Source organism: Sciurus vulgaris, assembly GCF_902686455.1.
Source record: "Sciurus vulgaris genome assembly, chromosome: 2".
NCBI lineage: Eukaryota > Metazoa > Chordata > Mammalia > Rodentia > Sciuridae > Sciurus > Sciurus vulgaris.
The window spans coordinates 173,729,642-173,801,243 of NC_136462.1; the positions used below are offsets into that span (position 1 = coordinate 173,729,642).

At 44.6% G+C, this 71,602-nt stretch overlaps 1 protein-coding gene and 1 pseudogene across 7 annotated transcripts; one reads left to right on the plus strand and one right to left on the minus strand.

The window, feature by feature from the left end:
* The first annotated feature begins 3,109 nt into the window (after positions 1-3,109).
* Positions 3,110-45,574, plus strand: RASSF2 (Ras association domain family member 2). Of its 6 annotated transcripts, none has more exons than XM_079129115.1 (12): positions 3,110-3,247; positions 5,095-5,169; positions 25,990-26,080; positions 28,717-28,792; positions 31,738-31,889; positions 34,246-34,334; positions 38,497-38,657; positions 39,441-39,546; positions 41,520-41,567; positions 41,956-42,077; positions 43,263-43,360; positions 45,225-45,574. In XM_079129115.1, exons 3-12 carry the CDS (start codon positions 26,022-26,024, stop codon positions 45,292-45,294), a joined length of 981 nt encoding a protein of 326 aa, XP_078985241.1. In that variant the 5' UTR covers positions 3,110-3,247; positions 5,095-5,169; positions 25,990-26,021; the 3' UTR covers positions 45,295-45,574. The 6 variants fall into 6 exon arrangements, with proteins under 6 accessions (XP_078985241.1, XP_078985242.1, XP_078985237.1 ...); XM_079129116.1 differs by lacking the exon at positions 3,110-3,247 and adding an exon at positions 3,643-3,660; XM_079129111.1 differs by lacking the exon at positions 3,110-3,247 and adding an exon at positions 3,843-3,948.
* Positions 20,624-23,022, minus strand: LOC306654130 (large ribosomal subunit protein eL8-like; annotated as a pseudogene). The gene has a single exon. The product of its transcript is annotated as a large ribosomal subunit protein eL8-like (transcript).
* Positions 45,575-71,602: the final 26,028 nt, after the last annotated feature.

A 71,602-nucleotide genomic window follows, 5' to 3' on the forward strand; every position in this document is an offset into this window, starting at 1 on the left:
TGGTCAGCTCTGGGTTAGCATCTTACTGCATTTTCTGTTTGCTATAATAATTACCCAGTAATTTAAGAGAGAGAAGGAAGAGAGGAGAGGAGAGGGGGAGAGAAAGAGAGAAGGTAGGGCAAGCAGTGCATTCAAGAGACGAAGAATACAGAAACACAAGGCTAAAACTTTTTTTTTTTTTTTTTTTTTTTTTTTTTTTAATAACAACCCACTCTCAAGGTAACTAATTAGGTCCTTTGAGAGCAAGAACTCATCCATTCATGAGGGCTCAGCTCCCATGACCTAACCACCCTCCCAGCAGTACTGACACGTGCAGGAATTAAAACTTCCAAAGAATGAACTTTGGAAGGACACATTCGAACCCAGGCAGCTGGACAGGGAATTACTGGTTTTGGTTGGACTCTCCCACATCTGGGGTTTTGGCTGGGACAAACTGTGTGGTCTCCTATCTTCTAGTGGGCTCCTGTATTTTAGTGGTCTAGCCCAAGCTATAGTAGAGAGTAGAAGAATACAGGGCTTCTTGCTTGAGGCCCAGGCCCTGAAAAGGCACAACACAGTATCTGCCACATTCCACTAGCAAGTCACGGTGTCAACTCAGATTCCAGGTGGAGAAGTAGACTCCACCTCTTTACTGGAGGAAACTGCAAACTCTCATTGCAAAGAGCATGCCGGCTGGGAGGGAGTAATAATGACCATTTTGGCGACCAGTTTACCTTTTTCTGAGTGATGTTGTTGATCTACCAAGCCCTTGAAACAGAGAAGCTGAATGGTGGCAGGATGATCCCTTAAGTTTACTCACAAGAGGGTCCCCAAGCATGATTGCTTGGGCCTCTCCATATCCCTGAGGAGCACAAAAACAGTCCTTTGTGTTGTAACTCAGAGCCCTTTCTGTCTTCCCGGGAGTCCCTTTCTATGGGTTCAGTTCGGGGGCAGAGTTGAGTGACCACCTCAATTGTCTTTTCCTCAACTAAAGCTCTCACTGGGCCAAACTTGTTTTTCCACTTTCCTTAGAGTGAGGTGACCTCCCAGGAGGGGCTTTTTTTCACCTCTCAAGCAAACAAATCTCCAGCCAGCCCACCCTGCTTTGTGCTTGGCATGTCCAGGTATGACTGGGGCCCAGGAGTAGATTTGCTTAGGACTTATTGATTTCTCTGTGACTCACTGGATCTTCTTTTGTAGATCTGTCAGTAAATTCTTGCTCTCTGGCCCTGTGCATTCCTGTGGAAGCAGCTTGTCACAGGTGGCTATTGAGTACTCGGAATGTGGCTGGTGCCCCTGAAGAGAACTGACTTCTAAACTTTATTTACTCACATCTAACATTAAAATGTATACACTGATACACAATTCAATTGCTGGGAAACATTTAAGTATGTTTGGAACAACTTGGTTAAGTGAATCTACCTTTTCAACTAGTTTTATATAACTACAAACTGAATATTTTTGATGAAAATTTAAATCTGAATTGAGATGTGTAGAAGTATAAACATACCCTTAATTTCAGATTTAGTATGAAAATAGAATGGAAAATATCGCATGAATAATTCCTTTACATAGATCACATGTTGAAATGATAATACTTTGGATATACTGGGTTAAATAAAAAATATTATTAAAATTAATTTCACCTGTTTCTTTTTACCACTTTTAATGTGATTACTAGAAAGTTTAAAATCAAGCTGGGAGCAGTGACACACCCCTATAATCCCAGCGGCCCAGGAGGCTGACACAGGAGGATCCTGAGTCCAAAGCCAGCCTCAGCAATTTAGTGAGGCCCTAAGCAACTCAGCAAGACCCTGTCTCTAAATAAAATACAAAAAAGGGCTGGGATGTGGCTCAGCGGTTAAGTGCTCTTGTCTCAATTCCTGGTACAAAAAAAAAAAAAAAAAAAAAGAAAAAAGAAAAAGAAAGTTAAAATCACATCTATGACTCCAGTGTGTCTTTCATTGTGTTTTTTGCAGTTTTGGGAATCCAACCCAGGACTTCATGCATGGGAGGTATGCTGTATCACTGAGCTATATCCCTAGAACTTGTCTTTATTTTTATTGGGGAACTCTTTCTAGAATGCTCATCCGCTGCTTCCCTATGGCATGAGCCTTCCTGTCCAGCTCTTGAGGGTGGACACCTATAAGAAAATACGGTTTAGGGGTGGAATTTTTTTCCCCTAGTACTGGGTTTGGAACCCAGCACATCATACATGCTAGGTGTTTTACTACTGAGCTACATCCCCAGCCCTCAACAGTGGACTTTAATTCATCATTTCAATATTTTCAAAATATTTCCACCCCAGATGTATTGTCTCCAGCTTTCCTTGAAGGATGAGGGGATTTTCCTTTCTCTCCTGTGGCTTCTATGGGGAAACTGATGAATAGTGACTTGAATCAATCAATCAATAAATGTATATACCATGATGGAGAATATAATTAGAGAGAAATGTGTTTGGTTTTAAACAGATTCTAAGGTCAGTGTTCCTGATGGGACATGGGACCAGGGATACCCTTGGTCCAGAGAATTGGTCATAGGACACTCACCTGATTCAAGGTAAGTCTGTGAGCTACTTTCCTAGGTGATCAGAGTAGAGACTAAGGGATTCTAGCAGCTTGTAGCTGTTCTTGAGTAACCCAGCACCAAGCAAGCCCCAGTGATAGAAGTCATGGCCACGTTTGGTCATGTGTCTGCAGAGCTGGGAAGGTCAGACTAGAAGAGAAGAAAGAACCCCTTGGAGAAGGTTTATCCTGAGTTACTGGAAGCCCTCCAGCTCTGGATTTCTTCTTACTGAGCTTTCCCTACAGTTTCTGACCTGAGAAACTCCCATGTCCTCAGAATACATTCCCTGAGGGTCCTCCTGTTACCTGCAAAGGAAAGAAGCTTAACAGAATCATGGCTTCAAAGATGGAAAAATTAATGGGAAAAGTTTGATTTTTGGCTCAAGGAGAAAGAAGTAGATTTATTTATTTTCAATAGAAAAAGCCGATCAGTGGCCTCCTTGTTCAGGGTAGCTGACAGTTCTCAGCACCGCCCTACAACTGCATTTTGGGTTCAACAGACTTTTGTGGCTGGCCTGGGAAGCAGATCACCATTTATAACATTGTTTCTAAGGGAGACACATTCCAAGATCCAAACAATGAATTCAATAAAGAATGTTTGGCTTCCAAGCAGGATGAGCTGATCGGGCTGTAAATTGGGGACTGGCCACCATTAATCGTTATGCTCCCTTCCCCTTCGGCGGGGACCACTCTGCAGGGTGGAGGTATGTATGTGGGGGGAGAAATCTGAAAGGGAGAGAGTGCGCAACTGGAGTGTTTGAGGACCTCCCAGGCACTGGAAGTCGCGGAGGTCCAGGGATGGAGATGAGGGGGAGGTGAAAGATGGACAAAGAAACTTGTCCTCCTTCACATTGCTGTCACGTCTGCCAGCCCGCCAAGTCGAAAGGGCCTGTTTAGTCTCTGCCCAGCTCCAACCCTTTTGGGAATAAGCCGGGATGCTGTTGATAAAAACCAAACGAACTAAAACTGCACATCTTCTGCATGGGGAATCCCGTCGCTCTAGGTGGGCTTGGTAGAGCAGCGTGACTGCTCCCTGGGAGTGGCTGTCACAGCGCCAGGCGTGCGGAGGAGCAGGAGCCAAGTCTCCATCCCACTTGGAGAGGGCAGCGATGATGGGGTGAGAGCAGCTAGCTCATCTTCCCCACCCCCGCACACTTACCACCCCCTTCTCACCTCCCCCAGCCCGGAAGAAACCCTGGCAGCCGAGCCCCGACTTGGCGGGCGGGGAAGGGGACGAGCAGTCACAGCATTGTCTAAGAGGGAGGGGAGAAGCTCCGCCCCCTGGAAGGGAGGGGAGGGAAAGGAGGGAGGGCGGGAGAGGAGGGAAGGAAGAAAGGCGAACGAAGAGGGGTGGGGGAGTGATGGAGAGCGAGAGAAAGAGGAGGAGAGAGAACGGTCAGATCCGGTAGGGCTGCTAAAGGCAGAGGGGCGGGAAGGAGGGCGAGGAGGCGGAGGGGAGCCAGGAGGGCGGGGCGGCCGACCCCCAATAGCGCTGCCACCTCCTGCGCCGCCTGGCCGGATTGAGCAGGGCCGCCGATCGCTGGCCGAGGCGCGGCTGGAGCATCCCCGCCCCCGGCAGCGGCGCCCCCACTTTCCAACTCCACGGTCCCAGCGGCGCGCGCGGGATGCAGCTGCCCCGGGACGCAGGCAAGGCACCAGGCACCGGGCGCTGGGAGCGAGAAACTGGCGCCCGATGCTGGGCTCAAGGTGTTGGGGCACCGGGCGGTCCCCTTCCTGTATCGCCCCACCTGGCCCAAAGTTTTTCCTCCGTGGCCCCTGTCCCGTCCGGGTCAGCCCCTCAGTCTTCTGCTCCTGATCTCCTTCCTTCTTCCCCAGCCACAGGGGGATCCCAGGCGTGCGAACTGTCCTGAGGGCCTGGTAGGCGCGGAGCCCCAGCCCACCTGCCTTACGGCAGAAGAAAGTTGTGGCTCTGAATTCCAGCCCCATTCTAAACCTTGGGGGTCCATTCTCTGTGTGCCAAGGGTGGTGGCAGGAAGGTGCCCTCATCCCAGACGCAGGGACTCTGGGACTCCCTGGTGAAGTTGAGCGGGGTAGCAGGTGCAGAGCTGGCAGGCCCAACAGCCCTGGGGAGTGTCCCACCCCAATCCTCCCCCTTCCTTCCTGTACGCTGGACAAGTTCCCCAAAGGCGAGCACCAATCCCCAGCGCAGGGACGTGGCGCGCACGGCTCTCTCTGCCTTCAGAACTGCGGCAGGGTGCTCAGAGGCCCGTGGTCGTCGTGCACTTCCTCTTTGCGGTCTCCGGCCCGCCTGGTGCCTGAGGTCGCTGGGGACCCAATTGTGAGTTCTTTTTCTCCCCACGCGAGGCAGGTGCTTTGGGCGGCCCAGGCAACCTTTTCATTTCATAGTGCGCTCAGCTCTAAGCCGGAGAGTCCTGGGGACAGTGAAGAGTGAAGGTGGCCTGAAAGGGAGACCAAGAGTTCTGTTTCTGGATGGTGTGTGGCCTCTGGACTATCCATTAGCACCTCTGCACCTCCGTAACTAAGAAGCTGAGCTCCAGGTTTCTCACGGCTGCATGCACTTTATTCCCAGGTGTCTGGAATCGAGGTGCCTAGAACGCATTCCTCTGGAGATCAGAGTCCTTGTCTACAGCGGGCCAGAGTTATAGTAAGTACCTTCTTTTCGATGAATGAATGTATGAAGGAATGGGCCCACAAATAGTGATTTGCCCTGGAGCAGACTTTGTTTCTGCCAGTTAGTCTTGACACAATTGGAGGAAAGAATTAGAAACCACAATTGTTTTTAAACAGCTGGGAGTCCAAAGTTCTTCTTTCAAGAACCTGTGAATGGGGAATCTGAGGCTGACCTATCTTACTTTTCAATCCACATTTACTTACTGGGAACTTTATCTGCAGGTTGTCTGAGGGTTAAAGAAACCTCTCATGGCAAAGATGTACTGAGTTTAAGAACAGTTGTGTTGTCTGTTTTAAACTTGTGTTTGGGGAACTGAGGTCTTTTTGAGTGGTGCCTGTTTGGGATCAGAGAACCCCTGGTCTTAGGGCTATGAGTGTGGGCTCTGTTTTCTCCTTTGGACAGGGCAGGCCTCTTCACAGGGAGGTTGAAGAGGGCGTGGAATGCTGTCTGAACTTGAAGAGGTGAGGTTGTGTTGGACAGAGGAGTAGTTTTTGCCCTGGGAGAAGATGGAGGCAGACATGTAGCCTGCCTGGGCTTCTAGGGGTGTGGACTGGTATGGTTTGGGATCCCCTGTGCTGGGGAGCCTGGAAGGCAAGATCTACTCCTTTTTTAACAAATGGAACAACAAAGGTAGTGTATTGGGGGCACACAGGATAAAACTTGGGGGATAGCCTAGACCTATCCCAATCACTTCACTACTCTCTCTTTAAGCTGTTGAACTCACATTAGAATGATGAGGGGCAACTTCAAGGAGCCCAGCTGGAGGAGGCCAGGGGATCTGAAGCTCCCAACAGAGGTTTCACCCCAAGGAAGGGAGGGGTGTGCCCTGTGCAGCTGGCCAGGTGAGCTAGAGCATGTGCTGTACCTTTGAGTCTGTCTCTCCAGCCAGCATCATCCCTACCTTCCTGAGGGTGGGCTTCCTCGGCTCCTGTGCTGTACTGTGCACCTCTCTGCATCTCTAAGTGGCTTCTCTTAGGAGGTTCAGGTCTTTTTCCCAGTTTGTATAACACTGCAGTCAGTGTAGTGGATGGTGGATGATTATTTTCAGTCTCTTACCTCTCTTCCTCACTCTCAGATGCCCTGGGCCATCTGGTACATGTCAGTGTCCTACTGGTTTAGCTTTTATTTCTTGATCTATTTCCTGGTGTCACAGAGCCAGGCTTCTTGTCTGCAATTCTGTGTGTGAGCTGCTTAGGAATGGCTGAGAAAGTTGGCTGGACAGGTGCCCAGAGCTGAGCGTCCTGGCACCTCTGCTGCCTCAAAGGGCTGGACCGCGAGGCTTGCCAGAAAGGGACCTGTCATCAAAGCACAAAAGAACCTGAGCCTGATTATTGCTCTCAGGCTTTGTTGGGATACTTGGCAGGAAATGTCTTCACTGCCTGGAGGTGGGGGTGCAGAGGCAGGGCCAGGTTGCCAGAGAGTCCCTAAAGGGAGGCTGAGAGATGGACTTGGGGATACAAAGGACAATTCCAGGGCTTGACCCAATCTCCTTCTCTCCCCCCAGTGAAAAACTGGGCAGATCTCAGCAGTGTGCTTGGAATGGAACAAGATGTCCAGTCTCTATCTTCAAGTCATAGCTGCAGAGAGCTGTCCCAGCTGAGTTTATACAGCTAGAGTAGCAGTGTCTCCCCCACCTCCCAACCCTCCTATCACTCTTTACAATATGGTCCAGTTATTTACGCCAATGAGACACTGTCCTGTATAAACACCTCCCTGCCTTCCAGAAGAATTTTTAAAAGTCCTTAAGATGGGTAAGCTCCCACAGACCTGTGATTGTTGGTTTCATTTCTTTGGCCTGCTTGTGGGTTCCCACGGAGGATGTGGCCTTGGATGGTGGAGGTTAGTGGATGGGGCTGGAGGCGCAATAAACAAGGACATCCTTAGGCTCAACTGGCTGAGCCGCCAGTGGGTCATTTTCCATATTCCCTGGGATGGCAGACTCCCAGAGCCTGTAATCACAGACTAATGCAGCCATTGGGGATGATAGTTTGCGACTCTGGAACTCCTGCCTAAGGCATCAGTGGCTGAATCAGAGGGAAATCTCTCATAGAAGGAGAAGGCCTGGAAGGGCATTGGGCTAATTCCAGTGAGAAAGGAAAAGGAAAGTAACTTAGAAGGGCCTTTTTTTTTTTTTTTCCCACCTCCTTCTGTTGATGAAAGTTGATTAAAAAAAAAAAAAAAAAAAAAAAAGATGTCTTGTGCTGTCTTTGGATATAGCTACCCAAAATAATTTGGTAAAGTAGATTCATTTTATCAGCATGGTGTTTTACATGTAGTTGGTTTTGTTGCGTAATTGTTCTCTGCTATAAGTGCAATGAAAAGAATATTGAATTTGGAGTCTGACTTGCATTCTAACATTTTCTAGATGCAAGATCTGGGGTTATGTAATACGTACTATCAACGTCCTGCTTCGGTTCCCGGCCTCAACAAATGACTGATGGGAGAAGGGATAAACATTCCAGCTCCCTCACCTCCTGGGTTACTTTAGGACATGCTCTGTCCAATCTCTAAAGTTGGACAGAAGGACTGAATTCCCGTTGCTCTTAGTAGTACCTTGCTCCCTTCATTGGCTCTCTTCCCTTTCCTGGCTCACTTCCCTACCCGCTTTGCACTTGTGTCTTTATATTAGTTTCTACTTCTGGGGAAACCAACCAAAGATGGTCATTAGTCTGTAGTTAAAAACTCATTTAAAGTCTCAATTCCCTCAATTGTAAGATGGAAATTACAGTAACTATCTCACAGTGATATTGTAAAAATCAAATGGACTATCACATGTGGTCAGGCAGGGACTGGGCACACAGCAAGCATTCAGGAATATATATGCTGGTTCATTGGTTAATAAGAAATGGGCTAGGATGAATTTGAGTGTGTATCATGGTGGAACATGGAAAGTTATAATGCTTTGAAGAGAGAGGTTGTCAATAGGTTAAGCAAGCAAACTGAGGTCACCAGCTCAGAGTTTTCATACCTAGATTATAATAGTAAATGTTTAACTCCTGGCTCTCAAAAGGGTGGGGTGGAGGAAGCCTGCTATGTTTTGCTTGCCAATTTCTGTGGTGTAAATATTTCTATCATGAACTGGACTTAGTAGTGCATGCCTGTAATCCCAGTGATCTGTGAGGCTGAGGCAGAAGAATTGCAAGTTGGAGGCCAGCCTCAGCAACTTAGAAAGACCTTAAGCAACATAGTGATCCTGTCCCAAAATAAAAAAGAAAGAGGTCCAGGGTTGTAACTCAGTGATAAAATGCCTCTAGATTCAATCACCAGTATAGAACCCACACACACACACACCCCAAAAAATACCATGGCTGATTTCATGCTACCAACATGGCGTGACCCATCCTGGTGATCTCAATTTCTAATTTTAAACACAGGGGACAGGAGAATAAGATTATAGGAAGGCATGGTGGTACCCACCTGTAATCCTAGCAACTTGTGAGTCTGAGGCAGGAGGATTGGGAGTTCAAAGCCAGCCTCAGTAACTTAGCAAGGCCCTAAGCAACTCATTGAGATCCAGTCTCTAAATAAAATGCAAACAAAGGGCTGGGGATGTGGCTCAGTGGTTAAGTACCATTGAGTTCAATCCCTAGTACAAAAAAAAAAAGAATTGTACTAGGTGACTGGGTGTGGTGGTACATGCCTGGAGAGCCACCCAGGAGCCTGAGGAAGGATGATCATAAGTTCAGGCTCAGCTTGGTCACCTTAGGGAGACCCACTCTCAGAATAAAATAAAAAGGGCTGGGGATGGAGCTCAGTGGTAAAACTCCTGCCTAGCATGCATGAGGTCCCTTGATTTCTTTTTCTTTTTTCTTTTTTTTTTTTTTTTTGCAGTGCTGGGGATTGAACCCAGGGCCTTGTGCTTGCAAGGCAATCACTCTACCGACTGAGCTATCTCCCCAGCCCAGGCCCCTTGATTTCATTGCTAGTACTGCAGGAAAAAAACAAAATAAAAGAATTATACTTAATGTTTGAAATTTGGACTACATTTAAGCTCTGCTCTGAACTAGTTGAGTCATTGTGTGAGCCAGTTCTAGGGTTCATTTAGTGATTATTGAGATACTGATGCTGCGTCTTTCTGGGTCTTAGTTTCTCCATCTTCAAGGTAAAGGATTAGATGATTCACACATCCTTTCTAGCCCTTTATCTCTTTAGAAAGCTCCTTACATTGTCCTTAAAAACAAAACTTTCAACAACAAAAATACTTTTATTTTTTTTTCTGTATAGGGGATTAAATCTAGAGGCATTCTATCACTGTGCTATGTCCTCAACCCTTTTTCTTTTTTCTTTTGAGACGGTCTAAGTTGCTGAGGCTGGCCTTCAACTTGCAATCCTCCTGCCTCAGCCTCCTTAGTTGCTGGGATCATAGGCATGGGCCACTGAACCCAACTCAAAAAATTTCATGTGTTCATGCTTGTGATGACTACAATTGATTGGGGATCCAGCACTGGGCAATCCTAGATTCTTTCCTGTCACACAAGTGATTCAGGGGTTATTAATCCAGTGTCATTCTGCCTTCCTTGTATACCAGTTTTATTTTATGGCATGTCTCCAGAGAAGGCCGAGGAAGGGAGCTAAGAAGGAACTGGTTTCCTATGGAAAGGACAGTCCCTAACTTTCTGAACCACTGTGCAATTTCATAGAAATCCAAATGGAATCTGAGAAAAGTTCACAGGGGGAGAGAGACTTTTATAAGACAGAAATCAATATCCCTGATGTGGTTTTTCCCTTAATGCTCTGGTGACAACCCTTCCAAGGGAATCCCTGACTCAGCAATTCCACGGCAGGACTTCTTATCCTAAGGATATAATTGGACAAGAGTGTGGGGATGTCCCTTGCAGCATTATTTATAATAATGATAACAACAACAGCTATAAAAAGTGGAGACTAAATGCACTACAATCATAAATTAATTATGGGGGCTGGGGAGATAGCTCAGTTGGTAAAGTGCTTGCCTTGCAAGCACAAGGCCGTGGGTTCGATTCCCAGCACCACCAAAAAAAAAAAAAAAAAAAAAAAAAAAAAAAATTAATTATGGTGTATCAACATATTGGGATACCATGTAGCTTCAAAAATAAAGCATATAGTTGTATGTGTATTGACATGGAAAAATAAGACATATTTCTAAGAAGCAAGTCACCAAACATTGCACTATTTTTGGTGTTTTGTATTGTTTTAAGATGAGCATCTCAGTATGTTGCCCAGGCTGGTCTTAAACCCCTGAACTCAAGGGTTCAGACTGGGCTGGGCATGGTGGCGCACGCCTATAATCCCAACTACTCAGAAGGCTGAGGCAAGAGGATCATAAATTCAAGGTCAGCCTTAGCAACTTAGTGAGACACTAAGAAACTTAGGAAAACCCTATCTCAAAATCAAAAATAAGGGGAGATAGCTTAGTCGGTAGAGTGCTTGCCTTGTAAGCACAAGGCCCTGGGTTCGATCCCCAGCACCAAAAAAAAAAAAAAAAAAAAAAAAAAAAAAATCAAAAATGAAAAGAACTGGGGATATGGCTCAGTGGTAAAGCAACCTGGGTTCAATCCCCAGTACCTGAAGAAAAGAAAATCAAATGATCAACCTGCCTTAGGCTCCTGAGTGCTAGGATTATAGACATGTGCCTCCATGCCTAGCCTTGTTTTATATTTGTAAAATAAATAATCTGTTTACATGTGTGTCTTGAAGGATCTATGGCAGAATGTTAGCAGTGATTATCTTTTGGTGTTGAAATTTGGGGAGATTTTTATTTCCATCTTTTGTTCACAAATTATCATTTCATCTTTTATTGTGGGAATATACATATGCATGCATAAATAGCTCATAAAATTTACCCTTTTAGTATCCTTTTAGTGTACAAAAAAATTCGGTGGCATTAAGTACATTCACAATCGTGTGTGGCCATTGCCACTATCCATTTCTAGAATTTTCTCATCATTTCAGGCAGAAGCTCTACATCCTTCACTCCCTTTTCTCCCCAATCCCTGGTAACCTCTGTTCTACTTATTATCTTTACGAATTTGCCTATCCTAGGCACTCCATATAAGGAGACTCATACAATATTTTTTCTTTTGTGAATATTAATCTTTCTGTTTGTCTTTATTTTTAATAAAGAATTCCCCCCCACACACTGTTGGTGTGTTAATGAGGTTAGAGGAGGTCAGCCTTAGCAACTTAGTGAGACACTAAGAAACTTAGGGAAACCCTATCTCAAAATCAAAAATAAAAAGAAATGGGGATATGGCTTAGTGGTAAAGCAACCTGGGTAAGATGTCCCTACAATGGCTGCTCCTTGGGAGGGCCCAGAGCATGTGTGATAGAAAGGAATAAAAACTATGAGAGAGAGAGAGGGTGGGGGGGAAGTGCAGTATTTGGCCTCAGATGGTTCCATTTCAGGTGGTCCTTCTTCCCTCTGACACCAGCACTTCTGCAGTGAATGAGATCCAACCAGTAGAAGTGGACTTGTTGAGACCAGCTTTCTTGAAGATTGAGGGAGTCTCAAGTTTTCTATTTCAAGCATCTTCTGTGTGTTTCAAACCCTGTGACTAACCTAGACGAGCTATATACCCATCATGGCAGCCAACAGAATGGCTGTTGATTGCTTTTTGTCCATGGTGTAGGCTGGGGTGCAGGGAGGACTTTAGCTGGTGGGGTCCAGGAGGCCTCAAGTACTCTGGAGATATGAGCAGTAGCTTCAGATAATTGGTGCCCTCATCCTAAAGCTCCATGTAGGGTCTTTTTGATCACGTGGACATCTGGGGTAGGCATTGTTCTGCTGTGTGTGGGGGTTTAATTGGGACTTTGGTGCAGTAGGGTGGAGGCTGGTGAGCTCTGTCTGCATTTTGGGTTACATCTGAGGTGAAAGGAGGACAGGAAGCTGTGGGACCCAGAACTGGGAAGCCAGGTCTCATGGCTCTATTCAGGGATCACAGCATGGGTCAAGTGGCTTTTCTCCAGTATGCCTCCTTCTGTGTGTGACAAAGGCTTTAAGTTCTTTAAGTAAGCTCCCTTTGGGCCCGCCAGGCCTCCAGCATGTTGGTAGGAGAGTATAGATTCAAGAAGGTTCTCAGGATCTTTCTTTACCTGGCTGTGCTTTTTCATCTGTCTGGTGGGTGACTGTCTTTGAAATTCCAGGCAGTTAGGGAAATAAAAAAAATTCTATAAAAACAGGCTTTGAGGGCCATCCTGGAGAAGTTTTGTTTTTTATGAGGCAGATTTTCCTGTAGGGTTAGTTAGCTTTTCACAGGGCAGGCAGAGGAGGGCCTGAATATGATGTTGTGAAATACTTCCCCTCAGCCTCCTGGAAATGCTCTGGAAACCCCCAGATGTCCCATCTCTCCTGGCACTAGGATGGCTTCCAGATCTGCTGTGTGAGGATGAATTCTGCCCCCCACACCGTTGGTGTGTTACTGAGGTTAGAGGTGGGTGGATAAGATGCCCCCACAATGGCAGGTCCTTGTGAGGGCCCAGAGCATGTCAGACCCTTCCTTCTCTTCCCTCTTTACTGCTTCTCACATCCAAGGAACCTGTCTGTTTCTGAGGGCAGGAAAGGCCAGCCACCTTGGATTTTGGTCTCCAACCCTGTCTCCAGGTAGCAAGTAGAGGAAACCCCAAGATCTCTCCATAGGAAACTCAGAGCCTCAGTCTGTGGCACCATAAAAGGAAGAAGTGCTGGGGTTCCCTTCAGGAAAGGGATGTGAGGTCAGAGGTGAGTCTCAGATTGGCCAGTGACTTGGCAACCACTCAGTAAACAGGACGTGTGGCCATCACAGAAACCTGTGCTCAGAGGAAGCGGGAACTGGAGTCTGCCCTTCCTTACCTGCCCAGATCAGCCAGCAGCCCGTGGACAGGCAGGTGTGTGGGAGGTCACGGGCACGTACTCATGCCCTGACTAACAAATGGCCTCCCTCTAGGATGGGACTCCACTTATATCCCTAATTATTGGGCTAGAAGGAAGCTTAATTTGCCCTTTTCCAGGTTAGACATTACAACTGTCCTATCAAATATCCCTTGGTTTTGAGAAATGCAGGTCAGAATATTTCTTCTTTATTTGCTTTCCTGGGGTCAGTGTTATCTCCACCAATGGCCCACTGTCCCCTGAGGCCAAACCAGTCATGTAGCATTTTTCTCATGGCTGCATTTTAGTCTGTGATTGGGCTGAAACATGTACTTTTTGGCAGGGTCCCTCTGGTGGGCAGTGATAGAGAGGTTGCTTCAGGGAGGCAGATGTGACCAGGCCCTTCGCTGGAGTCTGTAGATAATGGCGGTGGGGGTGGTGGGGTCTAAGTCTCTGGCTTTTCTGAGCCAGAGTCTAAGTTTTCTGACCTACCTTGTCCTATAGTGAGTCATAAGACCCTCCTTGTTTCTGAAGGGTCTTGCCTCATAACCTGGAGTGAGGAACGCTGCATAGAGAGGCCAAGAAGAGTGCAGGCCTCACTGGCTTTCCCCTCCCTGTCTATTGGCATTAGATAAGACCTTTTTTTGTCTAATCACATTTTGACACAGTTGTCCATGCATAAATACCCAAAAGGTCTGGGTTCAGAGAACTCCCAGATAAGTGAACACGTGGCAGTTCTTGCAGGGTGGCATGCCTGGCGAGGGCACCGAAGAGCCGCACCTCTTCACCCAGACCTCACTCTGTGTATCTCTTCATTCCTATCCTCTGCAACATCTTTTACAATAAATCTGTGAATGTCAGGGAGCATCGGCCTGAGTCCTGTGAGCCACGTTAGCTAATTAATCAAAACTGAGAAGGGGGTTGTTGGAACTGGTTTGTACCTGGTGGGTTCAGAGAGCAGGTAAAACTGCCTGGGAATTGCAACTGGCGTGTGAAGTGTAGGAGGTGGTCTAGGGTACTGAGGCCTCAACCCGTGGGATCTGACACTCTCTCCAGGAAGGTAGTCAACTGACGTGGATTAGAGGAGGCCCAGCTGGTGTCTGCTGTGGAATTGAGTGCTAGTGGGAGAAATCCCCATGCACCTGGGGTCAGAAGACTTCTGGGTTGACTGTGGTGTGAGGGCACTTTGCTTTTCCTGACACTCCCTGTACGCCACATACACATACCCATACACGTGAACTCCCATGACCTGGACACAGCCACACCTGCACACAGTCACACTTACCACACACACTCGAACACCCACACCCTATCCCCCCACACATGCATATGTACACATATACCACACCCCACACCCCCATACCTGCTATGCACACAGTCCCTTACACACCCTTACACAGTCCCTTACACACCCATACCTATGCGTTCACGTCCACTCACATGGACCACTCTTTCTGTCTAAAAGTTTTACTTCCTTTGGGCCTCTTTTGGTCCCTGGTTCTCTGCTGAGAGGTTAAGGGCCCTTGAGTTTTCTTCTAAACATCCATCTAAAAGGTCAAAAGCTCGTCGAAGCTGGTGGAACTTCCCTATAATAAACAAGAGGCTGCTCAACCAGCCTGGGAAGCGATTGTCTGGGTGTCCCTGGGGCTGCTTTCCTGGTCATTGACCTGACCAGTGCATGTCTGTTGGTGTGGGGAAGGAAGCAGGCATTTGGGGCAGATCTTCCACAGGCCCTATGCACTGGGGGGCTCAAGCCTGCGTGCAAGGAGGGTCTGAGCCAGAAGGCCCAGGTGGGGCTCCAGTTGGTATACAAGGAGAAGAGACTTTGCAGACTCACCTGCCTGGGGAGTCCCAGCCCTGCTTCTTGCTGCGTTTCAGTTCCTCCTCTCCCTGGTGGCCCAGGCTGAGCTGCGTGTCAGGAAGGGCCTGTGTCTGGCATTGGCCAGCAGCTGAGGCTTTTTCTGGGGATGGGGGAGGGTGGGAATGATTTGTGGGGCCTGTGGTGGGGAAGTAGTTCATTCTGTAGACAGGGTGCTATGTGGCAGGGGTCAGTGGCTCTGTGAATGCCAGTGCTCAGGCTCCTGGACAGGGACCTGCGTACTCTGGGCCTGCAGGGGCAGGGTCTGCCTTTCCTCCAGACGTCTGCAGGGTCAGTCACTCCCTCCTGCCATTCCCAGGACTCCTAGCCTGCTACTGCCTCTCCTGTGCCTGTGTGGGAGTCCCTCAGATCCAGCTCTCAGCGGATACCATAGAAGGAGCACAGGTTTCATGCTGGCTGTGTAACCTGGAACAAGTTGCCTGACCTCTGGGACCTTCTGTTTCCTCATCTGTAAAGCAGTGAAAATAAAGCCCTCCCTGTGGGGTTCCTGGACGGACGGGGAGATAGCACAAGGGCCTTTTCCTAGGAGCATTAGCACTGTCAGGAGCCCATTAGAAACAATATCTTGGACTGGGGATGTGACTCAGTGGTAGAGCACTTGCCTGGCATCCATGAGGCCCTGGATTTGATCCCCAGCACCACAAAAAATAAAAAGAAAGGAAGGAAGGAAGGAAGGAAGGAAGGAAGGAAGGAAGGAAGGAAGAAAGAAAGAAAGAAAGAAAGAAAGAAAGAAAGAAAGAAAGAAAGAAAGAAAGAAAGAAAGAAAGGCATCATTTCAGCCTCCACCCAGAGTCACTGAGCACTGAGTCACTGAGTCAGAAATTGCAGGTTGGGGGTGGCAGGTCTTTGGACTTTAGCAAGGCCTCCAGATTCTGATACACGCTCAGAGGCAGACCCTCCAGACTACAGCTGGGTCAGCTGATTTGGTGAAATCACCTTCCCTTCACCCGCAAGGGGAGCTGTAGTATGTAGGGGTTCTACTTTGCAGCTGTGCCTTCTTGGGTTTGAATCTCAGCTCTGCCCCTTGCTGGCTATATCTTTGGGTAAGTTATATAGCTTCTTTGTGCCTTGATTGCTTTACCTGCAAAATGGGATAATAAAGTTTCTTTTCTTTTTTCTTTTTTTGGTGGTGCTAGGGATTGAACCCAGAGACTCATGCATGTTAGATAAGTGCTCTACCAGTGAGCTACACCCTGAGCTCTAAATTTCTTCCTTAGTGGGGTTGTTGTGGGGATTAAATGAATTGAAGCAGGTAAATAGAGAGCCCATAGTAAGCTCTGTGCATGGTAATTGTCTACTTATTCACATTTGTTGTCTTATCATAGTATGAAAGGATCCCTGGTTGTTGTTTTCCCCATTTGTGGGGAAACAGATATTGAGGACTCCCTGCAACTGATCTTCTGCTAGAGCTTTTGGTCTGAGCCCTTTCCCTCTGGCTTCCTTTATGCTGTTCCTCCTAGGCAGGGCAAAGTAATTTCTTCTGTAATGCTTAAAATTTGGGGCATGGGAGGGAGTCAAAAGTAAAGCTTTGCAAGTGGAGTACATTCTTCCAGAACACGTGACTTTAGTGCCCCTCCATACAAGTGTTTGGTGCTAGATCCCTTCCTGAGCAGAGTGCCTGGGAGAGCCATGTGGTGGACTTTCAGTGGGTCCCTGGGAATCTGGAGAGGGGCCAGGGAAGGAGATGTTAGAGTTCATTTGGGGAAGGATCTTGGGATGAGCAGATTCCAGAGAGGATGCAACCTGGCCAGGAAGTGGGCCTTCTATTGACTGATGCATGCAGGTGGAAAAAGAGCACCTCTTTTCCTTCAGAGTCATCTAGAATTTTGCCCAAGCCCTTGGCAGGTTCAAGTTGGTGAACCTCTGTGTAGAATCTCGTGTCATCTCCAGATCTTGGCAGGAACCCAGCCCACAACTCAAGTCTCCTTCATCGTGTAGTGCAATGAGGCCGGGGTTTCCTGTTTGCCATTGGCACTTCTTCCTGCCCTGATATGAGGGCAGTGCAGAGGGCCCCACATTATCTCCTCTGTCACTGCTTGGTTACAAAGCAGATTCTCTCAGGAGAACAAAGCAAGTCAGTTTTTAACACCATAGTATGAAGCACTGTGTCAGATAACTCTATTGTCCAACCCAGGAGATGCAGATTGTCCTCAGAGGGAGGGGCAGGGCTCAGATAAGAGGTAGGGACAGGCCCCAAAAGGGGAAGCTGCAGACCTCCAGCAAGCATTTCCTTTGCATCAGGTCTAGAGCTCAGGCTGACTTCCTGGCTTCTATGACATGGTGCCCTGGTTTGTGAGAGGGAGCCCTTTGCATCAGCTCTGTGCCTGCATATACCGACCCTTTGGGATACTCTACAATGTCTCTTTGGAAATATTAATAACAGGAAGGAGGTGCTAAATACCCAATTCAGGTTGCTTTTAGGAATTTCCATTCCTTCCTTCCTTCAAAGGATATTCTCTCACTGATCTGGAGGGTCTGCCACCCTGGGAACTCCCCACAGGAAGCTCCCCTCCTGGAGTCTGTTTCTCTCTCCTTGCAGGTGTTTTTCTTGGAGACTGGGGCTGCCTGCATCCTATAGATTGACTTCTGCCCTACTGCCCTCCCCATGCCTCACTGGGAGCTGAGGTGTGGGTGGGGTGAAACCTGGCTCCTGCCATACAACCAGGAAGACAGTTTAGGAAACAACAGAAACAGCCACCAAAGGGTATTCTTCATCCATGCCACCCTGGACTTTCCAGGGGCTGTGCCTTTCTGTTCTGCATTTGCCCCCCCCCCCCCCCCCCCCCGGGACTTTTCAGGCAACAATTAAGAGGAAAGGCACTTACTTTCAAGGCTGGAAGAGAAACCACAAGGAGATAGTGTCTGGGCTCCCTGGCTGCAGGGAGGGAGGGCAGCAGTATTTGGAGACACCGAGGGCTAAGAACAGATTTTGTTGTCTTTGGAGAGAGCTCTGGATGCTGTTCCCACCTCTTAGGGCTTCTTGAGGACTTGGCATTTGCTCTCCTCAGAGGAAGCTGAGCCTGTGAATTTCCGGGCCTTGGACAGCCCCTCGTTTATTTTCTGGGAGGCTGGAAACACCTGTGAGTGGGGTCTGTGAAAAGGAGGCAGGGAGGCCCCTCAGAGTGGGGGTGACAGGGCCTTGACTGGCACAGAGCTGGGGTGAGTTTATCCCCATCCCTGCGGGCTGGCCTTGCACAGCACCAGGACAGTCCTGAGTGGGCAGGTGCTTCTTCCCAGCTTGGCAGAGCCAGGATGTGCTTCAGTACCCAACTCAGGGCTGCTGTGCTGGGCACTGTGGTACCCACCTGGGTTCCCTTTATCAATTGCGTGTTGGGAGCATTGGCTCCTGACAAGCCTTAGCTACCCCCTTGACCCTGAGATGGGCTCTTGCAGGGAAATGCCTGGGAGTCACTCCCTCTCCCTGAGTGGAACTCGACTGGCCGAGGGGTATAAGGCCTGTCCTGCCTGCTTCTAGCTCGACAGCTCCTGCTCATTGCACCCCAGAGCGCCCTTGGGAGCAGGCTGAGTCTGGCTGCCTCCAGCAGAACTGTGCATCCCTAGCTCATTGCCCGCCTGCCCAGGCTCCCTCACTCCTTTACAGGTTTCTCCTGAAGATGGGTCCTCCTCCTGCTGGGCTCCTAGGGTTCCCTTCCCTGGGCTGCTGCTGACCCCCTCCTTTTCCTTTAGTGTGGGCAGGAGAGAGGCATAGGCTGGGAGCTGTGGGCCCAGAGGGAGGAAGGTCCAGGTTCAGGAGCGGGAACACCAGACAGGATTTCTGAGTGGTGCTGTAAGGAGGGGCAGCCTGAGGGCTGAGCACCTTCCCCACACACACTGCCCTGGGGACAATAGGGACAGTTCAGAGGGGGAGGTAAGTGTGAATCAGGGTCTAGGGAACATGTGAGTTCGCTTAGGTCTCAAGAAGGAACATGAGTAGGCCTGCAGGGCCTGGGAAGCAGGCCCAGAAAGTGTGTCACATTAATGGCCAAGGAACCTTTCCTTTGTAAGGATATTCTCTTGGGTCTTTGGGAAGGTCATGCCCTTGAGTTGTCTTAGAAACAGGCAGGCAATCATGATGGGTCTCCACATGGAGTCAGCTAGATCCCATTGACAAGCTAGATGGCCTCACCTAGGCGATTAATGAAGCTGAGGAGAATCTAGAATAATCTGCCAAAGCAGGAAGCTAATGCTAGAAGGGAAAAATGGTCCCAACAGGAGCTCAATATGACTAGGATGTTCATTGTTAACTAGGCAAGTCCTTTAATAGTCACATCTAAAGTTTTTGCAGATGTGCTCTGTAGTTAGTAAATATTCAGTATGTACTTTATTTTCTAAAGTAATTTTTCTATAAAGCAGTACTGATTCTTCTTTTTGCCCCCACTGGTGGTACTGGGGATTGAACTTAGAGCCTTGTGCCTGCTAGGAAAGCCCTCTACCACTGAGCTACCTCTCAGCCCTTTTTATTTTTTAATAAAAAGGGTCTTCCCAAGTTGTCCAGGCTGGCCTCAAACTTGTAATCTTCCTGCCTTGACCTCCCAAACTGCTGGGATTACAGGCATGTGCTCAGCTGATATAGATTTCTTGAGGGGTAAGTATCTATGTACACAGAGGGAGTTCAGTAGATTTTAAGTGTTTTAGATTTCCTAAGAGCAGTTCCACTTAATAATTATTTATGTAAAATCTGCTCTTTCCCCTTCCCTTTTAAAAGACGTGGTGAGTGTCAGTCTGTATTCCCAAAGCATTGTGGGAAGTGATGCTTGTAAATGATTCTTACAAGGCATTTTGGAGCACAGGAGGACTCTGGAAGTTCTAGATAATAAAACAGGGAAGACAGAAGAGTTGCAATCAGCTGGCTGAGTGAATCCCTCTCTCCAAGGCCACTGATGTTGGCAGGCACCCTCGGAGGAAGTCTCCAATTGAATCCACATTCCAACCCCATAAACTGTCTTCCTCTGACCCTTCCTTATGTGAGGAACAATACTCTGAGACCTAACTATAAACTTCCGGCCCTTTGTTAACTGCTGCTGCTGTGTTGCCCCAAAGCATGCATGCATAACTTTAGCTTGGTTTTCGCAGCTGGCTGGAGTAGTCAGGAATTTGCGGTTAGGATTGGAAAGTTTGTGAAGAGAGACGTAGATGTTTCTGAGGCAGACAAAGGAGGGGTGGTGTCCTAGAATCACTTACCTGGAATTTCAGTTCAACAACATGGTAGACTGTGTAAATATTTTCCTAGTACTCCTTCCCTGAGAAATAGAAAAAGTTGGGAGAAGTCAGATCCAAGACAACATAAGGGACAACATGAGCCTATAGGTTGCATTTATTGCTATTGCTATGACCTTGATGAGATCACCCAAGAGGTAGGAAGTGACTGAGTCCTGATGATTTGCATATTTGGGGCCATCAGACTACATGATTTGTATCAATCTGGTAAGTAAAAAATGGTCATGAGGGTCATGGTCATGAGTTCTCTTCATAGGTTTATTATTAAGTTGAATTTATTTTTCTATGAATTATGTCCTTTGGGCCTCCCCTTTTTCAAAACGAGTGTAAGACATTTTTCTTATTGATTTATTAAAGCCCTTTATATATTAAAAACATTAACCCTTTGTTTTGTGTATTGTAAATAGTTTCCCCAATTTGACATATGCCATTTGACTTTGAATAGGGTAAATTTTTTTTTTTTCCCAAAAAAGTTAACATTTTTACAGGTTAGCATCTTTAAAAAAGAAAATGTCTTCTGTATTTTGAGTTTTGAATAGAAAGTTTTTTCCCATCTGAAGTTTCTTCAGTTATTTATTTATTTACTCATTTATTGGTACTAGGGATAGTACTCAGGGGAACTTTACCACTGTACTACATTCCCAAGCCTTTTTGTTTTTTATTTTGAGGCAGAGTCTCCCTAAAATGTTAAAGGTACACTAAGTTTCTGAGGCTGGCCTCAAACTCACAATCCTCCTGCCTTAGCCTCCTGAGTCACTGGGATTTATAGGTGTGTGCCACCAAGCCCAGCACTAGCATTTTATTTGATTTGATTTTTCTGGATGAAAGACAATGTTTATTATTATGTACAGAAAACCCAACAGTGTACATTTATCTCAGTTCAGTGACAAGTTCTTTAGCCTCGGCCTTTTCCAACTTGGCAATGCGGGCCACAGATTTTGGACCCAAGGACAGTGCCTTCCCAGTCAAGTCGGATCTCGTCATATCTGTCATGGTAGTTGGTTCTGATAGCTTTCATCAGCTTTGCCAGAGCGCCTTTGTCTTCCAAGTTAATCTGGGTGAAGCCCTCAGTGGTGCATGTCTTCCAGCGAGCCAGACATCCCAGTCTGGCCTTCCCCTTGACTGTGCGACTCCCATCTTGCCCCACAGGGCCGGCAGGAAGACAGCCAGCTCAATGGGATCCACGTCATGTGCAGTTGCCACCAGCTGAGCCCCCTCGTTCTCCACCAAGGTGGTGACAGCATTGACCCCTGCTCCAAGGAGCAGCCCTCTCTTAGTGGGGATCTCCCTTTTGCCAGCATCTTTCCTCTCTACCTGGGCCTATAGCCTCTGCTGCTTCTCCTGCTTAGTCTCTGGTCTGTACTTGGGGGCTGACTTAAGCAGCTGGTGAACTGGCTAATCACAGGAGGCACTTCCAGCTGCTTACAGAGTATAGCCCTTTGCTGCTGCAGCTGGATGTAGTGGGGGCATCTTACAAAGCGGGTAGGGTCCCTGTGGGGCTGGATGTCCTGTCCAGTGCTGAAGTCCTTAGGCCTTTTCTTGAACAGGGTGTTCACCTTCTTAGCTTCCTACCTCTTGATGACAGCAGGGACCTGGGCCAGCTTCTTCCCCTTGACCTTCTTTCCTTTCAGCATCTTGGGCAGCTGGAGGAGACAGCAGCATTTTATTGTTTAATGCTTAAATTTTTTATTCATCTGTGATTTCTTTTGGTGAATGGAGTAAGATAGGGATTTAGCTTCCTTATTGTTGCCTTTCCAGAGTCAGCTAATTCTCTAGTGACTTTTTTGTTGTTGTTAATCTATCTTTTCCCATTATTTAGAAATTCTGCTCACATTCTATGTTCTCAGATATATTTGGGTCTCGAGTCTATTTCTGTATGTTACACTGTTTCATTGATCTGCCTATTGTTTTCTGTAGTTCCAAATAGATTTAATAACTATAGAGAAGACTTAAATTCTCTAATTGGTATTCTCAGTAGATTTAAGAGGACATGGAATCAAAAGGGAATCGTCTTAAGAGCTAGACAGATTGCTTTCAGATGCAAAACAGAATTACCAAATTATAGGTTATATGGGAGGCAGTGAACAAAGAGAGGTCTGCAGAAAATTCAACCAATGAATTAGAAGATTCGCTGAAGAATTTTGAGGAAAATAAGGAATGGAGATTATGAGCACAAATGATATAAGACTTGAAAGATAGCTGCAGAAATGGATGGATAGATGAAGACAGACTCCAGTGTTCATGGGGAGAAGGGTACCAGGCATTACCCATCTGATTCCCACGCCAGACAGGTTGTGGAGTGGCTCTGAGGTTCCTCATGACCTCTGTTTTAGTCACCTATTTCGTTGCTGTGACTAAATGATCTGACCAGCACAATGATAAAGGATGAAAGGTTTATTTGAGGGCTCACTGTTTCAGGGGTCCTAGTTCATAGAAGGCCAGCTCTGTTCCTCAGGGCTCCAGGTAAGGCTGAACATCATGGCAGAAGAGCGTGGCAGAAGGAAGCAGCTCACATCATCAGGAAGCAGAGAGAGACTCCATTCTCCAGACACAAATCATATACCCCCAAACCACGCCCCAATCCCAATCTCCTCCAGCCACACCCTACTACTTCAATTAATCCCATTAGGGGGTTAATTCACTGATTGGGTTAAAACCCTCTCACGACCCAATCATTTCTCCTCTGAACCGTCCTGCATTGTCTCACCTGTGAACTTTTGGGGACACCTCACATCCACACCATAACAACCTCCATGTGCTTTAGATCTGGCTCCAGGTTTCCCTTCCCTGGGCTCCTACCACCAGCTTCTGGCTCTGCTCACCGTGGCCTTCACCCGAGGCACCCTGTTCTCTGGGCTTCCAGAATGCAGTACTCTTGTCCCCCGCCACACCAAGGGATTCTTCTTCCTCCACCCACCCTGACTGACTGGTTCCTCAGAGCACTGCCTTAGCCCTTTCTTCTCTCTCTGGTGACCTCACCTGCTTTTCCGACCTAAAGCTGCACACACCACCCCCTCCTGCACAGCTCGGGGGGCCTGATCCTCCTGCTTGGGCACATCCACCCTCACTTTGGCAGGTGCCATCTCATCCAAGACTTCTTAGTTTGGAGGTCACTTCCTCCACAAAGCCCCCAGCCTCCCACCCAAATCCATATAGGTGCCCTTCTGCCACCATAGGCCTGCCTTCCTTTGGTAGAAGGGGCTCCCTTTGTCCCCCTCCTACTAGACTGTACCCCAAGGGCAGGGCAGGGCCCATCTGCTTTTGAACACTGTGGAGCCCTCCAGAAGTACACTGTTTGGCATGGCTGGGCACACAATAAATGTTTGTTGAAAGTGAAAATTTACACATGCAGATAAAAAGTACTCACTAGTTATGGGTAATTGTCTCTTAAAAAGAAAAAGAAAAAGCTTGCTCACTTTCCTTTTTCCCTTTTTATGTGGTATATATTCACTCTGGGTTTTATAATCAGATTCTTTTCTCTGGAAATTTTTTTCCGGAAAAAAACTTGCCAGGGCCAGGTACTGGGGACTGAACCCAGGGGCACTTAACCACTGAGCTACACTCCCAGCCCCTTTTATTTTTATTTTTGAGACAGGGTCTTGCTGAGTTGCTTAGGGTCTTGCTAAATTGCTGAGGCTGGCCTCGAACTTGTGATCCTCCTGTCTCAGCCTTCCTAGTTGCTAGGATTACAGGATGCGCTGCCACACCCAGCCCTTTCTGGAAAAAAAAAAAACATTTTTAAATATATTTAAAATTTAGAGAAAGCAGTGTGTCTCTAGGGTATGACTTTTGGTTATGGGTGGACTTTGAGTTTTCTGAGTGGAACTCAGTCCTCTGCTCCCTCCCCGCCTTTCACTCTTTCCTTAGGAAGCCTTTACATTAGTTTCCCATAGTTGCCATAACAAATTACCAAAACTCAGTGGTTTAAAATAACACAGATTTATTATCTTAACAGTGGTGTGGGTCAGAGGTCTGTCATAGTTCTCATGGGACTAAAATCAAGGTGTCAGCAGGGCGGGTTCCATCTGTTTCCATAAACAAACGTTGAGCTTGGTTTAATGAAATGCTTGCTGAAGTATTTAAGGGAAAGTGATTGATGTCTGTAATCTACTTTGAAATGAATGACAAATAACGCTTATAACTGAATTAAGGGATGTACAGATGAATAGATACAGTAAGTTTAGTAGAAGATTAGGGATACAATAGCCTTGGCTTTCATGGCCATGTTTCTTCATCTTTATGTTTGCAAACTCTTTCTTTCATTTTTCTTTTTTTTCTTTCTGGCTAATGGGCATTGAACCCTGGTGTACTCCTGAGCTACAACCCCAGCCCTTTCACTTTTTTGAGACAGGATCTCACTAAGTTGCTGAGACTGGCCTCAAGTTTGCAATCCTCCTGCCTCAGCCTCCTGAGTTGTTGGGGTGACAGGTGTGTTCCACCACACCACCTTGAAATTTCACTTAATAAAATGTTTAAAAAAATAATTGCTAGTACCCAGAAAAAGCGAGCCTTTCTGTCATTTCTGTGCATCCATATAAATGCCAGTGGTTCTCAGTAGGTGGTGATTTTGCATCTAGGAGACACTTAGTAATGTCTAGAGACATTTTTGATTATTATGACTGGGGTGATCTAGTGATTACAGGCCAGGGTGCTGCTAAACAGCCTCCAAAACTCAGGACAGCCCCCAAGAACAAGAATGATCTAGCCCCAGGTGTTAATAGTGCCAAGAATACCTGATGAATACATACATATTGAAATGTATGTATTTATACATATAAACATGTATGTATCTATGCTTTTTCTTTTTGGTACTGGGAATTGAACCCAGGGGCACTTTACCACTGAGCTACACCTCCAACCCTTTTAATTTTTAATTTTGAGTCAGGGTCTTTCTAAGTTGCTTAGAGCCTCCCTAAGTTGCTGAGGCTGGCCTTGATCTTGTGATCCTCCTGTCTCAGCCTCCCAAGTTGCTGGGGTTACAGGGATGTGCCACCAAGTTGAGCTGTTTATGCATATTTTATATTTACATGTATTTAAAACAACTTAGACTCATAGCCTCATAACCTGTGTTTTCATAATGTATTGCTGTTTTCCCAGGTTTTTTGCGTCCAGTTCCATTTGGGCATTTTAGGTGGTTTCCCTGTCCTCAGTGTATTAGTCAGTTTTCCCTCACAAAATAACAGATAAGCAGCTTAAAAGGAGGAATCATTTATTGTGGTTGGTGGTTTCAGTCTGGGTTTGCTTGACCCCTTCACTTTGGGCCTGTGGTGAGGCAGCACATCACGGCAGGGAGCATATGGTGGAGCAAAGCTATTCACCTCATGGTGGACGGGAAGCAGGGAGCGAGAGGGAGAGGCTGTGCTCCCAATGTCCCCTTAATGGCACGCCCAGGGACCACACTTCTTTCCCTGAGGTCCTACCGCCTACATGTTACACTACCTCTCAATAATGCCATAGGCTGGTGGCCAAGCTTTCAACACATGGCATTTGGGGCACATTTAAAATCCAAAACACAACACTCCATATGCTTCAGGAGACGCTGGGCTGTCCCTGTCTGATGGGTCTCTACGCTGTGTTGTGAAGTTCCCTTCAGGAACAAGGCTTGTTGGTCGTCCTTGGGACCAACTTGGGTACAGCATTCTTTGTGGCTGGGGCATTTGTTCTTGGACTATCCAAAAGCTGTTATCTTTCCTGCGGGTGTTTCAGAGTGGCCTCTTATCAGTCCTGGGTCAGCATTGGTCACCCCAGGCTGTGGATCTGGAGGAAGGTCTGATTTAAGGTTCTCCTCCCCTTGCCAACTGCTGCCTGAGTTCTGCTTAATTCCTAAGGGCACAAGCCAGCTTCAACCTCTGTCTTCTCCTTTCCATTACAGGCCTGCCCTTCGGATGAAAAGAGAAAGGAAGAATGGACTATAGTCACCAAACTTCCCTTGTCCCATGTGGACAAGATAAATACATTTCCAAGTAAGGTTTTGTGCTATGTTGTGTGCCCAGTGGCCAATACCGTGTGGGGACATTGTGGGTGGACAAGAGGCCACTGGTAGAGGGGCTAAACCTCTGTGCATCAGAGAGCCAGGACTCTGGTGTGTGAAAAGGAGCCAAGCAGCTGAACTTGGACTTGTGAGGACAATGACAAATCTGCAGTTAAAGATAAAAAAATATATATACCCCCAAGCCTAGCCTGTGAGGGAAGTAAAGGGGGAGCAAGACACAGCATCTTTTGGGGACTCAAAGGAGGTGGTATCTTGGAAGTCTTCCAGGAGGATATGTTGGATGGTGGCTGCTTGTGTGGCCTGTTTGTGTTTGCCTCAGATTCATATGTTGAATCTTAACCCCAAATCGATGGTTTGGAGAGGCGAGGCCTTCAGAAGATGAATAGATCATGAGGGTGGAGACCTCATGAATGGAGTTAGTACCCTTAGAGAAAAGGCCTGAGGGAGCTTGTTTGCCCTTCTACCATGTGAGGACACGGGAAGAAGGTGCTATCTTGAAGGGCAGGCCCTCACCAGACTCTGAATCTCCTGGTGCCTTGATGTGGAACTTTCTGTCCTCTAGATCTATGAGACGTGAACTCCTGTTGTTTATAAGCCACCGAGTCTCTGGTATTTTGTTATAGCAGCCCCAACACACTAGACACTAGTCACTGTCTTGTCTGTGATGTTGCCTGGGGGAGTCCTGCCTAGGGTTGTATGTCACTTAGTTGCTGTGTTTCTGGCTAAAATTAGCACAGGTGCCCTATGAATAGAATGGACAGGTTCATTGTTTTCTATGTACTATAGTCTGTTGCACTCAGATTTTTTTCCCCCTTTCTTTTCTTTCTTTCTTTTTTTGCTAATATGACAAGGGTTAAGCCAAAAGTGGCTTTTTTTCCATTAAAAATTTGAGGATATATTTTTCTGCCCAGCTTGGGAATTTTACATATGGAATGTTCTTCATCTTAAATAAGCATTGAGTTTATCTGAGACTAAATTGTTTTAGACACACTTGGCCATACGCAGATGCCTGTTGCGTGAGATCCAGAACATTCTTATCTCTTTATTGAAGAATTTCTCCAGGGACTTTTCCTGACCTGGTTTCAGATCTGTGTGTTCAAAAGTACCAGATATTTTGTTTTAAGTAATTTGGAATTATATATTTTTTTTCACCCACTCATTCCAACTTGCTTAGAATTACTCCCTTATCTAGGTTTAATTTGTCAGAAATTTTTTTGGAATTTCCAGTGAATTTTAACTTGTGCTGTGATCCAAAAACCTCTCCATTGGATGACTGTGTTTTGAGAGAGACTGGATTCTGTCACCTCTTGCCTGAGAATAGGCAAAAACACATGGCAGGGCTTCCTCAACTTCCCGACCTTCATCCCTCATGGAGCACAGTAACAAGCACTTTTTAGATAATCAGAAATAGAACATTGCTGGGTGTGGTGGTGCCAGCCTGTAATCCCAGTGACTCGGGTGGCTGAGTCAGGAGGATTGCAAATTCAAGATCAGCCTCAGCAATTTAGTGAGACCTTGTCTCAAGAAAAAAAAAAAAAAAAAAAAAAAAGAACTGGGGGTGCAGATCAGTGGTAGAACACTTGCTTAGTGTGCATGAGGCTCTGGGTTGAATCCTCCGCAACACACACACACACACACCAAAAAAAAAAAAAAAAAAAAAAGATAATAACAAAATAAAAAAATGGAGAGAGAAGAAAGAAAGAAAGAAAATAGAATATTGCTGGGGGCCCAGAAGCCCCCTCCTGTCCACTTCCACTCACTGTTCCACAAGGTGACCCTCTATTCTGAATCCTAAAACCCATTTCAAGCCTTTATTTATTGATTTTTTTGGTACTGGGGATTGAATCCAGGGGTGCTCAATTACTGAGCTACATCCGCAGCCCCAGGCACACACGATGGTGCCTGGCCCATTTTGAATTTTATACCAACGGAATTGTGGGTAATGTTCTCTTTTGGGTTTGGCTTCTTTCATGATGAGATCTGTTCATGTGTGTGTGGCTCATTCATCTCTATTATTGTGTGATACTGCATTGTGTGACAGTGACTCCCTCTGCTCATCCACTCTCTTGTTCGTGGGAGTTTGTAAGTTTTTAAACCCACAGTGAGGTCATGTCAATCACACCGGTCTGTCCCGGACCTGTCCCTGTTAACCTTCTGAAAAGCCTGAGTTTTTGAGTCTTGCAAAAGCTTGTGGAGAACTCTCCTCGCCTCCTTCACAGCATGCACGAAGGAGGGGAGCTGTGGAGAGGCTGACGAAACCTGTCTGTGGTCTTTGAAGGGCCTGTGACCTTGTAGAAGGGAGTTTCTCTCCGTGAATCTGTGACATGCCCACTCATTTGGCTTGGGTTTCGGGGCAATGTTGTCAGGGACGTTGGTCGGGGCAGTTCAGGCCTGTCTTGGGCTCTGGAGTTGCTTCTCACATTCAGTCAGGTCTGGAGTGGTGCTTACTCTTGACCTTGATCCTGGGGGAAGGTGGCCATGGGGTCTTGTGAAACTGTGTGTGTCCATGTGAACCCACACTCAAAGGGTAACGGAGGTCAGGTTAGAGGTGAGAATGATTGCATTATAAGGGGCTTCAGCTGAAAATGTTGTAACTTCCCCACCAAGGAACGAACTTCTCCTGCATCTGAAGACCTACAACCTGTACTATGAAGGCCAGAATTTGCAGCTGCGGCACAGAGAGGTAAGGTGCCCCAGGGAAGGCCTGGCAAGCTCCTGCCTCGGTGGGCTGGCCCAGTCTTTATCTCCACTCCGTCTGTGTCTGAGGGGCCTGAGGTCTCCAGAGGTCCCTGCCCCTCCTGCCCCAGTGAGTGGCCTCTCACTTACGATGTTGGCAATAGTCCTTGGGGTTGTTTGGAAGGAGGTCCCAGGCCCAGTTTTGTTCCAGAACCGGTGAGTTTTTCTGCTCTGTAAACATCCTGATGGGAGTGTGACGGGGTAGCATACCCTCAGAGGGGGTGTCTCCAGAGGGAGGTTTTCATAAAGTGACCCTCTCAGACGGCTCCCAAGTAGGCGTCCCCTTGTTGGGTGATTCTAGAACCTTACCCATCCTCTGTGCTTACACTTCTGGGTCCAAGTCCTATCACTTCAGTGACTGCACAGATCACATAAGCTCTGGGTGGGGACTCTCACTCTCTCCCCCAACCTGTGGCCATCTTCTCAGTCCTTCTCTGGATGCCCTTTGCTGTCCCTCTGACTTTCCCCAGCCCCCTCCCTGAAGCTAAGCTTACCCATCCTGTATCTGTTTCTGTATAGCCTGTTATCAGATAGATGTTGAGTTATAAGGATGCTGGTGGAGTAATTTATACTCGAGCATTCTTGACTGATAAGAAGCCATGTATAATACCCTCTCAAACACAGTTCCAGGTTATCAAGCTGTGGCGATTTAATCCATAGAAATAGATAGCAGATGGTGGAATTTCAGCCGCTCAGGCAGGCTATTGGGGGTAGGATATGGGATGCAGTGGCCTTTTCCTGTGTCCCTCAAACCACTCCACTTAGGCAAAGGCTTATTGTGGGTTAAATTCTGTCCTACAGTAGTTCAAGATCAGGATGCCAGCCCTGCCCAGCTGGAAGTCCTTATAAATCATCTGTACTTACATAAAGTCTTTTTCTCTCTCTCTCTCACCAGGGATTAAACCCAGAAGCACTGAACCACTGAGCTACCTCCCCAACCCCCTCCCTGCACCTTTTTTTTTGAGTTGGTCTTACTAAGTTGCTTAGGGCCTTGATAGATTGTTAGGCTGACCTCAAACTTGAGATCCTCTTCCCTTAGCTTCCCAAGTTGCTGGGATTACAGGCATGTGTCACTGCACCAGGCCATAAAGCCCTTCTCCCTAAGATCCCTAAATGCTCTGAAGTTGTTCCATTCCTCTTCTGATTCCCCCCAACCTCCACCAAGATTCTTTGGCTTGGATTAGTTATTCAATGGGCACATGCCATTTTCACCCATTGGGCTTGTCTTGAAGATGTGACCATGACCCAAGTTGGACACCCATGGTACTTGCCCAAAAAACGTGGGTTCAGAAGCGTTTTTCTGAGACTGGAGAAAAAAAATCTGACCCTTTTGGGCATTGTCCTCAAAGCTTCTACTCATTAGTGGCTGGCCCTTGAGCAAGATTTTGGTCCTTAATCAACTTTCCTAGGGTATATCCTATAAAATAAATTGTCAAAGACAGCTGGGCGTCATGGTGCATGACTAATCTCAGAGTCTTGGGAGGCTGAGGTAGGAGGATTGCAAATTCAAGGCCAGTCTCAGTGACTTAGTGAGGACCTAAGCAACTTAGTGAGACCCAGTCTCAAATAAAAAATTAAAAGGAATGGGGCTATAGCTCAGTGGTAAAATGCCCCTGAATTTAATCCCCAGAATAAATTATCAAGGTATTGCATGATTAAAGGTTTTTGTGGTCATAAGTGAGATCTACTTTTTTAAGATGGAATCTATTGATGCCCTTAAAAAGATTTCACATTTGCCAGGTGCAGTGGCACACACCTGTAATCTCAGTGACTCAGGAGGCTGAGGCAGGAGGATCACAAGTTCAAAGTCAGTCTTGGCAATTCAATGAGGCCCTAAGCAACTTAGCAAGACACTGTCTCTAAATAAAATATTTAAAATGGCTGGGGATGTGGCTTAGTGATTAAGCACCCCTGGGTTTAATCCCTGGTACTAAAAACAAAACAAAACAAAAGAAAGAAAGATTTCACATTTACCTTCCTCTTAGTCAACAACCTTTTAGCATAACTTGGAATTCCTGTGGGATTTATTCACCTCTTGGACAGTCGTAATATTATGAGTGCTGAGAAGTTCTGTTAAGAAGTTTGATTAACACAGCCTCTCCCAGCTCATGATCACTTGACATCCTTTTAAGGCAACAGTTCATCTGCTAAAGGAGCTGGTGTTCTGTAGAATAAACTTGGGAAATACTACTTTAAATATCCTTCATCCAGAGGATTGGATTGCTAGACATATATCATAACTAAGGGCATGTCACTTTCTGTAGTAGGAGAGGGGAAAGTAGCTAATTCAAGAACCCAGTTCTTGCTTCTATTAATAAGGCTAGTCTCATTTTATTTGGTACCAGGGATTGAATCCAGGGGTGTCCAACCATTGAGCTAGACCCTTTGCCCTTTTTATTTTTTATTTTGAGACATTGTCTCTGCTAAATTGCCTAGGGCCTCACTAAGTTGCTGAGGCTGGCTTTGAACTTGTGATCCTCCTGCCTCAGCCTCCTGATTCACTGCGATTACAGATGTGTGCCACCAAGCCTAGCTAGTCTCACTTCTTGCACATATTTATTAGAATTTCACAGCAACTTTTTTTTTTTTTTCCAGAGCTGGGGTGGAACCCAAGGCCTCACACATGCTAGGCAAGTGCTCCACCACTGAGCTACACCCTCAGCTCCTTCACAGCAGCTTTTGGGCTGCCCTGTAAGGTTAGCTTCAGGGTGTCAGGGAACTTTATAGCAGAGCGTGTCTTGGAGTTGGGACATATGAACACCATTCACCTCCTGTGAATACAGTCTGATGCACCCAGATGGGACATGGGAGAATGATGTTTTTGTCCCCTGGTGTGGTGCTGGCTTCTGTGGGGCTTTTCTGGGCTCACCAGGCTGATTGCTTTGTGGGCAGGAAGAAGATGAGTTCATTGTGGAGGGGCTGCTGAATATCTCCTGGGGGCTGCGCCGGCCCATCCGCCTGCAGATGCAGGACGACAATGAGCGCATCCGCCCCCCTCCATCCTCCTCCTCCTGGCACTCCGGCTGCAACTTGGGGGCTCAAGGGTGAGTGAGGAGCGATAGGGCTGGGAGGTGACAGAGTGTCTGGGGTATTGTGTGTCCTCAGGCAGATAAACCTTCCCCTGGCCAGCCATGCTCCGGGTCCTGTTCCCACCACCTCCACTGCTACCTGCTTTGGGCTTGGGTTGAGGAGAATGGGGTTGGGTTGGTATAATAGGGCCTCCATTCTCTCTCCACAATCCCTGAGGGAGGTCAGGGTGAGGAGCGAAGGTGCTGAGTCGGAGAGGGGACATGCCAGAGTGTCCTCCCTGGTGGAGAATTCAGGAGCCTCGGGATTGCTGCTAGTGGCTGCCACATCCTGCAGGTTTCTAACAGGATGCCAATGTGTTGGCGTCCTCCCCACTGGGACCACTCCTCATAGAATGGCCTCCACTCTAGGGACATTTAGGATCTGAAGTTTCAGACTGAAGCTCTCTGAATCTTGGGGGAACCTGGAAAAAGAGAAGGAATGTCAACCCCCATCTGAACCAGCCTGGTGAAGTCAGCCAGGGGTCTGCTCCACACCTGGAACTGGCTCATGGTCTCCTTCTCCTGGTCCCCGTGGGAAGGACTGTGAAGATCATGCCTGTTCCTCCCCAAACCGTGCTTCCCATGTGGCCCAATGAGTAACCAAATGCATCTATGTAGCCGCACCCTTTTTACTGTCTTTCTGGGACTTTGGTTTTTAGGATCAAGTGACTAGCCTTCTTCCCTCCTGAAACTTGCTGATGTTGGCTGTCTGCAGGCGAGAGCCTGGGTGGAGTATGCCAAAACCACAGGGATGTTTTTTTCTAGTTTAAATAAGAACCGAGCCCTCTCTGTTGGCCACATGAAATGTTTTGTTTAACTCCGTGGCCAAATCTATCTTTACAATTCAAAGATACCTCCAAAGTGGCCGGACTCTGGAGGTGATCTGGTTTTCTTGCAAGAGATTCTAAGAAGGAAAGTTCTTGCCCATCCCATTGGGATGTCTGGTCAGGGTTCTTTGGTTTCATTTAACTTTGCTGGTTTCACACGGCTTTGCCGTCAGAGATTACATTGTATTTTATTTCCAAGGAGCCAAACCCTATCCACTGTCTGACATTGACCCTGTTACATTCCGTTCCCTACATGACGTGATTACAAAAATTCCATTTGACCGTGGGGCCTTTGTCTGAGGCTGTTGTTTGGGGGGGGGGGGTCCTTTAATCTGCACCCTTGTGGCATCAAGCTGGTCTTGGGTGATCCTTGAAACTTACAAATACTTTGAGAGTAACCAGGTAGTGTCCAGCTTCAGTGAATCCAATACCTGGATTACTGTGTTAAGAAGGATGCTGAGGCAAGTTTCTGCTTCAGCAAGAAAGAGGACTTTGGATCAGGAAGTAAAGAGTAGCTGGCTACTCTGGATGCCAAGTGTTCATTATTCCCTGAGAGGCTGTGGCTAGAAAGCTGTATTATTACAGAAATTCCTTCAGATTTTCAATATTAATTTTCTTCCCTTAGAACTATCATCCTTGAAACATAAGGCCTGTCTCTACTGGGTCACTCTTTTCACACTGGGATGGCACTAATTGGTTAAATATGATTCTCCTTTCTGGCCAAATCCTCTGTTGATTTTGGGTGTGTTTCTCTGAACTGCTTCTATTGTCCCTTTTGGCTTTGAGGAATTAATTGCCAGTTATGGCAAACCCAGGTCTTAGCTCAAACTGCCTCCTCGGACCCTCTCTCTAGCTTGACTGGGGACTCCATCCTCGCAACCCTGAGAATTCTGTCATCGGTGCCCCTTCCAAAGCTGCCCTGACCCTTGTAGCATCCAACCTATTACTTTCCACTCCTGTTAGAAGCCAGAAGTGGTTTCTGAGTTTTTCCTTCAATTGAAGGGAATCTGGGGCTGGGAATATGGCTCAGTGGTAGAGAGCTTGCCTGTCCCTGAGTGGGGCCCTGAGTTGGATCCCTAGCACCGGAAAATAAACCAGAAGCAAATCTGAACTGGAGTCCTGCCCCAGAAACAAACAGCCATTATTAGGGTTTCAAAAATAAGTCATAGAACCCACATGGGCTTAGAAACCCAGCACAGGCAACACACGGGTTTTGTTCTTTGGAGTTTTCCTTTCTGGGCTGGATGAATTAGGTGTTTGTGTTGCTGCAGATGTTGGAAGAGAGCATTTTCTTTTTCCTAAACTCCCCCCTCCTCACTCAGTGCTCAGCCTGCAAGCTGGGCCAGCCTCCTGGGATGCTCAGGGAAGCCCACCTGCATCCTTCATCAGCTGGTGTGTGCTGGTACCCAGCCCAGCACCAGCAAAGGGTTCTCCTCGCAGAACTGGGGTGGGTGGAAGGAGGGTATCGGGGCTAAACCAGTCTCCCTTTTGTTTTCTTCCCCCAGCACCATTCTGAAGCCCCTCACCATGCCTAACATTCAGATCTCCGAGGTGGATGCGCCTCCCGAGAGTGAGCAGACACCAAGCCCCACAGGTACACGTGCAGGGGAGGAACCTCCGGTTAGGGGCCAACTGGGTGATAGATGTTGTAAAGTGGGATTTATTTGTACAGATGCAGAATTGCATGGTTCAAGATTCTAAAAGCATTAAAAGGAAACCAATTTAAAATCTCCACCTCCATCATGGAGTGTCCTCCCTAAAACAACCTGAGTACATCCCTCCCCACACAGTCTATTCAAATACAAGAAATACACACTGGCAGACCTGTGGAACTGGACGTCATTTCTTTCTTTCTTTTTAAATATTTCTTAGTTATAGATGAGCACAATACCTTTATTTTATTTATTTATTTTTATGTGGTGCTGAGGATCAAATCCAGTACCTCACACATGCAAGGCAAGTGCTCTACCGCTGAGCCACAACCCCAGCTCCTGGATGTCATTTCTTATCTTCTCTTTTTTTATACAAGTGGTAGCATTTTGTACATTGCTGGTTTTATCTATATTTTTTTCATTTAACTTGGGATTATTCCACACAGATCCATAAAGAACTTCTCTGTTCTTTACAGTGCTACAGGATTCCATGGAAAAATGGTAATTATTTAGTTACTCCTATTGATGAGACATTTAAGTCATTGCAGTCTTTGCTATAACAAACCAGATTGCTGACAGTGACCTTATGCACGTGCCATTTCACTCATTTGTAAGCATGTCTATAGAATTCCTTGAAGTAGAATTAGTGGGTCTGAGATGATAGGTGTTTGCAATTTTGACAGATGTTGTCAGTTTGCAAATCATAAAACATGAATCAAATATATTTTAATAAAAAGAGATTAACCTACTTGTGCCTCGAAATTCTATCACTGTTGATGTTTTATATTTATAGACATACATAGGTAGAAATATGTCAGGGGACCTTCCACATATTTCTTTTTATGTGTCCTATTAACATTTTTTCCAATTTTTTATTGTGATAAAATACATATAATATTTTCATTGTTAGCCATTTTGAAGTATACTGTTCAGTGGTGTTAAATATATTTGTGATTGTGCAGTTTATCACTATTAAGCATCCGGACTCTTCTTCCCTTAAAACCATCATCCTTGTATGGGGGAAAATGTACACTCATACATTGCTGGTGGGACTACAGATTGGTAGTAGTACTCCACTCTGGAAAGCAGTGTGGAGATTCCTTAGAAAACTTGGAATGGAACCACTCCTCAGCATATACCCAGAAGACTAAAAATCAGCATACTATAGTGATGCAGCCACATCAACGTTTATAGCAGCTCAATTCACAGTAGCTAAGCTATGTAACCAACCTAAGTGTCCTTCAAAGGATGAATGGATAAAGAAAATGTGGTGCATCAAAGTTCATACTTTATTTCACAACATCTAAGCTTTCTAGATGTCCTGAGGTGACAGTGAATCATAAAAAGTAGAGCTAGTGAATTAGCCAATTTGTAAATAACTATTTTTTATAATTGATAGAAAAGATGCATCTGGGACATGGAATTGCTTTGTTTCTGGGCAATGTGTATCAGGACTTGCTCATTAGGCTGGCAGCAGAAGGGCACAGGGGCACACACAGGGAAAGACAGGAGCAAGTGCTCAAGGATTGTCATTTTCATGTGAGCCACTGGCGTGTGCATCTTCTGGCTGTACTACAGGAATACTTTAATTCACTGGGAACATGCATTCTTGCTAATACTTTAGTAGTAGAAATCTGGTAATGAAACAAGCTTGGTGTATCCTGTTGCTTTGTCTCATTTTAAATTGAGCATTAAGGGAATGCATTATTTTAATTGTAACTCTGCCGATATGTCTATCTAGACGCCTGTTGCCATTTCTGTCTTCAGTGAAATTTTTGTCCCCAAGAAAGGATAACAGATTGAGTTGGTATAGTATATTCTTGGTTATCAAAAATACTCATGTAGCTTTGGGATTTTGCATTGGTGAATATTCATGATGTGTGGAAAAGCATGATCCACACGACAATCTCAATCACACAAAATGGGATTTTTTTTTTTTTTTTTTTTTTTTTTTTTTGTGGTGCTGGGGATTGAACCCAGGGCCTTGTGCTTGTGAGCAGGCACTCTACCAACTGAGCTACATCCCCAGTCCACAAAATGGGATATTGTGTATGTATACACATGACCTGGAGGGACACGTCCAACTAAGCTGCTTGTGACTGGATGACTTTGTTCTTTGCTGTGTTTTTATTTTTCCTGTAATGTACACATTAACATTTAAAAAATAAATGCTATTTTAAAAACAAAACAAAACAAAACAAAAAAAACAAAAAAAAAGAAAGAAAGAAAGAAAGAAAATGTGGTGCATATACACAACGGACTATTACTCAACTAGAAAGAAGAATGAAATTATGGCATTTGCTAGTAAATGGATGGAACTGGAGATGATCATGCTAAGTGAAATAAGCCAATCCCCAAAAAACCAATGACTGACAATGTTTTCTCTGATATGTGGATGCTGACTCACAATAGGCCGGTGGATGGGTAGGTGGGTGGGTAGGTAGAGGGCAGGGGAGTGGAGGTTCACCGGATTGGCCAGGGGGGTTGGGGGGGATGGAGGAGGGGTGCGAATGGGAGAGACAGTAGAACTTTCCTATGTTCACATAGAACCAGTGCAACTCCACAGCATGTACAACCACAAAAATGCGAAGTTATAATCTAGTTATATATGATATGTCAAAATACATTCTACTGTCATGTATAACTTAAAAGAGCAAATAAAAAACTAAAACACACACACACACACACACACACACACACAGCATCATCCTTGAATCATTAAGGCCTGTCTCTAAAACCCAGAACTCTCTTCTTGTTTTTTTTTTTTTTTTTTTTTTTAAACTAGGTGATTTTTAAAATTATTATTATTTTTTTAAATTTATTTTTATTGTAAACAAATGGGATACATGTTGTTTCTGTTTGTACATGGAGTAACGGCATACCATTTGCGTAATCATACATTTACATAGGGTAATGATGTGAAACCTAGAACTCTCTTTTTAGAAAACTGAAACTCAGGAGCATAGCTCAGTGGAGGTCTCTTACCTAGCATGCACGAGGCCCTGGGTTTGAGCCCCTGCACCACAAAAAATAAAATTAAAAGCCCTGAAACTCTGTACTCATTAAATAACAGCTGCCCATTTCCCTACCCCTAGCCGTTGGCAACCGCATTCCCTCTCCTGCCCCTGTGGTTTTTGACTGTTCCCAGTACCTGCTATGAGTACAATCCTGCAGCACTTGTCTTCTTACCCCTGGCTATTCTCACTCAGCATCACGTCCTGAAGGCTCATCCATGTTGTGACACGTGTCGGAATTAGTTTGCACTATCCTGCAAACCCTCACATGCTTGTTCTATGCCTGGCATTGTTCTGAGTGCTGGCTATTCACTCATTTAGACCACCTCATAAGATGGGTGCTATTGTCAGCCCCGTTTTATAGATGAGAAAACGAGGAACAGAAAGACTCGTAGCAGGTGGCAGTGGAGGAGCTGGGATTTGAACCTGGGGAGTCTGGTTCTGAGGTCTGTTCTCTGAACCTTTTCACTATAGTACTTCTCAGTAAATCATGTTTTATGTTTCTCCTCCAGTGGGAAATAGTTTTTATAAAAATATATACAGGGGCCAGGGATATAGCTCACTTGGCAGAGTGCTTGTCTCGCAAGCACAAGGCCCTGGGTTCAAATCCCCAGCATCTCACACACACACACACACACACACACACACACATATATATATATATATATATACATTTTACAAAAATATATAAAAATAGATAAATTTCATAAAATATATTTTGGGAAGGGAATGAGTGCTGAAGTATTGACTACAAAGGGACCTTGTACAAGCTGCTGCATCCCAGGTCCAGGCAAACAGCTCCACCCTTCCCTTTCCTCCCTCCCTTCCTCCCTCTCTCCCTCCCTCCCTCCCTCCCTCCCTTCCTTCCTACTGGGGATTGAACTCAGAGATGCTCTACCACGATGCTCTATCATGGAACTACATCCCCAGCTCTTCTTTAAAATTTTGAGACAAGGTCTTATTAAGTTGCTCAGGGCCTTGACAAGTTGCCAAGACTTGTGATCCTCCTGCTTCAGCCTCCTGAGTCGCTGGGATTATAGGTGTGCGCCGTCACACTCAGCCAGAGCTCATTTCCCCCCTTTCCTTTCAGACTCCAGGGGCCTGAAACCTGTGCAGGAAGACACCCCACAGTTGATGCGCACACGCAGTGATGTTGGGGTTCGTCGCCGTGGCAACGTGAGAACACCCAGTGACCAGCGGCGAATCAGACGCCACCGCTTCTCCATCAATGGCCATTTCTACAACCACAAGGTAGAGTGAGTGGGGGAAGGTGAAGGGACAGTTTCAGAGGGGCAACATCCCTTCCTGGGCACCTGCCACCTCAGGGCTATAGCCACGTGATGCCTGGTGGAATACCTAGGAAATTGTGTTTACTTTTCGGTCTTTGAGCTGTAGGAACTGCTGGGTCTATGAGGGATAAGGGACCCTAGGTCAAGGAGATTCTTGCTTGGGTTACGGGTACATTCAGGGGGGCTTTACAAAGCAGCACCTGCTATAGCCTTGAAGACTTCCTAAACACCCTCATGAACAGCCCCACCCAGGTACATCTGTCTGTTACCCCTGTACCTCGCAGCAGGTGCATAGTCTGACTTTTTCCTGAGCCTAATGGCTTCCCTGAAGCTGTGAATACCAATCAGCACCTTCTCCACAGGCTAGCTGACCCCCTTCTTCCCCATTTGGTTCAAATCCTGCCCTTACTGAAAGGGCGCGACTGGAGACTGTCCAGGGACCACCTCATGGTGGTTCCAGCAAAAGTGTCCTTGTGAGTGTTTTATTTGGAGAGAAGGTTCAATTTCTCCTCCCCAACCATACCCTTTGGGGAGTCAGCCCTGAGCCTCCCACAGAGGAGTCCAAACTGAGTTAGTCAAACCTTGAGGGCTGCTTGTCCACATCAAAGCCCGATGCTCACCAGGTTGCCAGGGGCTTCTCAGTGGGCACCTTTGAGTACCATTGTCAATCAACCTGGTTCCTACCTGGGTTTTTGTGCTGTCTTTGTCTTTGCTCCCACCCTGATCTGGACCCCTCTATTGACAGACCTCCGTATTCACGCCTGCCTATGGTTCCGTCACCAATGTCCGCATCAACAGCACCATGACAACCCCACAGGTCTTGAAGCTGCTGCTCAACAAATTTAAGGCAAGTTCCTTTTGCTGGCTGTGTGCCTTGGGCCCCTAGAGGGACAGTGAGGGAAGCTTTAGAGAGTGTGGCTTGCGGAGTGCTGGACAGAGGGTTTGAGTTTTTTCGATCCTTGCTATCAAGGCAAAGCCCACAGCATTAGCATTATCCAGAAGCTTGTTAGAAAAGCAGATTCTTAGACCCCATCCCAGACCTGTCGTGTCAGAAACTCTGAGGGTGAGGCCAGGGAGTCTCTTTAACAGGCCTGCAGAGGTGTCCACAGCCCACTAGAGTTTGAGAAGCGTCAGCCCTGGTGTGCTTTTATGTGCTGCCGTGGACAACCCCAGGGCCTGACCTCTGGTTTCATGCTTAGTGCACAGATCAGCTTCTGAAATACAGGTGAAGACTCTGCTTTTTAAAGGAAGACTTAAATAGACATGAAAATTATAGTGCACGCACAGTGTTTTCAAGATACTATTACTGTTTTCTACATTCCCTTTATAATTCTTTTGGAGACCAGTTTCTTATTTTCATCTATTTTAAATGATTTATAAGCAGTATTTTAGTCAGCTTTTTCTCTCTGCATCCAAAAGACCTGACAAGAATAATTTTAGAGGAGGAAAAGTTTATTTGACACTCAGGATTTCAAAGATCTTAGTCCATAGATGGCCAACTCCATTCTTTGGGGCTCCAGATGAGGCAGAACATCATGGTGGAAGAGTGTAGTGGTGGAAAGCAGCTCAGGACATGGCACCAGGAAAGAGAGAGAGAGAGAGAGAGACAGAGAGAGAGAGAGACAGAGAGAGAGAGAGAGACAGAGAGAGAGAAAGAGAGAGAGAGACAGAGAGAGAGAGACAGACAGAGAGACAGACAGAGAGAGACAGACAGAGAGAGACAGAGAGAGAGAGAGAGATCTCTGTTCAACAAGGACAAAATATATCCTGAAGGGCACGCCCCCTCGGACCCACCTCCTCCTGCCACACCCTACCTGCCTATAGTTACCACCAAGTTAATCCCTATCAGGGATTAATGGACTGACTATATTAAACCTCTTATAACCCAATCATTTTACCTCTAAGCTTTCTTGCATTGCCTCACACATGAGCTTTCCGAGGACACCTAATAACTAAACCATGACGAACGGTGTCTTGCTGTGTTGCCCAGGCTGGTCTCAAACTTCGAGGTTCAAGATCTTCTACCTCAGCTTCTCAAGTAGCTGTGACTATAGGTGCATGCCAGTGTGCCTAGCTAGTGTACTTGTTTTTAATGGACGCCAGGGCAGCCTAGAATGCAGGACCCTAGGTTTGAATTTCTTTCTATCACCTGCTAGATGACTGAGTGGGGCAATTGATTTCATTTACCCAGGCTTCTGCTTTCTCATCCATAAAAAGAGGATGAGGATAATGTGTTTTGAGGTTGTCAGGAGCACAAGATGAGTTAAAAATAAGTAAAGCGTGTGGAACTTCATTTTACAATAAGTGTTGCCTGTTACTGGTTGAGCATCCCTAATCTGAAATCTGAAATTCTCCAAAGTTAGACACTTTTTGAAAACTGACATTATGCTCAAAAAGTTTCTGATTTTTGGAGCATTTTGGATTTCAGGGTTCTGAAGATAAAGTTTATGCAGATATTCCAAAATCTGAAAAACTCCAAAATATGAAATATCTTTGGCCTCAAACATTTCAGATAAAGGAGGCTCAACCTGTATTATCTCTCTCTCTTTTTTTTTTTTAAGTTGAAATTCTGGTGATAGAAACAAGAACTTCATGCATGGGAGGCAGGTGCTCTATAACGGAGCTACACCTCCAGCCCTGTATTATCTATTATTGATAAAGTTATCTGCCTACCCCCATCTCCTTTTCAGAGTTGTAAATAAAAAGTATCCCCTCAAAAGACCCTAAATCTGACTTTTCAGTGTTGAGGAAGATGGAATGTCTCAAAGCCAGAGTATTTAAATACATGCTTTCAACAAGTCTCTTTTGCTCCTGATTCAGATAGAGAATTCAGCGGAGGAGTTTGCTTTGTACGTGGTCCACACCAGTGGTGGTAAGTTTGAAGCACACAGTGTACTTCAAAACTTTTAATTAACTCAAAATAGCAAGTTAAAAAAAATGCCTCTGGCTCAGTTGTTGTTTGGGTTTTGGAAACTTCCAAATGTTGGCCTCCAGGGTTGGTGGACTTGCTGATGAGTCCACTGGGGAATGTCATATAATGGGCAGTAAACAAACCCTAAAACCTAACTGCCTATTAAAGAAGGAACTGGATTTTCTTGAGACACAGATAAAGCTAGTTCCTCAAAGTGACTTCTTCTAAAGGGCTTGAGGGGAGGATGTTGTTTTTGATGTTGTTTTGATGTTGAATAGTTCATTTACCTGTGGTGAGAAAGGTATTACAAGCTGAACTCAAGGATGTTCCTGGTTGTATGTGGTTCCAGAAAAGCAGAAGCTGAAGACCACTGATTACCCCCTGATTGCCCGAATCCTCCAGGGCCCATGTGAGCAGGTCTCTAAAGTGTTCCTGATGGAGAAGGACCAGGTGGAGGAAGTCACCTATGATGTGAGTTCCCTCCTGATTGGATGGTCTGTCCTCGGGAGGATGGGGATTTTCCATTTAGCATGGAGCTCCTTCTGGAATGCAGTTGGGGACCCTATCAATGCCAGGTTTTCTTGAAGCCAGCTGAAGGTATGTCCTTTGGGAATTGTTGGAGAAACCCTCTGGCAGAAAGTGATTTCCACCTAAGAAACAAATTTTGTGAGCCTCTCTAGGATATTGTAAGAGGTTTAAGAAGTAGTTTTATAAATACTCTCTTAAGAACATCAGAAAGTATTTTTGCCTTATGAATTAAGGTAAAAGAGGTTAAGAAATGTTTTTACCATATGTATGAGTCAGCTTTTGCTATCATAACAAACATCCCCAAATGTCAGTAGCTTACAGCAGCAAACATTCACTGCTTTTGCTCATGATTTTGCTGGCTGGTGGCTTGCTCTAGGCTGTGGGTTGAGTTCAGATCTTCATTGTGTATCTCATTCAGAGACCCAAGCTGAAGGATCTCTAGGGTATGTTCCTCATGAGTGATGGCTTGAACATGAGAAATCAGATCAAACCACCTAGGTGCATTTGAAGCTTCCACTCAGATTTAGCATATGTCCTGTTTGCACACATTCGATTGGCCAAAGGAAGTCACAAAGCCAAGCTCAACATTAATTGGATGGAGAAATATACTTCTCCCATGGAGGAAAGTTGACATAGTAGGTAGAGATTCTGATGGGGGAGGGGAAGACATTTCTTAACTTCCACTCACCTGTGAGCCACTCCCAGCCTCTCTGAAGCAAGTGCACATTTGGATACCCGTTGAGACTTGAGAAACAAATCATTATTCTGAGTCATGATGAGACTTCAAATTCTCTTAAGGGGTGAACAAAGAGGTTTATTAATTATTCTGAGTTCAGTTCCTTCAATATATCACTGTAATCACTGTATCAAAATTTGCCATCACCAAAATCATGGGCTAGATACCAGAGATGAAAAATGAGAAGTTAGGAGACTGTCATGTGACTGAAGCAATCTTCCTTGTGACTTTGAACCAGTCTCGGAAGAAGGCTTGCATCTTGGTTTTCAGGAAATCCTGGATTAGTGGGAAAATAGATTTCTCAAGGATCTGCCCTGCAGCAGAGTGTTGGCAAAAGAAACTGAAATCATGCTGGGAGGGCATACACCCCAGATTTGCTTCTTCCTCCCCAGGTGGCCCAGTACATAAAGTTTGAGATGCCTGTCCTTAAAAGCTTCATTCAGAAGCTCCAAGAGGAAGAAGATCGTGAAGTAAAGAAGCTGATGCGCAAGTAAGTGTGGCCTCTGGGGTGCTGGTTGGGTTTCTTTTTGGAGGAACCCTCAATGACAGGGGGTCTCTGTCCAGGTGCCATACAGAGACTGTGCCAGGTTGCTGCATGGAACTGGGGCTTATGGGCCTTCTTCAGGGGGCTGCCTGTTGACAAATCCAGATCTCAGATGGGGACATGAAACTTAAGTGTGCACCAATACACTTAGGGGCTTCAGTATACTTAAGGGCATCAAAATGTCCTTCCCTTCCTTTTGTGGAAGAACTCCAAAGAGAAGGTATGCTTTTAAATCTCTCTGGGGTCACTTTATCCTGCGTATTAATATTAGTCCATATCATGTTACTACAACAAAATGCCCAAGACTGGGTGATTTGTGAAGACAAGAGTTTTATTTAGCTCAAACAAACCTTTTGTTTGCACATGATGCTGCTTCTGCTTGACTCTGGTGGCCTCATGGTTGATCGCATGACAGTGGTGGGAACATGTGCAGAAGAGATCACATGACAAGACAGAAAGCCAGTCAGGGATTCAGGAGCCATGCTTGCTCTTTATAACAATTAGATCCTTCAAGAACTACTGGGATCCTGCAAGAACTACATCATTCCCTTCCGAGGGCAGTGTTCCTAGTGATGCATTTCATTAGTCCCTACCTCCTAAAGGTTTCACTCTCTCCCAAGGTCACCCACCACACTAAGGATCAAACTTCCAACACACGAACACTTGGGAGACACACTCAAACCATCCCCAAACCACGGCTTCCTGCCATCTCAGGTGTGCGATCAGGCTCCTGGCAGCAAGCGGATGTCCACTCAGACAAGGGTCTTTGAGAGGAGCATTTGGTGAAGGGACTATTTACAAAGACATGGCGGAGTCTGGGGTAACCTCAGGGGACAGTGCAGTCCCCGGGGCAAGTGTCTGCCGTCCTACCTGAAGGAGTGAAGATAAGCTGTGCAGACTGAGACCCGAGGTCTGGAAGCCCTGGACTGCTGTCTTAGCAGTGCATGTGATCTGAGCCCCCAACCTCTAAAATCCTTTCTTCCCACCCTTCCTCCTTTTCTAACGTTTCTCTTCTGGAAGCTTCATTTGGCTTGAAAAATCCAGTAAAGCCTCTTTCTGGGAAGGATTTTATGACTTCTTTGCCATGTTTAGTCACAAAATAGACTGCATTTCATAGATATGGAGGAACAATTGATTGATTTTTGCTACTGGAAAATACAGTCAAAGCTCTGTTTGCTGCTATTGCTAACTATGTCCTAGACTTTAAAAATAGCTGTGGTGTGCAAAACCACAAACAGTTCGCCCAGCACCATAATGCCCAGTCAGGTATCTGCACTGCCGTAGCTCAAGGACATCATGGGGAAACTGAACTCACCCGCGAGCCCTGGACATCCCTATGTGCTAGTTGCTATGGCCTCTTCTACAAAATACTGATGTCAGGTTGAACCTTATGAAGTTGCCATTTTGGTAGCCCCTCCCCGCCAAAAGGCTTAAATATTGGCAATTTCATGTTCCAGCCTAGATGAGGGCTCATGAGCTACCATGCATCTGAAGTGTTACGCATGGTGTCTTGGGCATCATAAGCACTCAGTTAATGTACCATTTATTATTATTGTTGTTGTTTTCACCATTCCCTCATTTAGTCAGACATTCTAATCATAGTAACATAATCTAACTTGGGTTTGACCTCTTTAGTTCTTTCATTTTGATGTGGAAATGAACATAGCAATGCAGTGGCTGAAGAGTAGGCCGATAATGGGGGCACAGGGACAGGTCCACAGTGTTGCTTGGTGTCACCTGGGTGGTGGGAAGATCACCCGAGGGTGGTGTTGCTGCCTGCCCTATACCACAGGCTGTTTCTTGCTCCTAGGTATACCGTGCTCCGGCTAATGATTCGGCAAAGGCTGGAGGAGATAGCCGAAACCCCAGCAACCATCTGAACCATGAGAACAAGGGGATCCAGACACCCCAGGGGCTGCGGATGACCTGAGATGACACACTGGAAGCTTGCTGCTTTCCTTCCATGGAAATGTTAAGATGCAGACCTCTGCAGCTCCTGATCAGCCATCATTTGCTCCCTGGAGCAGGATGAAGAAGCCAGCTGACAAGTCCCCATGCCTGGATCCCTGTTCTCTCTTCTCTCTCATGAAGACTTTTGTTCTAAGGAGGACCCAAAATGTGTGTGTGTGTGCATGCACACACACATACACACAAACACAATACATGTCCATGTGCCTCCCTGATATTTTCACATGCAATTAAATTCCAAGCAACCAGCACAAGTGCCATGAGACTATCAGATGATCTGTTGATGGGCAGGAAAGTCAGGGGAGTCACTATCCCAGGGGCTTTAGGCTAAAGAAGTGATTTCTCCCCTCTAGTGCCAGGGGGAAACCACACTTACCTGCCTATCTCTACAGTGGAAAAGTCCCTCAGACTCACCATTTGGGGAATTTATATCTTAGTAGAGATTCTCCCTGTTTGCCTGGAAGGATCTGTGGATGAGATCCTTGGAAATTAATAAAGCAACAGCTTCATACCCTTGGTGCAAGTCTGATGGCAGGAAAAAGATAAATCTTCACATGGGATAGATGCAATGAGTCCATGAGTTCTTACACTGGAAATTTTGATTGTTTTAAATTAGCAAAGACGAATGTGCCATGCTATGTGGATGCTTGAAAAGAATGGATTATTCCTCCATCTGCCCCCACCTCTGGGAGACCAGGGAACTGTGTGCCAAGCTGCTTTCCAAGCGGCCATCCCATCTCTCTGGTGCTTCCTTGGACTGAAGGAGTCTCTTGAATCAGTGATCTCTCTGGTGTGCACATGGCACTGACTCGTAGCTGTGCCTAGAGCCTTTGTGGCCATGGTGGCCAGGAAGCTTCCAAGCGCCATTCTTAAGGCTGAAGGGAAGGGTAGAGGTCACCTCAGAAATGACAGGTGCCTTCATGTGCTGCCCATCTTCACATCAACAAGTCTTCCTGCACTTGGAGCGGGTCTGTGTGTTTCTAGTCAAGACTGCACTCTTCCCAACCTCTGGATTCTTGCAAGTTCCTTCACCTTGGAAGTGGAGATGGAACCCAAGAGTGAGGACATGTCCTGCTGCCTACTGAATGTGGCCTCGGGGAAGCCACCCTGTGATGGTACAAGCTTCTTTTTCAGTTTCTCAGCAGCCACTGTGCTGATCTTTAGAGCCAACCTCACTTTGGGGAAAGGGCAAAGACAGTCTATCTCCTGTGACCCCGACCAGGAAGACTGCCAGGCAGCTGGGGACCTGTGTGGGATGCTGTTGGAGGAGGGACAGATAGATGCTTGGAGCCAGGTTTTGTGCTACGGAGATCAATCAAGCAAGATCTGGAACGTCTAACAGAGGCTCTTGGGAAGCTTACTGGGGCAGGGGCCCTCCCATCTCTTTTCTATCTCCTCTCCAAGGAAGTGCTGGGGTAGGAGAGCCATGGCTGGTACCTCCCAAGGAAGGTAGACCTTGTGGCAGAACTGTTGTTGCCCCCAGCACGCTCCCATCCCCCACCTGCACTCCAGGCCTTCTCCACGGACTATTTAGAAGGCTCACAGCTGTGGCCTCATTGTGGACTTTCAAAAAGATGGCAAGCTGCCAGCAGGCATTTTGCAGGTGGTAGTGGGATCTCTTAGCAAGCTTACTTCCTGTGCGGGGGCAGCACCGCCAGACCCATGGGGCATGCGGTGGAAACCCAGAGGGGCTTAGCCTCAATCATACACTTCTGCAAAGTGCACAGAATTGTGGGGAAGAAAGAGGGTGTGTGGCAGTGGGGAGAAGTTTCCTTTGTTACAGATGCAAACGAGCAGTTTTGTGAATGCAAACAGACCTCCTGAGGTTTGCATTTGAGAAAAGGATTTCGAGAATTTCTCTCCCAGTTATTTTTATCTTGAACTGTTCAAAGCCTTCATTGCCCCAATAATTCTCCTTTGGGGGCTGGGAGGAAGAATTTCCACAAAGCTAATTACTAACCACTAATTCTTATTGAACAGCTATTTCTGGCTCATAAAAGTTCTTTGTAATTCGTACTAGCACTATGATCATGTTAAATATGGAAATGTTGCAAAATGCTAGTTGGGTAGGACACTTGCCGAGAATGTGATACCAAGGTTGATTTGGCTTTTTAAAGATGGGGACTCGGGGTAGAAGTGGGGGGCAAGTACATCTTACACCATCCACTTTAACTCACATCCACTTTTTTCTATTTTGGCTCATCCTGTTGCGATCATTTCTCATGTCCTAGTAACCTGATCAAGAATTTTGGAAACTTGACTGGGAGTGTACTGAATGTAGGGTGCACGCTTAGCATGCCTGAGGCTCTGGGTTCAACCAGCACCCAAAATGAACAAACAAAAAAGAACCCAAACAAAAACAGAATTTTAGAAACCTTTGAAATAACAGCCTCGGCACAGTGTGGATCAGATTTTCTCACTGGTATCACATGGCCTTGCAGCTTTGAACTCCTTAACCAATTCGTGTGGGTTTATGTAACTGTGTGCAATGAACCTGAAATTGTGTGAAGAACAAAAGGCCAACGTATAGGGTTTTTTTTTTTTTTTTTTTTTTTTTTTTTTCCAACTTGTGAAAAGCAGTTTAGCTGCATCCGGCTTTTTCTTTCTGTCTTACTTTTCTTTTTTTTTTTTTTTTTTTGGTAGAGGCTTATGTTACCAGGCGATCAAGTGAAGGAAACACCTGAGTCGTCTGGCTGGGGCAGTGGAATTAAGCACAAGGTCACATGCTCGGTGATCACATTAGTGGGAAACTTAAATGGGTGGGTGTCTTTGGGAAGGACCTGAAAAGCACAAATGATAGACAAGCCAGTGCGAGCCAGTGGGGTATGCGCATCCTAGTCTTGGGGCTGGATGGATTTCAACTTTGAGTTGAGGTCAAGGTGACCTCTCACCTTTACCTCTTGATCTCTCTCAGGAGATTAGCCACCTATCCCTGAGACAAGTGTGGAGGCCAGAGGTCACTGTCTCCTTGAAGACAAGCTGGTGCTAAAGCATCAGATGCTTCAAAGGACGAATATTTGTACTCTCGTTAACCAAAAGGAAAGCAATGCTCTCCTCAAAACCTCCACATAAAGACATTTTATCATCATATCCACGGCATATGATGACCCCCCAAAATCTGTTCTCCATGCAAAAACATCTTGGCAAGAATTGCTTCCTATGGAGCTGGGAGATGATTACAGTGTCAGGAGGTAAGAGGAGAAATAGGCCAAAGAGGGCAAGAAGCTCTTAAGAGAAGCTCTTTTTTAAAAATATCAAAAACCAGCCTGAAGTCCACATTTATTTCAAAGCGGAGAACTTGGTGTCAGAGATTTGTCTCTCGGACAGCAGTTTGTATGTGGACGAGGGACTTGCAGTATGTCATGGGCCCAAACCGTGACATTGAGAATGCAATAGGAGGCAGAGGGATTGCCTGGAGTCTCTCTGCTATGACAGCATGCAGTTTTGAGTTTCTACTTAAATTGTTTTACACAAAGCTTTGCTGGAGTCAGATAGAATATGATCTCCTAGATGTAAACGTAGAAACTAAGGCAGCACCCCTTCTTCCAGACGTAAGTGGAAGCGCTGACCCTGCCGCGGGATGTTAGTACCCCTCTGACTGTCCTCACCTTTTAACTGAACTCAGAGAAGCACAAGTTGTGAAGAGAAGTCTGTTTCCCATTGGAGTCTTCCCGGCAGATCACAGACCTACCCGTTCCTGGGTGCATGGTTTCTGGTGTGTAGTTACTAGTGTTTCTTCAGGGTTTTCCCTCTTGTTTTAGTTTGGTGAAGTATTCTTTTCCTAACTTGCCTTCCAGTGATGGTACCTGGCCTGGTTCGATGTTTAGTTCTGAACTGATAAACTGATGCATCTAGGCATCTTAACATAATTTGACAAGGCCTCAGTCGGGAGCCGTACGTTTTTTGTAACCTTTTGATATGTTTTAATGCACCTGATTTAGATCTTATTGAAATAAAGCACTTTTCAAAGAGAAGTCTGTCTATACATAGATCTGTGTGTATCTGTTGGGAGGGGAGTTCTGTGCTGAGAGAGAGTGGTTGTAAGGTCAGGGACAGGGATGGGAAGCCCCTTTGGAGGTAAGTTGTCCCAGAGTTTATGGTTTGAACAGACCCAGACCTGGCTGTAATGTTCTTAGTCCATTTTCTGTTGCTATAACAAAATATCCCAGATGATGTAGTTTATAAAGACTAGAGTTTATTTAGCGCACAATTTTGGAGAATAGGAAGTCTAAAAACATGGAGCCAGCATCTGCTCAGCATCTGATGAGGATCTTCTTGTTGTGTCATAGCATGGCAGGGGTCATCCTATTATGGGACAAAGCAAGTGTGCCAGAGAGCTCAGTTTTAGAGGATTTTGTTTTTGGTGCTGAGATCAAACACAGACAGGGCCTTGTGCATGCTAAGCACGTGCTGTGCCTCTGTGCTATGTTCCCAGTCTGAGAACTCTTGTTAACAGAGCCACTTCTATAATAAGCCATTAACCCATGAGCAGATCAATCCATCAGGAGTACAGAGCTCTAATGACCCACTTGCCTTCCAGAGGTTCCACCTGTCAGTGCTGCTGCCTTGGGGACCAAGTTTCCAAAATGAATTTGGGGGACACATTCAAATCATAACATGTTCCAAATGAGAAGTGAAATGAATATTTCCTTACAAGACTCCACTTGAGGCCCCTGGAGAACCAGCAGTCATGGAGGAAGGAGCTAGGGACTGCTGGATTTTGCTCTGACTTACCCCTGGCTCCTTAGGATCCTGGGACCAACTCCATGAACCCTTTTCTAGCACTTTCCTCACCTAAAACAACCTTGCCACCCTGCAAAGAGGTGGGGACATGGGCGTGCCTCTGTTGGAGACAGCCCTCTAGTGGTCTCCAAGGGTAAGACTTCCAGATTGCAGCCCAGGTTAATTTTTTGTGTCAACTTGGTCAGGCCATGGTATCCAGATATCAAACATCAAACACCAGTCTAGATGTTACTGTGAGATTACTTTTTTTAGATGAGATTAACATTAAATCAGACTTTGAGGAGATTACCCTGCATGGTGTGGGTGGGCCTCATCCAATCAGTGGAAGGTCTCAAAATAAAAGGCTGAGGACCCCAGCAGTAGGAGTTCCACTTCTAGCCTGCTTTTGGACTTGAACTGCAACATGAGTCACATAAACCAAGTCCTTAAAACAACTTTCTTTCTCCATATATATATGTATGTGTGTGTGTGTGTGTAACTATGCATATATATATACAGTCAGACATCCATATCTGTTGGTTCTGCATCATTGGAGTCAACCAACTATGAATCAAAAAATAATTTTTAAAAATTCCAGAAAGTTCTTAGAAAGCAAAACTTGCATTTGCCCTGCAGCCAGCACTGCACTGGATCCACATGCGCACAGGGGTAGGCACACACCCTGTAGCTCCTGTCATTCACAGATCCTCAGTCTCTCCTCAGCACTGTGGCAGCATTGTCTGTCTAACGCATTGTTCAAATACCACGTAGTCAGATCTGTGAGGGCGACATCTGTACTGAACACGTACACACTTTTTTTTTCTTGTCATTATTCCCTAAATAGTATAGCATAATAATTATTTGAATATCGTTTACATTGTATTAGGTAGTCTAAGTAATCTAGGGATGATTTAAAGTCTACAGGAGGATGTGTGTATGTTACATGCAAATACTATGCTATTTTACTTACGGGGCTTGAGCACCTGTGAAACTGGATCCTGGATCCAATCCCTGGTGACTAACAGTTGTCTTCCTAGGAAACCTGGCCATGTAGCATAAATAGTGATCATCATAATTTGGCCTCTAAAAAAGAAAAAAACCAAGACAAGATTTTTTTTTTTTTTTTTTTTTTTTTTTTTTTTTTTTTTTTGGTACCTGGGATTGAACCCAGGGGCACTTAACCACCGAGTCACATCCTCAGCTCTTTTTTTTTTTTTAATTTAGAGATAGGGTCTCACTGAGTTCTGAAGCTGACTTTGAATTCTTGATCCTCCTGCCTCAGTCTCCTGAGCCTCTGGGATTACAGATGTGCTTCACCTCACCTGACTCAAGGCAAAATTTTTAATGATGTCCTTCCAAACAGTGCCTATAATAAATTGAGAGAGACAATGAGAGAATGAGAGAGAGAGAGAGAGAGAGAGAGAGAGAGAGAGAGAGAGAGAGACAGACAGAGAAACAGAGACAGGGAGGGAACATGAAATTTGGATACATAAATTCCCTTTGGGTGTTATTTCAATTTTGTATATCTGGAGATTTTTAGACAAGAGATGGCTTTTCAGTCGCAGCACTAACTAGGTTGGGTGAAATAAATGAGCAGGCAGTTAATCCTTTAAAGACAGTGAAGCTTTTGAAATGCACATCACTGGAATGTAGATCATACAGACAAAAGATAACTGGTTTGTTTGGGGTCTCACCAAGACCCCCATATCAAGCAATAAACCCACAGAAGTTAGAGTGCTTAAAATCATCTAGCAAATACTAATAGCCTTCTACCACAGTTGTTGACAGTCTTGGATTGCTTTATGGAGATGAATTTTATTAAATCATTTGATATTAATTAAGTTATTAATTAAATTAATTATATTATCACTGAATGGAGTCTGCTATAAGACTTTGCTGTGAAGTTTTGAACACATTTGAATTGATTACTGGAAAGCTTAAATACAAGCAAACTATTGAAAATTGAGCTTGGATAAAATTGACACTGATAATTTCATTTTAGAACCATGCAAAAATAAAAATTATAACTTGCAATTTCAGCTTAAGTATATAAGTATATAAGTTTAACATATAAGCATATTAGTTAACTTTATGTAAATAATAAATTACTAGTATTGATACTGCAGAAAAACCTAAATAGACTCTTTAACTTCACTTGCTCTTAATTGACTTTAAAATCACTTACTTTGGCAATATGTTGCTAGTCTCCCACTAGCTTTGCTGTAGGTAGCGCCTCTGAAGTGTGGGTTAAAATGATAACAATTGCCTAGGTTATCTCCAGGGTCCTGAAGGCCAGTTTTGCTGAAAACACTGACCTTTCACTTGGGTCTGCAGATAGATGTTCAATGGGTGACTGGGTCAGGAGGAAAAGGCGTGGCACCTCTGCCTTCATATTGTGTCTGTCCCCTTTGCTGCCTTAACCTTTGGGTCAGAAGCTACTCACTTCTGCATAGGGACATGAGGGACATTTGAGAAATATTTTGTCCAAAATTATAATATAGGGTTAACTTGATCTAGACTTGCCTGGTCTCCTCCTCCTTCAAAGCTAAAGACACCAACCTGCCACCATGACTGGAAACACCAGACTACCAAAGGAGTGAAAAGAGGTGGCACCCGAATTCCCAGAAAGAACATGAATATGCTTCCCCTTTAATAACCTATCTCCTTCGTTATCCCTATCCTCTACCTGTAACCTTGACTTCTTTTTTTGGGGGGGAAGGGTGGGTACTGGGGATTGAACCCAGGGGCACTTGACCACTGAGCCACATCCCCAGCCCTATTTTGTATTTTATTTAGAGACGGGGTCTCACTGAGCTGCTTAGCACCTCACTTTTGCTGAGGTTGACTTTGAACTCATGATCCTCCTGCCTCAGCCTCCGGAGCTCCTGAGATTACAGGTGTGCACCACTGCGCCCAGCTGTTCCTCAACTTCTTGGAGTTGAGAAATTGATCTGCAAGCAGAACTCCTACTTCTTCATTCTTTGGTCACTGAATAAACTTGTGCTGTCAATACTCATTTGGTTTTGGTTCCTGGCTTTGAGAACCTGAATGGAAAAAGAATCCGGCTGTCGGGCTGCCCCTCTCTTAAGGGGGAACTGAAAGGATTAGTAACAGTATATATCCTATAAATATGGCCCATAAAATAAATAAAACCATAGGCCCATTGGTAGGAACCACGGGTCCTGGTTAGCTTGGGACTGTTCCACTTTATGCTTTTTGTTCTAGTGTAATTATAAGCCTGTGTGGATGGTAAATCTGTTCATTCTACCCACTGACCAAAGAGCAATGTACAACTTTAATGAGAAGTTTTAAAGAAGTAGTCATAGGTTTCATTGAAATGCTGTTTAAACTTTAGGATAGAACTAAAATCCAAACACATGTTTTCATAGAATGCAACATATAATGTGGATATTTTATATTTTATGTTTTGTTTACCCTGATTTTTAAATGTTCTTGAATTAGAACAAGATTTTGTGTGTGTGTGTGTGTGTGTGTGTGTGTAGTTTTAAAATTGAACACAGTCATGAAAACTCATGGTTTTGGTTTTTATTTTTAATTTGAAAATACACTGGACCAGAGAGGTATTGCAGTGGTAGAGGCCTTGCCTAGCATGTGTATGAGGTAGTGGGTTCCATTCTCAGAATTGGAAAAAAAAAGTATTTATTTTCCAGATTTATTGAGGTAAAATTGACAAATAAAAAGAAAAGTGTATATATTCAAGGTGTGCAGCCTGATGACTTTGGTACGCATATACATTGTGAAATGATTACCACAATCATGTTAATTAACATATATCCATCACCACACATAGTCACCACTTTGTATATTTGGGTGAGGACACAAGATCTACTCTTAGCAAATTTCAAATAAATAATACAGTATTATTAAAGTCACCAAGCTGTACATTAGATCCTTAGAACTGATTCATTTCAAAACTGAAAGTTTGTACCTTAATTTTTTTTTTTTTTTTTGCACCAAAGATTGAACCCAGGGGTCCTTAACCACCGAGTCCCATCCCCAGTTCCCTTTCTTTTTTAAATTTTGTATTTAGAGACAGGGTCTTGCTAAGTTGCTTAGGGCCTCACTAAGTTGCTGAGGTCGGCTTTGAACCGCCTCCTGCCTCAGCCTCCCGAGTTGCTGACTTTACAGGTGCATGCCACCTCGTTTGGCCTGAGTTTTTGGTTATGACACCAAAAACACAAGCAGCAAAAGAAAATATAAAACAAGTAGGACTACATCAAATTAAACAGCTTCTACACAACAAAGGAAACAACTGGCCAAACAGCTTACAGAATGGGAGAAAATATTTGGAAATCATGTATCTGATAAGGGGTTAAGATCCAAAACACTACTCAGTAACATGATTCCAACATTGCCTGCTGGTCACTAAGGCCCTCTAAGCTGCCCCTGGTGCCACCTACCTACACCGCGGAACCCTCTGGTGTCGGCAGCACCCAGGTTTGGGTATACCAAAATCCTCCACTGGGAGAACCTGGGCTTCCGGAAGGGACATGATGGTGTGGGCAGGTCCTGCTGAAGGACAGTGACTGTCTCAGAGACGTCTGGGCATAATTTTGGGAATAAATTGCTAATGAGAACTCCACACAAACCGAATGTTGAATGTCTAGGGCTATTAAAAGCTTTAAATCCAAAATAATGCCAAGGAAAGCTCCTAAAGGAAAGGGCATACTTGAGAAATGTAATTTTGGTTAAAGAAACTTTAACCAAAAATTGGCAATAACACAAATTACTACAAAAATCAGTGCAAGTAATTTGGCCCAAAGCTCTTGAGTTAACTAAGCAAAAAGAGCTGACTACAATATTTATGGCCCATTAAAAGAAACCAGGACGCAAACATGGAATTGAAAATGCTCAGAATAATCCAGAGAAGAATTTTTAGAAATACTTAATGAATTTTTCCAGGTTGCCAAAACAATGAAAAAAACTAGAGAAATATATGTCTAGGTCTCTCCTCTGATAAAAAATTAGGAAATAAAATAAAAAATGGAAAGATACACCATATCCATGGATTGGAAATTTAACCACTCTCCCCCAATTTACCTATAGATTCAAGTAATTTCAGTAAAAAACTGAATAGTTTTTCTCATGCCTCCTTCCTTTCTTCTAAAATATGATACAAGTAAAAACTATACCCATAAATATTATTCAGTCATTAAATCATAATGTTTATGTAGAAACATAGAAGATATTATTATTATGTAAAATAAATAAAAGAACATGTTTAATGTGGATGTAGGCCTATTTGGAAGAAAAAACTATGGAAACACTTAACCTCATAGTGGTGGGATTATATTTTCATTATTCTTTTTTTACATTGGCTTTAAATTTAAATTTCCTGTTAATTCCAAAAATATAGAGGATCCAGAAACTTATGTACATACCACACACACAAAGTGATAAAACAATGGTCAGAAGGTTGAAGCCAGGTGGACTCTCAACTGGAGGTAGTTTCTAAACATTAGATTTCAGAATTTCTAATTGAAGTTATTGAACCAACCTTCCTTCCTTCCTTCCTTCCTTCCTTCCTTCCTTCCTTCCTTCCTTCCTTCCTTCCTTCCTTCCTTCCTTCCTTCCTTCCTTCCTTCCTTCCTTCCTTCTTGTGGCGCTGGGGATTGGACCCAGGGACTCATGTACGCTAGGCAAGCACTCTACCACTGAGTTCACCCCTAGCCCCAAAATCCCTGTAATTGAGATGCACGTCCCATGTCAAAATCACGTGTGTGTGTGTGTAATATGTACACATACATTTATATGTGTATATGTATGTGTGCATACATATACACATATAATGTACATACACACATATGTAATGCACACACATACACAAAACAAGATGGAAGGATCACATCAACAGTTCTCGGGGCTTTGAGAAAGCCAACTACCCTGCTATCTTGAGCACCCAGGGACCTGAAGGATTGACACCCCCATGCAAGAAACTGGGGAATTACCTTGGTTTAGACCCAGTCTCCCCAGACACCAAACTCTCTTTCAAATTGTAGTCTCAAGAAATTGGATGAGCAAAAGTTTTCAAAGGGAGAGAAAATATGGTAAATTTCGGAAATCTGAGTTTAGCCAGAATGTGCCATCGGACTATTCTACTTCCAGTTGTTGCATCTCAATATTCCTTTTATTAAGAACTGGTATCAGATGCAATACCCGTTGGCTAACCAAGCTGTCTGCATGGTGTATTCTGGGTGAACGTGTGCCTTACCCCTCCTGGACACACAGGAGAGTCCTGCTCCCTATCCCACCTAGTGCATGGGAGGTTGATGGAGGAGCTCAGGCACATAGGGAGAGACTGGGAACAGTGGCAGTGAAGATTATTTCTGGGTTGACTCAGATAATTATCAAATAAACAGAATTTTAAGATAATTCACTCGGATGCCTATTCGTGTCCTTTCAGGTTGTGAACACTAGCTCAACAATAAATAACCCTAAAATAACTGACTCTGAGCAATCTTAAAATGCCCTTAGAATTTCCCCACCCTAAAAACCTTGAGAATCCTAAAGATCACCTTTGGACTTATTAAAACTCTAACTGCTGGGCCCCCTACCAGAGTTTCTGGTTCAGCAGATGGTAGTAGGCTGGGAATTTGCATCTCTACCAAAGTTCTCAGGGGATGCCGAGAACTTTTGAGTTCACTGTAGGTAGTGAGATTCTAAATGAGTCAAAGGCACACATTACCATCACCTGGGGAGTTAAAAAATTATTACTTTAGTACTGGGTCTTGAACTCAGAGGTGCTTTAACTTTGAGTACATCCCCAGTTCTTTTAACTTTTATTTTGAGGCAAGATCTTACTAAGTTATTTAGGGCTTCACTAAGTTCTGAGGCTAGCCTCAAACTTGAGATTCTCCTGCCTCAGCCTCCTGAGTCACTGGGATTACAGGCATAAGCCACTTTTAAAAACATTAATGTCTGTTCCATACCAAGAGGTTCTGATTTAACTTCTGGGGTGTGGTTCTGGCAGCAGGATTTTTACCATTATACCTGCTATTGTAAGGCCCCCAAAAAGGAAACCCCAACTCTGTCCCATGGATGGACGGCAACCCCAATCAACCGCAGGAGGCGTCACTTGATGCAAACCGCAAGAGGTGTTTATTCCAGCGCGCTGGGACCCAACTCGAGGAGTCGAGTCCCTAGCAGAAAATCTTGTAGGTTTATAAAGGCAGAAACCACACATCGGGAGGGGTCGCACATGAAAGGGAAAAGGGGGACAAAGCTGCCGGGAAATTTCAAAGGGGGTCTGGGTTTGCTGATAACATACAACATGTTTCACAATGTTTTACAACAGGGCGTAGATTCTGGTCAATAGTTTCTGGTAATCATTCTGTTTGATCACTATCTGGCTATCTGGCTCAATTTACCCTTTTATTCTCTGTTTGGGGCTGTTTCTTGGAACAGTTTTAAGGGCTTTGTTCCCATTCCTGGGAGGGTGACCTTAGGGAGTTGAGATGACTGGGAGGGTGACCTTAGGGGGTTAAGATAACTGGGAGGGTGACCTCAGACAGCTTAAAAAAATGTCCATTCTTTCATTTCCCCATTTTCTTTTCTGGTAAGTTCTAATCATGGAACTTCTGTCTCTATATACTCTTCTCCAAAGCTATTTCCATGGCAGAGGGACTGGTATTGTTGCCTGAGCATTAGTACCTGTACAGCACTTATTCTTTCCCTGATGAAGGTGACTAGGCGATTTTAGGCAGGCAAGAGCCGAGGGGGCGGGCCACCAATTAGCAGCCCCTTGTTTGCAGTCCTTGATAAACAGTCCTTGATAAAGGCAGGTAAATTTGGTAATCAATGGCCTCCGGAGATCCTTGACATTCCATTCTTCCAGGGGCAGTCTTCAACTTGCAGAGGCAGATGACCTCATGGCTTCATTTCCTCGATTTGACCCGATCCCCTATTTCTACACTAACTGCCTATTCCCAATTCTGTCTTCATTCCCCGCTTTAGCTTTAGGAACCCATAACTGCTTGTTAAGGAAATGAAAAGGGGCGTCGGTCATTCTGGCTGCTTCGAAGCTGAATGGGGGCAGCGAGGGGCAAGCAGTTTGGAGTTCCTTCTTTTTAAAAATCAGGTCAATCGAGGGGTCCCAGGAAGAAGCCTGGTTGGGGAAGAGCAGGTTGTAAAGTCATCTGGGGGTGGCTGCTTCTATGATAGAAGAACAAAAAGACATGAGTACTGAAATGAGATTAGCACAAAGTAAATGTTGCAGCATCTGAAACATGCCACTGAGTATCATGAAAATGACAGAAGTTAATCTCTCACCAGGAGGTGAAAGAACTGAGAAATTGTTCCCATAACTAGGCCTAGCAAAGGCTGGAGAGGACAAGGCCTTCATTTGGGGACTTTAACATTGCCATAGATGTCCCTAAAAAATATAGTTAAGCTACTTAATGTCATCTGATTTTGTAAAATATCCCTTTATTGGTATAACCTGTGTTTAGTAGAGATCTCTATACTTCTGTTACTTAGAAATAGATAATCATACTGGCAAACATAGATTAAGTCTACCTGTGTAGCTTAGGAAGGTCTGCAGGCCTTAAACTGACTAAAAACTTCTGACTCTGGCAGTTTCTCTGATAGTTATCAGGATACATCTAAAGTTACATTTAACTATTATTTCCTTTAAATGCCCAAGAATGGCTATACTTTGGTTTTAACTGTTTTGCTGGGTGTCTAAGATCAAGCTGGTCAAATTGACCTGGTTTCTGTCTTGTTAAAGAGTCAGCTGAGTTCCCACAGGGGTCACTCATACAGAACTTAAGAGCGGCTCCTTAGCTCCACCAGTGACTTTGATTAGGCAGGGTCTCTTGATGAGGTGACTTCCTTTAGAAACATCAAGGGATGTTTCCCCTTTTCCATGACCCTCCTCTGCAGCAGATGCACTGGATAATTTTTCATCCTCTAGTCTCAACAATCTCCTTGATCAGGAGGTTGTGTGACCCAGAGTTGCAACGCTCCTTAGAGAAGTTCTCTTACTCCCTGGGTTCAGGCTAACGTTGAGGGCAAGACCCAAATATGGACTTTTCTTGACCTCTGTATTTAACTCCAATTTCTAAGTTTGATCTTAATTATCCAGCAAGCCAGTCTCACCAGTCATAAATTAAGAGTAATGGGCTTTAACTTTAATGTCCATAACTTTACAGTTTTTTACCCTTTTATCTAACTGGAGTCTGCATTAGTACTGGAAGTTACCACTATCTATTCTATAGGTGATGGCTTATTATCACAAGTTACCTAGGTTGTTTGTTCTTGGAGCAGCTACTTCTGCAAAACATTAACAGGTAACAGTTTTACAAAATGAAATTAGCAAGAGTAAAAATATATTCAGCTTGTATAATAGCTATCTTGAATTTTGATTGAGAACTACATTTTATCCCCTATTTGAGATCACAGTACTTTTACAACAAGAACCAATCTTTTGACTATAACTTTAAATAAGCTGAAGTCTGGCTTATTTTGGAGTCACTCTAACATGCAGTGAGATGGGAGGCAGAGCCTTATCTCAGGTAAGGCAGGGCTCTTTACAGATCTTAAGTGTTCTAATTCTGATGTTGATCTTTGCTTCTTCCTTAAATATCATTAAGTAGTTTACATATACTGTTTCCTGAGTCTATATAAACTTTATAATTAACACAATTTAACATAGTATCTAAAACATGAATCAAAGAAAGGCTGAAAGAGCTTTTGTTATTTCCACAATCCGAGAGTGCTGGGACTTGAACCCAGGCCTTCCGCTTGAGAGTCAGGAACTCTACGAGATGAGCTAAATGGCCTGCACTGAGAGAGCTTTTAACTTTCCTTTTGTGATTAAATGGCAAAATGTTTTCATGTTTCTTTCATATTTCACAATATTACCCTTTAAACAAATCAAACTCTAATGTTTAGAAATACATTTACATTTGAAATTCTTTATCTCAGTGTAAAAAGTAACAAATTTTACACATACCCTATTGATAGCAGGTCCTATAATAGAACATTAAATGATAGAAATAAATCCCCAATAAAATTTACTCTTTATAAGTTTAAGATTACCATTACAGACAAGTTTAATCTGGAGGATAGCAGAGCTTAATAAATTCCTTGCTTTAAAAACTTGTGGTCCTGAAAAATATGAACACATTTAATATACAACTAGTGACCATTTCACAAATAACTTGACACTTTTATCTTACCAAATTGAGTTTTTAAAGAAAAATTTAGACTCTGTAACATAGTACAATAATCTAGCAGTTGTTTAACCATAATTGTATAAACCCCAATTTTTTAAGACTGATTGTTCTAAAGAATAAAACTTAATAGACACAAAGAGTAAATTAGTGTTTCAAATCCTTGTCATTTTACCATGTCATTCTACCATATAGATTAAACTTTGGTTTATATCAGAACGCTAGTATTTCACCTTAGGAAAAACCTTCAATAGTTTTAGCTGTCTCACATACATATAACCAACTTAGTTACACACAAACTTGTTGAAACTTGCCCTTTACTTACACAGACTTTCTTAGCACTTACTTAGACCCTCATGTATTTCATCACACAAGCACTTTCTTACCCAGAAACATTTCCTTTTTCCTTTTACTAAATATATTTCCATACCCAGAACCTTTTATTTTCTCTTTCCTATTCGTTGTCCCCTTTTTGTTCACATTCTGCAACAACTCTTATGAAATTTCTGAATTTAGATAAATTACTCTATTTTAATAAGATTAAATATTCTGATGTTTATAGTACTCTAATTGAAACACAGTTGAAACTTTTGGGACCCTTTGTATATAGAATTGCACTTGTTAGGACATAACTCTTAGTAACCTTGTTTTTAGTTTAGTGATGACACAAAGCAAGTTTAAACCCTTTTATTTACCAACCTATGAAAACACCAATAATGTTTAAGTATGATACCCCATGGAATTTAATGAGTTAAAAGTACTCGATGTTATTTAACAATTAGCATTTTAACTTTGTAAATTAATCAGATGTCTCTACAAACACATTAGAGTAATCCCATACATGTTAACTCTAATTCACTTATTCTGTAAAAAAAACCAAGATATCAGACAAGTGTCCTGAACAGTATTTGCTGTCTCTTCCCTGTTGAAGAAAAGTCCTAGAAACAATTGATATTAGACATTTTATTAACATCAATATTTTATTAGCTTGACCACCTAGAGACTTGCAAGTTATTTTCAAAGACATTTTACTCTTATTAGTTTACCCAATTTGAATCTTTTTAAATCACGTGAATTAAAAGTATCTGGATCCATTTTTAAATCTTAATTTTAGGAGCGCTCAGTTTTGATACAGACAAAACATGACATCAGACAGCACAACATACAAATAACACAAAATCAAGCCCTTGTAACTTTATAGGTGAATCTCCATAGCAGTGTAACAGATGTTCAAAAACTCTAGTTGAATAAAAAGTAGAACTGATCAAAAAATCATGAGCTCAAAAAAACATATAATTAAAAATATAGCATTTACTTTGCTGGAGTTTTAAAGACTCTTTTTACCTTTTCTTTCCTTGGCTTTGAGACTGGTCTCCTACTGAGCCTTTAGGCTTCTTTTATTTATATTTCAATGTAAGCCTGGACTGAGATCTGGAAGGATCTAACAGGTTTTAACAGAAACTCTGTGGCTAAGGCATTTTAGCCATCTCATCCGGACAGGTTGGATGTTAATATTATGAGACCTTATTTTTCATTACTTTTGAGACTGAAGCTACTTTGCTAAGTTACCCTTCAGGGCTGTCGGGAGGGGGAGTCCAGAGAAGGAACCTTTGGGGTCCACCCGAGAGTAGCTCGGGCCGAGAACCCCCCAGTTGTTCCAACCCTTCCTCCACCTCCGCCACAAACACACAACAGAACCAGAACCAGATACAGACGGGCGCCAATCTCTGATCCACCAATTGAACCCCATCAGCGCCCTTACCGATGGAGACTACCAGGCGTCCCTGGCTCTCCTTCCACCCTTAGGGCGTCCCCCAGGGCTGCAACCTGTGGCCCCCCAGGCACGTCTGCCGGCCACTGTTCGGCCACTCTCACGAGTCACCGAACGGCTGCCACCGAAACCGAAAGCGCGCTCACAGAACCAGACCAACTAACAAAACACAAGACAAAGACAGACAACTTCGGGGTACCCCTTCTTACCTCCAAGGTCGACTCCGCGGATGAGGGGGGGCCATCTTATCCCGGACGAGCCCCCAAATGTAAGGCCCCCAAAAAGGAAACCCCAACTCTGTCCCATGGATGGACGGCAACCCCAATCAACCGCAGGAGGCGTCACTTGATGCAAACCGCAAGAGGTGTTTATTCCAGCGCGCTGGGACCCAACTCGAGGAGTCGAGTCCCTAGCAGAAATCTTGTAGGTTTATAAAGGCAGAAACCACACATCGGGAGGGGTCGCACATGAAAGGGAAAAGGGGGACAAAGCTGCCGGGAAATTTCAAAGGGGGTCTGGGTTTGCTGATAACATACAACATGTTTCACAATGTTTTACAACAGGGCGTAGATTCTGGTCAATAGTTTCTGGTAATCATTCTGTTTGATCACTATCTGGCTATCTGGCTCAATTTACCCTTTTATTCTCTGTTTGGGGCTGTTTCTTGGAACAGTTTTAAGGGCTTTGTTCCCATTCCTGGGAGGGTGACCTTAGGGAGTTGAGATGACTGGGAGGGTGACCTTAGGGGGTTAAGATAACTGGGAGGGTGACCTCAGACAGCTTAAAAAAATGTCCATTCTTTCACTATCACTTACCATTCCCCAATTCCTATGTGCCCTGAGTTTGAGAACCTCTTCATCAAATTGTAAGGCCCCCCAAAAGGAAACCCCAACTCTGTCCCATGGATCGACAGCAACCCCAATCAACCGCAGGAGGCGTCACTTGATGCAAATCACAAAAGGCTTTTATTCCAGCGCGCTGGGACCCAACTCGTGACTCACGCAGGAGTCGAGGAGTCGAGTCCCGAGCAGAAAATCTTACAAGTTTATAAAGGCAGAAACCACACATCGGGAGGGGTCGCACACAGAAGGGAAAAGGGGAACAAAGCTGCCGGGAAATTCCAAAGGGGTTCTGGGTTTGCTGATAACATACAACATGTTTCACAATGTTTTACAACAGGGCGTAGATTCTGTCAACAGTTTCTGGTAATCTTATATCATATATATCTTAACTGTCTGAATACTATCTTGCTCCAATTACTCTTTTACTCTCTGTTTGGGGCTGTTTCCTGGAACAGCTTTAAGGGCTTTGTTCCCATCACGGGGAGGGAGACCTTAGGGAGTTGAGATAAAACAGACAGCTTAAAAAAAATGTCCATTCTTTCAAAATTATCCTAAAAAATTCCAAATCCAAATAACCCCAAACAATGAAACACGATCACATACAAAATACCTAAACTTTATAAACAACAAAGGTACCTAATGATATTCATCAACCCTAAATGATCGTAAAGGATACTGAAAGATCCTAAATGATGCTTAGCAGCAAAAACTTAAAAACAAACAAGGAAACAAAATACTAAGAGACCATAACAATTGAAAAAGACCCTAAATAGCCTTAATAAAGTCAAGTTATAATATAGAGTCTAGTTGGGCACGGTGGTGCACCTGTAGTCCCAGCTACTCAAGAGGCTGAGGTAGGAGGATCATTTGAGCCCAGGAGTTTGAGGCCAGCTTGGCAGTCCAGTGAGACCCCATCTTAAAAATAGATGAGGGGGCTCACACCTGTAATCCCAGAGGCTCAGGAGCCTGAGGCAGGAGGATTGTGAGTTCAAAAGATAACCTCAGCAATTTATTGAGGCTCTAAGCAACTCAGTGAGACCCTGTCTCTAAATAAAATATTTAAAAGGGCTGGAGATGTGGCTCAGTGGTTAAGTGCCCCTGCGTTCAATCCCTGGTACAAAAAACAAACAAAACGAAACAAAACAAAGCAAAACAAACAAACAAAAAAGATAAATAAAATAAAAAGGTCTAAGAGACACCAAATGGTATATGTTCCTGAATGGTCCTAACTGACTGTAAAACCTAAAAAGTTTAAAACTTAAGTCCTTAACCACAAAAATAACCCTAAGCGATACTAAATGAATTTTAAAAATCCTATACAATTAGAAGAGATTCTAAATGGCCATAAAACATTCTAAATGATCCTTAATAGCTCCTAACAACTCTAGAAGTCCTTAATCCTTGAATGAGCCAATTTGAAACATAAAGAACATGAATGATACTCATTGACTCTTAATGACCTTAAAACCTTTTAAAAACTCCCAAGTCCTCATCCAACCTACCTCCACCTAAGCAGTCTAGCCCCAGGCTCCTCCTGGGGCCCCACTGCCTCCATCCTCCTGAACAGTCCCTGTGCTTTGAGGGCTTGGTCTTGCTGTCCTTTTTACATGCTGAGTCACCCACTTCTGGGATGATTTACACTTGTCAGTCTCCCTTGCTGGATCACTCCTCCCCCAGTTCATTACATGCTGGACTCTTTTTTTTTTTTTTTTGGTAGTGGTATTGAACTCAGGGACACTCGACCACTGAGCCACATCCCCAGCCCTATTTTGTATTTTATTTAGAGACAGGGTTTCACTGAGTTGATTAGCACCTTGCTTTTGCTGAGGCTGGTTTTGAACAAACAATCCTCTTGCCTCAGCCTCCTGAGCTGCTGGGATTACATGCATGTGCCACCAAGCCTGGCACTGGCTCTCTTGATTCAGCTCAACTCCCGATTCCTAGCGAGTTTCCCTGAGCACCCCAGTCAGCTGCCAATTACCCTCTGTTTTCATTGGCTTCAAAGTACTTTGCACTCTCTGAACATATATGTTAATTATGTTAACAATATGTTAACAATATGTTAACAATATGTTAACATGAAGGTATTCCCAACACCTCAAGCAGTACCTGGCTTTTGGTAGGCACCCTGAAAATATTTGTGTAATGAGCAAGTCAATATCCAGATGTATCCCTAAATAGAAAGACCTTGAAATGCCAACTACACAAATGCTAATGACATCAAATTCCTAAACTAGATTTCCTACGGATTTAAAACCACCTAAAATGGTCTTAGACATCCCAAACTAATGGGCCAATAATCACCCCAAACTGTCCTAAATCCTTTGTGATCCTAAACTACCCAAAATGATCTAGAACTTCAATCTTAAATATTCTAAATAGGATAAGTTAACCAAAGAAACTGTAAATGCAAATGATCTTCAATGACTTTAAATAGCACCAAATATAAACCACTCTTAAAGTCTAAGCAATCAAAAAAAAAAAAAAACAAACAAAAAAAACTTGAACTTAAACGCTTCTAAAAGACCTTCAATATTTTTAAACCCCATACAATGTTCTGATGCAGAAGTGACCTCATGGCTAATGTGTCTAGCAACCTTAAAGTCCTCTTCCCTGCGAATATTGCAAGTGATCCTAAACCATCTGTGTTAGTCAGCTTTCCATTGCTGTGACAAAATACCTGAGACAAACAACTTAAAAAGAGGAAAGATTTATTTTAGCTCGTTATTTTAGGTTTTACTCTAAAGTCCCTTGGCGTGAGGCTTTGGGCCTGTGATGAGGGCAGAATACCATGTTGGGGAGTGGGTGGTAGAACAAGACTGCCTGTCTCACTGCAGAAAGGAAGTGAAAGAGAAAGAAGGGGCTGGTGACACCTCCAAGGACAACGGCCCAATGGCCTAACTTTGTCCAACTAGACCTCACCTTCTAAGGTTTCCTTTCACCTTCTAAAGTTTCCACCCATAGGACCACAGGCTGGCAACCAAGCCTTCAACACCTGAGGAAACCTTTAAGATCATAACATTACCCTAGAACAGAGCTCCTAACGCTTGCTAAAACGTTGATTCAGATTCAGCAAGGCTGGTGTGGACTTGGGAATCTGCCTTTCTATTAAACTCCCACAGTGCTGGTCCGCAGACCACATTTTGAACAGCTCAGCTAGAAGTTATATAATTCTGAATGACCTCAAAGTATCCCAAAAAACTAAAACTGCCCTAAATTCTAAATCTGCCTCAAAAAACTTAAACAATACCGAATCTTCAACAATTCTAAACATCCTGAGGTTTCTTAAATGATGCTCAAAACCTTAAGCCCAAATTACCCCACGTGACCTTAACCTAAGCCCAAATGAATCCAAATAACCCTCAGGATCTCAGTAGACTCTAAAAGATCTTACACTTTATTACCTCTTTAAAAGACCCTTGAAAATTCAAATTTACTTTAAATGACTCCAAAGCCTGAGAGTTCAAAGAACCCTAATAGATCCAAGGGATTCTAAATGTACATACAATGCCCAAACTAACTTAAACAAATCTAATCAATACAAAATTATCCTAAACACTTAAACAGTTTCAAAGAAACCTAAGTCTAATGAAACTGACTTTCCCAGTCTCAAGGACGGTAATACTAACAACTCCGCTGACCTTGACGTTAATGGCTGGACTAGTCCTAAGCCCGCACAGGCAGTGGAGGGAACACCTTGTCACTGACCTAACACTGATTACCTCACATCTATATCCAGAAGAACAGGGCTCTGTGTACATACCTTGACTTTACTCTGTCTGAGGGACCTATTGATTCAGAACCGGAAGATCCCGAATTCCAAATGACAATGGATTCAGGTGTGGTTGGCCCCTACTCCCCTGATATAGACAACTTTAAAGCCTAATTACCATAACTAATGACCCTGAACTCTAAACTTTGTAGAGGATATTGGAGTACACCCATATACACACTCACTAGAACCCTAATGATACATCCCCCCACCTCTTACTGATCTGATGTCTTCACCCCAATAATCTCAATGACGTAGGGACAATTACAGAGACACCTAGAGGCTTTCCCAGACTTAATGTGACTTTGACTTTGATCCTGGGGACCCTAAATCCTAATAAAACTAATCTTAAACCCTAATCCCTGAACAAAGCGAAGGCAGTATTAAGGTAGTCCCCGAGAGATGCTGAGGATTCTCCTGATGAAGACCACAGTGCCTCACCCGGCACGCCCTCCCCCAAGCCCCACGTACATGCCATCACTTGAGAGCGTCTTACAACCAAGATGAAGTAATGCTCACATATATGTAAATCCATTCCCCTTTTGAACTGGAATCCGAAAATCTGTCCAAGGATTATAAAGCCGTTTTTCTCCATTTAGTCACTGAAATTGAGATGAAAATAATGCTGATTATAGGCTTTATGAGACTAATTTTAAGCTATCCTTACAGTCATGAAGTTGCTTTTGGGGCCAGTGTGACATTTAGTACGTTAAAGAAGTAAAGGAAAGAAAAAATCCCAGGAGTTGCCATTTAAAGAACAAGCCAACCACAAGAATTCAATCAGGATATTGTAACTGAATCCTATGGTGTGATAATGAATTTAACTGCTTTATTTCCCAAGGGAAGATACTCCAAAAATGCTTTCCCACCCAGAATATTCCAGAACCATAATACTGTTTCTTGGGGGACATACCGAAAGATAATATTTTGGTTTCGATGAATAGCATAAGTGAGATTCAAATCTTGGGTAATAAAGATTGCTCTCACAGGGAGTCCTAATGTCCTTATTCAGAATTTGTAGAGAAAGAATATTAAAATCTATAGACCTATCACAAAATCAGTTCCACTAACTGAAAGTTGATATCAAGACATAATGATAGCTGGGTGTGGTGGTGCGTACCTGCAGTCCCAGCAACTCTGGAGACTGAGGTAGGAGGATTGCAAGTTCGAGGCCAGCCTCGACAAGTTAGCAAGATCCTGTCTCAAAAAAAAATAAAATAAAAAGAGCTGGGGCTGTAGCTTAGTGGTAAATCACCCCTGGGTTGGATCCCCAGCACCAAGAAAGAAAGAAAAAGAAAGATGTAAAGATACGTAAAAAAAGCGAGTTGGTAAAAAGATACATATGGGATAATGTGTCACATACAAAAAATAGTACATCTATAAATGTATAGAAAAAGATTGGCAGGATATAACTGCTAAAGTTTATCTTAAGAGTAAGATGGGGATGGGGTGGTGAAGAGCTAAAAATTTCAGAACTTTTTTCTTGAATGATGTACATGAATGTGGTCTAAAAAGTCAAAATAAAAGAGTGCTGTTTGGCTCCCCCTGTACCCAGCTCCTATTTCTCTTGGCAGTTTTTTTTTTTTTAATTAAAAAAATTTTTTTTAAAATTTTTACAGGCTGCATTTTGATTCATTGTACACAAATGGGGTTCAATTTTTCATTTCTATGGTTGTGCACGACGTAGATTCACACCATTCATATAATCATACATGTACATAGGGTAATACTGTCTGTTTCATTCTACCATCTTTCTGTCCTCCACCGGCTTCCACCCCATTTTCCTCTACACCTTCTAAAGTGCCTTCATTCTCTTGGCAACTTTGAACTCTTCTCCCCAATTCTCTGTTATTTGTCACCTTCTCTAGGAGGAACGGAGGAGCTCTATCTGATTTGCTGATCTGGGGCCTCATCTTCTCCACTTTCTTCTCTCCTTCTTGTGTCTCCTGCCAATCATGATTTTCGTTTAGGCTCTTGACATCATATGACTATATAAAAACTCTGCAAAACTCAAGTATGTCCTATCTGGTGCTGATTTTTCCTTTCTCGGTGTAGCTTTCTGTTTCCTTTAGAATTAAAGATTATCTTTTTGCTTGATTAGTGTTAAAAAAAGTATTTTTCATGAATTCAGTTTCATACGTGATCAAAATCTCCAGACTTCCCACGTGTTCAGTCCTTCCCAGTGTTGTGCCAAGTTGCCCTCCTGGAGGCCTGTCACCTAGATGTCGCCTTCTGGGCCTGGTGCTCGGCCCTGCCTTCACTTGTCTCTCATTTTCCATCACCGTCTCGCATGCCTCTGGGATTTAGGAGGCTCTGAGTTTTCTTTTTCAGAATCACTGATTTTTTTTTTTTCTCAGTGCCAGAGATGGAATCCAGGGTCTCACTCATGCTAGGAAGTGCTCTCCCCTTGAGCTACAAGCCCAGCCCTGAATCTCTGAATTTAAAACACTATACCAAGCCAGGTATGGTGGCACACACCTCTAGTCCCCGTTATTTGGGAGACTAAAGCAGGAAGACAAAAAGTTCAAGGCCAGCCTGGGCATGTCGGAAAGACCCTGTCTCAACAATAGAAAATAAAAAGAACTGGGGATAAGACTCAGTGGTAGAGTGCCCCCGGGTTTAATCTCCAGGACCACAAAAAACCAACCAACAAAACAAAGTGCTGTGCCACGCAGAAAAGCTGGCCTTCCGATCAGGCTCAGAGACAGTCATTCTGCTGTCTCTAACTAACTTCAGCTAGCTCAACCTCACGCGAGTTAAACAGGCTTCTCCAGGTCGTGCATAGATCCTCAGTGTTCGGTGGTTCATGACCATAGAAGCCCATATGCTGAGGAGACTGCAGGAGAAAATCCACAAATTTTTCCCACACAAACTGAGGGCAGCTGCTAACCTTTACCAGATTTGCCGAGGATTTCTTTGGTCACAGAGTTTGATTGAGAACTTGATCATAGGGCCCGGCATTGACTGTGGAACCTGAGAATAAAATTCTAATTCATTTCATTGCTGGGATTGCCTGGTGGGTGAGGTGCAGGCCCTTGTCTAATAGGGCACCGCCCTTCCCGCTCAGTGGTGCACCCTGGATAACCCAGGGTTCTGCAAACTGCGAGGCAGAACCTTCTCTCCTGAGGTCCCAACAGGAAGCGCCTCTTCCTCAAGGTCTTGCAGGTATCGCCCACCATGGGCCTGTGTGGTCATTTTCATATGCACAGCCGTGAATTCTGGAACCTTCAAGCAGATGAATCCATACTGTGGCTTGGGTCAGCTTTCCTGACTCTGCCCCAGTCAGCCTACCCCTTTCGACCTGTGCATTGCTAATGCCTCCCCTCCGGCCCCATTCTGAGCTTCTGTAAAGATCTGATCTAAGAAGGGCCAGAGGGCCATTTGACTCAGGTTCAAATTCCTCTCCCGGCGATCGTTCTGTTCTTCTAAGCCAACTCTGGATCTCAGTGCCACTGTGCAACTCTGAGTAATTCCCAAAGCAGTAAATGAACCGGGGAAGCTGTGATTCTTTCCCCATCATTCATTTAACACTAGAAACAAGATCCTAGACAGAGAGAGGAGAAAGGCTGCTTCCACCTGTCCCAGAGGAGGAGCAAGTTGGTGGCTTAGAAGGCCCTACTCTCCACGGGGTAAGCCTGAGTGACGTGCTGAGGTTGTGCCTCTCTCTTTTCACTCTCCACCCAAGTGATTTGCACCAACGTGCCTCTCCTTGGATGAGGTCATCTCTAGTCCCCAACAGCCCCATCTGGAATGTTCAGCTTGACTCTTCCTGCTGTGATGGGTCCAGCCATTGGGAGCTCGGGGCTGGCTTGGAGTTGGTTTCTTTCATCCTCCTCGGAGCCCACAGGTACCTGCCAGATAGACATAATGAATGAAGGCATTTTGCAAACGCATTGCTGTGTTCCCAGCCACCTGCCCCATTACTGAGCCCCTTTTTTTAACTTGCACTGCGTGGAGCAGCCTGCTGTCTGTTCCCTGGAGCTGGAGGCTCCTTAGTCCTGTGGACTCCGAGGAGGGGTGTTTGCAGAGCACAGGGTTGCTAATGCACGCAGGTTTGTCGTTTTTCTTCTAACTTACTTTTCAGAAGGAGGAGCTCATTTTAGGGAGCGTGTTGAACACCCCAGACCTTGGGGCCTCTCTGGCCAGCATGGTTATTCCTGAATTTTGTGGGCCCTGCTTATTCCCTGTTGTGTTTTCTACCACAGCTACTAGAGTGTCCTGGAAAATCTGGATTCCAGTCGAGGCGACATCTATCCCTGGACTCCAGATCGTTGCTGTGCTTGATTGCTTCTTCCTCTCCTTTCCTTAGACTGCCTAGAGGGAGCCCCAGGGCTGGTCAGATTGGGGAGTTCTATCATTCTTTCATTTGGTACCCCGTTGGGTTCCAATCACACCTAGATTGAACTTAGGACTCCTATAAAGTCTTTGAGACCCAAATCACCAGCCCCTGCCTACTCCTCAGCCTCATCTCACACACTGGCCGTCCTGTTCCCTTGCTGACACCTGTCCCCACACGCTCATCACATCCTCAACACGAGTCCTTTGAAGGAATGATTTTGCAGACACCAAATTTTGGCATGGCCAATACATTTTGGTTCATTCTCACTTTCCAAGGCTCACTCAGTTTAAATGCTCCCTTGGTAAAGAGGCTATCCTCACTATCCTAGCTAATATCTTCCTTCCCCAGGCACTTTCCCCCCATTATTTAAAAAAAGATTTTTATTTGATGAAATTTGTGATGAAAGGCACCTATCTTAAGCATCCAGCGTGAAGAGTTTGACAAATGTGTACATCCATGCGGCAATGCCCAGGGAAGATAGAGCCTTTTCTTAGCCCCTACCACATTGCCTTGTGTCCTCAACCTCACTTGGCTCTGTAGGACACTGTCTTGTTAGTTTGCTGTTGGCTTCATCCTTTACA

Bases quoted from the DNA above. Each gene is read 5' to 3' on its own strand.
- RASSF2 (XM_079129115.1), top strand. From the start codon at position 26,022: ATGGACTATAGTCACCAAACTTCCCTTGTCCCATGTGGACAAGATAAA. The intron at 34,335-38,496 runs GTACACGTGCAG...CTTTCCTTTCAG, and splicing joins GCAGACACCAAGCCCCACAG to ACTCCAGGGGCCTGAAACCT. The intron at 43,361-45,224 runs GTAAGTGTGGCC...TCTTGCTCCTAG, and splicing joins GTAAAGAAGCTGATGCGCAA to GTATACCGTGCTCCGGCTAA.